Source organism: Argentina silus (assembly GCF_951799395.1).
Source record: "Argentina silus genome assembly, chromosome: 17".
Lineage (NCBI taxonomy): Eukaryota > Metazoa > Chordata > Actinopteri > Argentiniformes > Argentinidae > Argentina > Argentina silus.
The window spans coordinates 4,973,109-5,045,197 of record NC_139671.1 but is presented as its reverse complement, the minus strand read 5'-3'; the positions used below and the strand labels follow the sequence as shown (position 1 = coordinate 5,045,197).

The window sequence follows — 72,089 nt, the reverse complement described above, 5'->3', positions numbered from 1 at the left end:
TGTCCAGATTTGTTTTCTTCTCAACATACTTCCTTTGTGAGAATATCAGTAATCTTCCACTGTGAGTTATTTCAGACTACACATTTGCACCAGAAGTGCCAAGACTTCAAAAAAGTTGACAGTGTTTTAAGTTTGCATTTGATGCATTTTGCCTTGTGAATCTGTTCCTAATGGAGAGTTCATGAGATGCACAGAATGTCTTTGATGTGAATGCATTTGAATAGCATCTACATCTTTCTTTTTATTCTACACACAAACAACTCTCTAATTGCATGCTGCCTCTATGCCTTGAATTTCATGACTTTGTTGTAGTTTTTTCCTCCTTAATCCCCACCAAATCCCTATTCGAAAGGACTCAATTTCAGAAAGGTGTGTATGAGAGAAAGTGTGAAAGGAAATGACAGAGATGCCAAGTTACCTCAGTTGAAACTCTTTTTCTTAAAGCTTCAGTCCCTCCCCCCCCCCCCCCCCTCCCCCCAGCCCACTCTGACAACCGCTCTAGATTTTAACCACAGGTACACTGGGGGCTCAGCCAATAAACATGTCTCTCTCCGGGTTCATCCAAAGGTAACACAATTGAAGCCCAGAACCCCCCTAAGGGATTCGCTCCGCTTCCACACATTTCTACACATCTTTACTGTGAAATAAATGTAAACAGTCTGGAAAAAAAAACAAGGGAGAGAATTAAATGAGAACATACTTAGGATTAGATGGCGAGTAAGAATTGGTGTGCTGCCTTTTCTCCCATCTCTGTAGCCTCCAGCTGCGAGGCATTGATGAGGCTTAAATAAATGAGATGAGCTCCAGCAGCATTACTGAGCAACAGAACCCCAGAATGTAAACAAACCACCCTTCCAACCAACTGACAGCTTGTTGACAGATGCTCACCTGAGAGGGAAAGTTAGAACTCTTATTTCACTCCTCCATTGTTATTGTGTAATAACTTCTCGTTGTCACATTACGTTACGTTATGTAGTCTGCACTGCATGTGATTGTGTTGTCTTAGAAATGGTCTTCTTTTTGGTCACATTGTGGTCTTTTAAGGTCATAATTCCACATCGTTTTCAATTTACCCGAGCTGACCCTGACCCTAAAGCACTGTGTTTTCAGTTTTTTTTTTGCTGTTGTCAAAACAAGTGTCCGTTTGAATCCATTTTGGATACAGGCAATTAATTATTGCGTAGTAAATAACTACCACAGTTGAGTGCTAATTTGAACTCGTTCAACTCAACCACGCGGCGGCCCGGAGGGGGAATGTAGTTGTTGCATGGCGATGGTGGTTGTCTGCTCATCAACTCTCCGGACTAATCCGCGTAACCCTGCATGAACTCAAGTGGCAGTAATGGGATTTTGGGAAATCCATGTCAGATGTGATGAATTGTTTCGCCCTGTTGACGAGGGTGGGGTTGGTGCAGGCGGGGGTTAGAGGTGGGGTGATGTTTGGGGGGGACTGGGGTATTTTGTTAAGTACGGGGACAGAAGTTAATCTCGTTATCTCGTAATCTTCAGATGCTTTGAGATCTGACGGGGAATGCAGCTGCCGCACTATATGTGAAGTATCTGTCGCTATACGTCCCGACTGTATATGTTCTTTAGTCAAATCTGGTTTTATAGCTTTGCAAAAAATTTCACACAATTCCTACCATTGGCTGCTGTGTCAGTTTAGTGCTGTGCGTGGATTAAAAAAAAGAAAGCTATGATAACTCATTGAAGGAACAGGCACGGATGGAAATAGAGTCGGAGTTGCTCTGTTTCTACGGTAACTGTGGATGGGGAGGTACCAGGGATGAAAGTGGAGGCAAAACAAACCTCCCCACTCAGATGGCAACAGCGCACCAATTGGTTCTCGTTTCCTGCGAGGACAGGAAGAAAAAAAAACATAACAAGGTCCCGTAGCAGCCCAAGAGACACAATTCGATGTTGCATCAGAAAGCTTCAGCAAGAGGCAGAGTGAACCACACAAATACGCACACTCACACACACACACACACACACACACACACACACACACACACACACACACACACACACACACTCACACGCACGCACAAGCACTCACACACACACACACACACACACACACACACACACACACACACACACACACACACATAATCACATGCTCCACTTCACCCTACAGCCGCCCCTCCCTTCCTTGCTCTCTCGCTCTCCCGCCAAAACATCCACAGCACGTGAATCCTGCCTAGAAACCGAGAGGCAACTTCCGCCTCTCTCTGATTGGATGAGCTCCCTAGCAACCGTGTATGCCCAGACAGCCAGTCAGGCGCAGCCTGTGAAGCACACTGACCCAATGAAACAGATTACTGTGAGACGCGGGCAGGCACAGTGACCTGGTAACAGTCAGGAGAGGAAGTCAGGGAGGGGTGGGGGGAGGAGAAAAGTCTCCTCTGATTGGCTCACAGCTGATCTCTCTCCCCTAATTGGCTCCGTTCTCCCCTATTTTCAGTCATTCATACATTTTTCTGCCTCTGCTTTTTTTTCCACTGCCTCTTCTTGCACGTAGTGGCCACCCTGCCCCGAAGGAAGACCACCCCGCCCAAGGTCAAGGCAAACACGGTGCCGTCAGATCTGGATTGGTCCAGACAAGCAACGGTGGCAGAACAAGATCCTAGTAACAAGTCTCCCTCGTCTCGTCTGGGCGGGATTAAAAAGTCTGTAATCAACAACTTGTAAAACAACAAGTGCTGTTGTTGTTGTCCTACTTGTAATGACCATGGGGCAGTGAAAGGCAATTAGATTTTCAGTACATAATGTCACATTTTATATGGCAGTCCCTCGGGCACAGTAATATTTATGTGTAAATGTTTACTTTGACGGGGGAAAAGTACAGCTTTTCGGTGTGTTGGTAAAATGACTTTTTTCTTTTTTTTTTACATCTCAAATGGCTTGCTATCATAGTTTAGGGAATTAGTGTCAACACCCTGCAGGATCACTAGTTCACAATTAATTTATAATGAGTGGGAGAAAGATCGACTCTCTCTAATAATTCTGTTAGGCTTGCATGAACACAACCTAATTTAAGATAACTGCAGGCAAAACCCCATCCAGGCGAAAACACTGTGTCGAGACGATTAGCAAAAACAACAAGCCATCACTGTACGTATTGCCCATAATTTGCTCACGTAGAAAGATAGATTGAATCTCAGGACTAGATGAGAAATATTGATCGACAGAGAGAAAATAATGACGTTTATTCTGCATGCCACCATCACTCCCGGGCTGCACACCCAGTATTATACTTGTAAAATGCATATGCACATTTTATGATTGGGAGCCATGAGCTGTTATGAACGCTTATCGTTAATGTTGTTATGTAATATGGATATGATGGACCATCTGTGCGCATTGCATTATGGATGCATAGCCGTTATGCATTTTTAAAGCGTGCTGTTAAGGAGTCGTGAGCTGTTGAAATGCAAGCATGCATTATCATGCATTATGGTGACACAAAAACCACAATACACCTACAAATGATGTTTCTAAACGTTTATTTACCAGCTGAACTAAGGGACTGCGCTAATCCCAGTGTCGTTTCAAGACTGAATATGATACAACCCTCATAATAAACTAACTCAACCAATCCCAGGTCTGACTGTGTACATAGAACCTCTTGAGGACCATTGAGCCCAAGTTTGACATTTGGCCCAAATACACATAGTCTCTGGCTCTCTGTATGCCATCTACTGCATGTCTCTATATCCAGACACTCCTTGGGTTTCTGTGTGGACTTCTGGTTACCAACAGGTAACAGGTAGGGCTCTTTAGCATCTATACCATAGCTGTTTTCAGCTGTTTTCCGGGTCCTGGCAGTGGGCCACATTGGTTGTATGGAGATGTGTGTTAACCAAGTTAATACTTTTTCAAATGCTGAAATTGTTTGCTTGAAATCGATGAGCTGATAAGATAAGCTGGGTTTTTTTTAATGTGAAATGTGATCCTGGTTTGACAGTTGAGCTTTACCAGCTTATCACTGCAATTAAAGTATTTTATTACCAAACAGACAAATGTTCTTCAGAGACATGGCAGGACGCATACATATGATGCTCTGACAAATATATTCACCAAGTCGACACAAGGTCAACGTCTGACAGATGTTGGCATTCACTGCAGCCAATGGCTGCTCGTCATTTTCAGAGTATGAGGTCAACACTACACAAGTCTCAATTCCCTCAACCAGACCTATTCCAACCTATACAATAGGTGCCTATTACCGATACCTCATTAATGTCAAAGACGATGACTTCAAAAGACATACACTGCCCCTCAGGGCTTTCCAAATGGCCTTGAGCGTGCAATGACTCACTAGAATTCCCATTTGTTTGAACGGGACATAAATCCCCCACTTTGATAAATGGCTTCATCCTCCACCAATCTGGCAACCAGGCATTCTCAGGAGCCAACGTATGTCATGATTTTCATGATTCTGCATTACGTCATCCCATCAAGTGAGGGATTTACATATCCTTGGGCTTCTGAGGGGATCAGTGGTGCATCGTGCTCATCCGTGAAATGACCTATTCAACTTTTTTGTGTGGCCCGTAAAGGATTGCCTCCATTGCCTGTATGACGCTAATTGGATACAGCAGAGCACTACGCAAACCTTCACAGCCAGAGGAAATGATTTCATGAAATAAAACATCACATTGTCTCCAGCAAAAGCATGCATTTTAAGCAATTCTGCCCCTGGAAGTGAATATTCAGGCTGACAGAGGGAAAAAATAAACAATGTTAGACAAGTCTTAGAATAGACTAGAATAGATATTTAGCCCCCTTTCTTGATCCAACATTTACTTTACCACAAAATGTGGTATTATCCTGTATTGAACTACAGTAAAAGTAAAGCCATCGCAGGCAACGGATGACTGCATTCCACAGTCATTCATTCCAATAGAAGTCCTGTTTTGCCTATTCTTGTGAGTATGTTCTTGAAAAAATAATACAAATAAGGACAGACATTGTCATCTCCATAAATGTACTACATACTTGTCAATGCCAAGTATACAATAATCAAAAACAACTAATAAAGGATGTCCTTTAATGGAAAATCTGAAGTTGGTGAACTTTGTAGGTTCAAGTGAGGTTCTCCTGTTTTGACGTTGGTAAGCAAACTCTGCAACTTTTTTCATTCAGGTCTGACCCGAATAGCAACTTTCACCAAAAAATGTTATCACATCAATTATAAGGCTTGTATAAGCTGACGTAAAAGAACTCTCACTTGAGCTTAATACACTCCTCTGATGCTGTTGAGCGATACAGCAACAAAATCAATTGAGCAGCAGCCCTCCTTGAGACGGCTCGCGCTCAACACCGCTCCCTGGGCAGCCCCGGCGTATCCCAGGAGGCCGAGCGGCTATGAAGATTCTTTCGCTTTGCTGGTCGAGATCGCCTGGAGGTGTGACAGCCGCTCTCTGATCTGCCGGCGCCTGTGAAGATCTGAGGACAGCCCGAGCTTTACCCATCGCCCCTCGCCAGCGCTTCTCACATTAAAGCCATGGCACTTCAGCGAGCCACGTGGGCGGCCGCCAGCTTGAGCTCCCATTCCCACTGTCTTGCAGAGACAGAGAGAGAGAGAGAGAGAGAGGTACGTGAAACGTAGAGAGACAAACCCAAACTGTTTGAGTACAGTCCAAGGCTGGCTATGACATCCTGTCATAGTATGGTATTAACCAGCAACTCAATCGGTGTAGAAGAGCTGTGGCTGTGGTTTTTTGACTGGCGCCTCCTCGTTTCACACCTCAAATGCTATTTGCTGCACAGAAGGAATTTAGTCACCCTAAGCAAAGTCAGTTCTCAGCAACCAGTGTAAAGCGACGATCCTGTTAGCAAGGCGCAAATTACATGCCTCTGAGATTCCATTTTCCGGCCAATTTCATAAACAAGGAGCGGGGCGCGTGACTGAGCCGCAAATTAATTTCACTGTCTTTATTCTTCATCCTTTGGTCTCTGTTAAGGGCTCTTACTGTTTCTTTGAACCATACTAGACTGTCGCTCTAAAGACGGTTCAGCTGTAGACAGGAATGCCACCTCTGCACATTGAACCAGTCCAGATGTTGGTGGTTCATTGGCCAGATTGGTACCGGGACTGAGACACCCTTTCCCCTGTGGCCACTGGCTCCATTCCAGTCGGGCAACCGGACAGACACACCTGTGGCCAGGACCACCTGCTTCAGAGGACCCACGCATTCCAATGGGCCAAGGTCATAGTTACTATGGGTAGCACTGATTCCATTATGGGTGGGAGACATGGGTGCGCCGCTCTCCAGTTATAGCTTGAAAAAGCCATCAAAGGTCTGTGAAAATCCCCTCGAGAACACATAAACAATGAGTGACTGTTCACCCCGGGGCACGTCATTTCGGCAGCTGAAAAAACATATATCAAAAGTAAAAGATCAATGTAAGTGAAGAGGAGACGCCACGCTTGTCTTAAGCACGCGCATAAGAAATGACGCCTTAATGAGCAGCAGCATACCAAGTCTGTCTTAACTACTCTTGAGCAATATGATCAAATATTAACGAAGACGTTTCCTGACAGAGCTCTCTGATTGTGACGGTCCTCACTGCGAGCCTTGTTTAATAATGGAATATACCAGGTAGGGGCCTAACTAGTCATAATAGGTGCAGGCATGGTCTTGGCTCGGTGTTGTACTGTAAGTTCAAACAGACTCGAGCGAGACATCGTTGTGACAGCCCAAGCTCTGCTCCCAGATTCACAGAAGTGAAGATGATGGGGAGCTGAAAGGGCTTTGGCACATCAGAACATAGAGATAGTTGTCCCCCATAGCCGGCAGTCACATCCAGTCCCCCTATGTTCCCCCTACGCTGTCCCTGGGGAGAATGGAACTGACATGTTGTTGAGATGTTGCAGTGGACTTTGAAGGTAGGCAAATGTCAGCGTTGATGCCTCGCCACTCACTGGCAGTGAGGGAATGTGTGTGCCAACGTCAATGGAAGCAACAGGGACAAAGTGAGCAAATGTCAAAATGTAAGACCCTGAGAATTCAACTCTCGTTGAGTTTTGTGTGCCACAACAGCAGTATGACCGGAGGGAGAAATGGAAGCTGTCACTGAAGCTGAAACTATCGTGAGATAATTGAATATGGTTCCCACAGAAAAAGAAACTAAGCCTGACACAAAAAAACAACATGGTGAAATGGGAATGTTGAAATCTTCACCCATTCTACTGGATTCAATGGATGTCAACTCTTTGTATACATAGTAGATGTGCACTCCCATAATGAGCTCATCACAAGGACAAACTGAACTCGAAGCACATGCACTATACGTTGCGGGGAGGCAAGCGTAACAAAAGCCGCGATGATGTCATGTGTTTAGCACTCGGCAGTGTGAGTTGGCAGAAGAGATGAGCTCATTTCCTGTGTGGTAGCAAAACAGAGTTTTAGGGGACTTTCGCCATGTGCCCCATAGTGTTGCATGCTTTTATGAATAATGTGAAACTTTGTGAGGTAACCTATTACATATAAAAAAAAATGCAAAATGTATACTGTTGTAAAACCAACAGAAAACCATCAAAAACATTATTTGATAAAGTGCATCGAAGAGATAACCTTGTAGGTTACACTTCCTGGAAGATTAGTCACAGCAGACACTTCATCATACTCTTCCAGCTCTTGTGGGCCTGTAGACTGAGAAGAGGCTATCTAGCCAAATGCCTGTGTGCAAATACGTTTTTTTTCTAAAGAAAAACAAATTGAGGTAACTTTCTACTTCGATTTTGAGTGTGAACCATACACTTTACATTTCCTGTAGACAACAGCAGAGAGGAACGAAGACACCAAGTTCCTATTGGTACAGTTCTTTGTTGCACCCCGATTGGGCCGTCGTCTCGTATTCATTCCAAGCCATGACTGTTTTCACGGAATCATGGCTTAATTTCCATTGGTCCCCTTGGTTCCAGTAACCTTACCTGACGTTCTCGGCCTTGCCAGCTGGTACTGTACGAGAACTAATGAGGCCGATGGGTGAGGTTAGTAAAATGGACGGTCCTCTGAATGCAATTCTTAACTGTTTGTCTGTAGTGTACTGCGTAACCAGGAATGCGGGTCTAATCTCCCCTCTCCCTCCGCAACTGATTCCACTGGTGTAAGACAAAAAAAATAGTAATAGTAAACAACACATTAAGGCTGGTTTTACGCATGACACAATCAGTTAATTAGAGAGTGACCTCAGACTAAGTGGTGTCCTGTTTCCCAGTGTATCGTTGTCGCCTTGGTGTCATGGAGGAACTGGTAGTTAACATTCCCTTTAATATTGTGGCACGTTTTAAGCTTCATGTTTTTATAACTTTGACTTTGACTCGTCAATGGGTTGTGTATTTGAAGAATGAAATCAAGAAGCTTAATGCTTAGGTTTTACATTACAAAGACGTTGTCAAGACAAGTATCAAATATCCTCAATCCTCAAAAATGTTTAGGTCCCATTACAGCTGAAAGAATAGATCAGTAAATCAATACGTTGTTAATTAGCTCTGGTATTATAACTATTACTTGAGCACCATTTGAAATCTGAGACCTTATACTGTATCAATGGATGAGTTGTGTTTTTATATGTGCTTCATTATGAATTCAAAAGCAGAGATGCAAATATCCACAATGAGCTGATGTCACTCTCTGGATAGCATACAGATTACCTCACACTGTTCTATGGCATCCATGGACCTGCATGCCTGTGTGTCCAGAGGCTTATAGCTCTGTGACATTATGATCATTAGGAGGTCAGGTGCATTAGATGACCTTTGACCTAGAGTTATGTGACCTCTCGTAGGCAGAGATGAGGTCATGGATCCTAAGCCACAGAAAGCTGAGGTGTCGTCAATCTGTAAGAAAGCAAGAGAGAAGGGGATGTGGCTTTAGGAGTTGACTTGAGTTTTGTGGTGTGTTTGCAAAGTTAATGTCAACAGACCTCTTGCCACAGTTCTTATTTTCCATTTGTTGTGTTTGCATAAGTGGAAAGTCTGATAGTACCCCCATTTTCCAATAAAGATAAGGGCACAGTTCTCTTTGTTCAAAAGAATAAACAATAACCTAAAACAAACTAGAGGCGTCAACCTCCCCTCCGTTGCTCAAATGAGTGCTGTATCTACATTTAATGTGGATTCAGACAAACAAAAGAGGCTTGGATATGTGTGATGAAGTGAATACTTTAGAGTAGTTCTGCGTTTTTAACAATGAGGATTAGAGCGATCGTCATCATAGTTTAGTAGCCCAATAGCTTTTCATTACCACATGTCCTGACAAAGAAAACTATGGGCCCTGGATGCCAGGGAACCAACTTTTCCCCTGGTTATGCCACAGGGTCAGGAAAAAACCCTTGTCCTAATCATAATGTTTTCAACTCACATATGTAGCCCTTCATTTAAATCGCTTTTGTTTCAAGGTCCATGCACTGTGTGGGTATTCATCATGAGAAACAGATGAAGAGTGAAAAACACACTCACACACAAGCAGCGAGGGGTGGATTACCTTGCTGTCGTAAACACCACATTAACAGCTGTTGGTAGATGGGTTGTCTGTCATTTGAGGCTGATTAGCTCTTTAGCCACAAAACCCCCCTGAGAGCAGCAACTACACAATGGAAAAATCATATCGTTGCTACATTTAGAAAATGCACCCTTTGTATATTTTTCCACAGTCTAAGTTTGATTGAACTCTATCCAGTCGTAACGTATTTTGAAGAGGGTTTGGTTTTGGCTTTACCTCTTGACTGAGGTGGAGGTTTATATGGGAGATATGTCACCTGGAACCTGAGGTTGGGCAGGTTGTTTCTTCTGATGTTCTCAAGCACCACCACAGTCAATGTTTCTTGAAAAGCTCTGCAGGTTGTCAGACTGCTACTTTTGGACCCATGTTTTGGAAAGAAAGTGGATGTTTTGCAAAGGAAGTGGATGTTTGTTCAGTATCCAGTCAAGGGAGAGGCACGCAGCCCAGCTGCCAGAAATAGCTCCGACAACTTTCGCTCTGCTTTTCGGCTGAGTAAGGTGGGCACACACACACACACACACACACACACACACACAGACACAGACACAGACACAGACACAGACACAGACACAGACACAGACACAGACAGACACAGACACAGACACAGACACACACACACACACACACACACACACACACACACAGTCCCTCACCTCCACAACTATCCACCCACAGGTCCCTTGAGCAATACGGGCACCGTCCCCTGCATCGACACGTCAGGATTAGGGTGATGTCATCCCCTAAGCAGCCAATATAGTATCCCTCTGGGAACCTCTGACCCTGAGGAGCCACCTGCAGCTCATAAACATCACCCAGGGGAGGGGGGATAGGGGGGGGAGGGGGCGGGGGCGGGGGGACGTCACAGGAAGAACTCAGGCCCAGATGGCCAACAATGAGACAGAGACAGGGAGCGCCTGACTGATGCATCACAGCATTCCTGTTGTGTGCTGTCGACCAGGACAGAGTCACCCTGCAGGAAGGGCAGAGAGTTACTTTGTTGGGTGAAACCAGCCAGGGGCCACTGAGTGCATGCCCTTTAAAAACAACTAGGCCTGACAGTGGGGGAACTAGCCCTCCTTGGCTTTGTTGGACTTTTGGACAGAGCAGAGAGTGGCTCTGTGAATTCATCAATATCAACTAATGACTTACATGCTACGGTCGTGTTGTGTGTGAGTAGTCATGTTTATGCACATGTATAGGCTATGTATTAATGGTTTTATGAATGGTTATATGCCGCATTGTCATGCATCCAGCTGCACTCGGCCCCTTGGGGACAGACAAAGTTGATTGAGTTCATTTTTAGCTCAAGATAGGAATGTGTGAATAAGATGTCTGTTATTGTTTTTAGCTCCAACTCTCCTGGTAAATACAGTCATACAATTTTCATCTTGACGGCCCGAATTAGATTGCTATCAACCTAGCAACCCACTATGACAGATAATCTGCCAAAGCACTAATCCAGAAACAGGCCGACTACAGATACTGTACATTGATGCGTGTTTGATGACTCCATTGTTTTGACACCAGTGAGCCTATGGGATTTTACCTTGATGATTACCAGTACTTCACACATGAGTGCTTCTGGATTGAAAATGCCATCTGTCTCTATTGCTGCATGTACAGTATATACAGTGCCTTCAGAAAGTATTCAGACCCCTTCACTTTTTCCACATTTTGTTGTGTTATAGACTCAATTTAAAATGGATTAAATTAAACGAATTTGCCATAATAGTTAATATAATTTTGGAATTAATATATTTGTTTTTATAGGGTCTCTGATGTGCCATTACATTAGTCATTACAAACTGAACAAATGGAGAGGAATAAAACTGCTCAGGAATGCGACCCTGAGGCCTGGGGAGACATACAAAAATGGAGGAGAATGTTGGAGAGGAAAAAGCACAGTCGATGGGACAACATCATCTCAGTCACTCTACAAAATTGGTCCATAATTGTGTTTGCAACAATCAATTCAAGTGATACAACAAAGAAAGTGGCTGAAAATGTGTTTATTTGTTTTTACTACAAAGCATTAAGTTTGGTGCAAATCCAGCTCATGCAATGCAGTTTCTGCACCATCTCTCGTGTGAAGAATAGTGGTAGCTGCATCAAGTTGTGGGTATGTTTGTCACCGGCAGGGACTGGGGAGTTTGTCAGGATCAAGAGAAAATTATGAAATTTGCTGAGTTGGTAGTGACATCCTAATTGATGGCAAATTATTTTCATTTAATTCATTTTAAATTGATTCTATAACAGAACAAAACGTGGAAAAAGTGAAGGGGTCTGAATACTTTCCGAAGGCACTGTATGCAAAACCTGGAAACAAGATACAATCTCTGCTTCATTCAGTGCTGTAAGAGCACACCTGCGTGTCATTAGGAAATTAGTCATATCCTATTTCTCCCCTCTCACCATTTATCAATTATATGCAAATATTCAGGCAGACTTTTATAGACTTGATGAGGTCCATACAATACATGCCACCGACCACCAAGATATATGAATGATTTCCATCCATCCAGTGAGGCATTCACACTGAAAATGACTTCTATCAACCACACTTTGCATTTCAGGGCTGAGGGTCCCAAGGGTCCCACCTCGAGACACATGTTATGGTGGAATGCAATGTTTATGACGGAATGCTCACATGATTATGAAGGTGCGTGCGGCACACCACACCACACCACAACCACACGCCGCGCAACGCTGCCCCTCCACCCACATAACAGCACATTTACATTGATGGCGTCATGGTACAGTTTCTGTATGGAGTATCAGCTTTCATCCTTTGGTCCCAAAACACTTTCATTAGCTCTTCTTTTTATGTCTATAGGGTCTAACTCATGCATTATTTAAATTATCTTAGATTAAAACATTCACCCCTGGCAATAATGGCAAAGACATTTTCTATTCATTTACAGTGTGTGTGAACCCATTGCAAATCATTCAAAAGTATAACGCATGCATGACGATGTCATCCATTGTGATAGCACTGTGGTTTCATCAATTGTTATGGTAATTTACACGTATCCAGTTTGACAATACCATGCATAGTGACACCAGATGACATTCTGTCATTGTGCTACGGTGCACAAGTTTAACACTGGTTTAATGAACTGACGAGGAGGATATTTGAGAGTGGATCTTTCAGGTGAGGTGTGCTGCCGTAGTGCTACTGCAGCTCCTTGACATAACTCCTAATCTATGATGAGTGTTCTAGAACGTGAGGCATAGAAAATGATCACTTTGTTCTAATTGTGGAGGTGTTTCAAATTTGCATCGGTGTCTTGTTATTTGCTCGAATGCTTGGCTAGAGGCCAATTGCACCCCTTGTTGTTTGTTTTATAAATGTGTTTATTTATTTAAATTGTTTTAGCCTATAATGAGGATAATCTACAGAGAGTCCTTGTGAAGTTTCATATACACTGTATATTAAGATGCTGGAATTATCTATGCAATTATCTATCACCTTTCTGTAGGTCAATCAAATAAGTTCCCTTACAGATGACATCACTGTCTGATGAGCAAACCTATCCTCCGCAAACATAACAGCGGCATTATGAAAGGATGATTGCACTTGACAACCCATTGTGAAATTATAACCATATTGTGTAAACTCTAAATAATAAATGATAAGAATGCACTATGAGTTGCACAGTAAACAAGAAACTTCACAAGTCTTCTGTACATCTGTTACATTTGTGACATTATTATGTATTGCATTCATTGGCGGTATATTTCATACATGGTATCATTGCTCTACATGTTCACATTTCAACATACATTGAGGGTGTGGAAGTGTTGGCTATAAGCCTTCTGCTTTCTGGTCGCCTTCTGCAAGGGTTGAAACTATAAGCCCAGTGCCCCGTGACTCAAGTGTGTGACATATATGAAATGCAATCATATGATAATACAGATGCCTGTGGTTTCCGAGAGTTTTTTTGCCCAGATACAGCTTGAGCTCTGTGTGTGTGTGTGTGTGTGTGTGTGTGTGTGTGTGTGTGTGTGTGTGTGTGTGTGTGTGTGTGTGTGTGTGTGTGTGTGTGTGTGTGTGTGTGTGTGTGTGTGTGTGTGTGTGTGTGTGTGTGTGTGTGTGTGTGTGTGTGTGTGTGTGTGTGTGTGTGTGTGTGGAGGGAGGGGTGGGGGGGGGGGGGCTTGTTTACAGCTCACACACGCTGCTTTGAGTCCTCTGCTCGACAGGGAGGGGAAGAGGCTAGAGTAGCAGAGCGCGGCAGAGTGAAAGTGTAGTCACTAGCGGCGACTTCTCTGGGCTAAATATATCGGCAGTGAAAAGAAGCTCTGAGCCCAACTGTGAAACTACGAGTAAAACAACCCACAGGGCTTCGTGTAGTCGATGTAGGAGGAAAGATACACAAAGCTGTGCCCTCAATTTGATCATTTTTATGTCAGTCTCATGAATAGCAACATTTTACTATAATTACAACATAATGTTTATAGTTTTTCTATAAATCTATAGCTGTCTGACATTGAGCATAAATGCTTTATAGGGAAACTTGCTTTTTCACAGTCGAAATTAAAATCTAACCTTTGTAAGTGTTGAATATCTTTTGGGGAAAGAAAGTCAAGCCTTAAACACTGACTTAGATCAAAATGTTGGGAGAGGGAAGCATGCTGTGATGTCGTCCAACTTTAAAAGAACAGAACCTGGAGTGCTGTGTGGTACCCAACACCAGCCCTGCAGCCTGGCAGCTTTTTTGATTGATTGGTCTCAGTGGGTGCCGGGATGGTGGGCAGATCTCCTGTGTACACACACACACACACACACACACACGCACGCACGCACACACACACACACACACACACACACACACACACACACACACACACACACACACACACACGCACACTCACACACACACACGCACACACATACACACACACACAAACAAACGCACACACACACACACACACACACTCACGCACACACACACTGTGAGCCAAGCACATCCACAGACACATACACGCTTACATGGGTAGTCAGGCGCACACACACACACACACACACACAGAAACACACCACACACACACACACACTCACACACACAGAAACACACCACACACACACACACACACACACACACTGTAAGACATGCACATACACAGGCAAAACAGACACACACAATCACTGAGACACACACTTTAAAAGTCTCCCACATCACAGCCAGTAGCTCAGCAGGAGGGTGAGTTCACACCCCCCGCGCTCCCTGCCTATTCAAAAGCTAATTCGGATGCACTGGGATTCAAAGAGCCTTGCGAGCCACCTGCACTTGTGATGAGAGGGAGGAAGGGGAGGGGGGATGGGGGAAGAAGGGAGGCAGTAGAGAGGGAGGGGAGAGGCAGTGAGGGAGGGAGAGGGGGGGCAGTGGTGGAAGAATGACATCACCTTCCCTGAAATGTCACCATTATCTCAAGCCCGGCTTAACCGTCTGGGCCTCAGAGGTGACATCACCCTCTTTCCGCCCCTCCCCCTTCGTGTGGTTTCATGTGCCGTGTGCATTTGTTTGTGTGAGTGTGTGTGTGTGTGTGTGTGTGTGTGTGTGTGTGTGTGTGTCTTTCGTTCATCTGCATATCTAAGAGGATGGTGCTATTCAGAGAATATTGATTAAAATGCTTTTGTTACTGACTCAGAACCACAGACTGAAAATGTCCCTTTGTACATGAGATGAAATGTTGCCATGAGGTTGTTTGATAGTTTTAGGTGGTGTCATGTCCAATTTGATTGACTTCTTTGAGTTTGTATTTTCATGTTGAGTGTGTTTCGTAGATGTGGTTCAATGTTCATTATCATATGCTGTTTTGTGCCTGCCTTGCATATGGTTTGCTCAGTTTGTTCTGATTTGTCTATTTCCGCACCCTATCTCCTTTAGTCAAATGGCAATTTTTCACTTATGATTGTATATGCTGTTAATTAAGGTACAAATAATGTTTATGGATAGTCATAAGTGAAAAATTGCCATGTTATGGTAGTGGTGTTTGATGTAACAGTAGTTACAGTTATGATGTTGCTCAACAGAAATCCCACATGGACATGGTGCACTTGAATTGTTTGCTGAACAATAGTGTACCTTAATCAAACATTTACAAACAATCATGGCCACCTTGGGATTTGAACCCACAGCCACCTGGTCACAGACACATTTCCCCAGCCACTAGGCCACACAACCACCCTGTCATATCTATCATGTGTCTTAATAGACAGAGTCAGGCTTGACCTCAGTGGCGTTCTTCCACCAGCTGATGCCCCCAGCAGCTGATGCCCGTCCGAGCGTGCCAACGATGTCAGCGTTGCCCTTTGTGCATGTTCCAGCACTCCAGGAATACCAACCTTGAGCGGCATCCCATGAATGCTTCATTTAGGCAGTGTCAGAGCACCAAGAGTGAGACCCATAAACATGTTCTATCCCTTAGAGGCTGAGTCTATGCTTCTAAGCTTTCAGTGCAAACTATAAGACCTCAGTATAGAGGCTAGGGTGGCTTTACTGGGAACAATATGAGAATGTGTAGCAATTGACAGGAACAGCTGGAGCAGGGCTTGAACCAGCAACCCTGTAGGTATGGATTAATGCACTACCACTTGTGTCATTAAGGTCCAGACCTCTCAGAAGAGACCATAATGCTCACGTACAGTGGGGCTACAATTTCGATGTTAGGAAAGGGAAACTATTAACTAATATGATGGAGATTGATGGATGACGGATGATGTAAAAATGTATTGTTTTGTACCAAGAAAAGGGTCACTTTTTCAAGAACCCATAAAACTACTTAGAACATAATTTGAGCAGAAGTCTTTGATCTGTCCCCTTACGTACATTCTTGCCCCTTGATGTTAGGTCATTTAGCTGTCAGTGGATGTAGATAAATCTAGATTATTGACTATATTCAACAGAGGCACACAAAGGGAGCAGAAAAGGGTGCACAGTTAAAGGGGAATTCCACCGAAATTAACATTTAGGTTGTTATTGGACGCTCCCTGGGGATGCACACATTCTGACATATTGGGTTGTTTTGGCCTTTGAGGAAATGACACAGAGGCAGCAATCTATGAGAGACATCTGGTCAACGGTAGCCTATGTCTCAGTTCTATTCTAAGTGATTATATTATTATATTCAGCAATCACAACTTTTCAATTTTGTGTCATTGAGCAAAATTGCTATGATTGCTTTTCAATTTGAGTCCACATCTCTGAAAAACAGAACTACCTTCAAAAACAATGCAAGGTTAAAAAATGCATTTGTCCCTCTCCACAACATTTGAGATGAGCCTCTCTCTCTCTCTCTCTCTCTCTCTCTCTCTCTCTCTCCCTCTCCCTCTCTCTCTCTCTCTCTCTCTCTCTCTCTCTCTCTCTCTCTCTCTCTGTGCTATTGGGTTTCCCTCCCACCTAATATAAGCTGATCTAACCTGTATTTGATGGCCTGCTGTTTTTACTGTGGGACACATTTAGCCACAACTGTGATCTTCATCCTCCCTTTTGAGGGTCTTAATTGTATATTATCCTAAACAATGTGCTCCAGTCATAATTACTCTGAGTGAATATACAGACAGCATTCTTTTGCATTTGGACCTGTCCTCCCAGCAGTGACGTGGGGCCGTGGCCACCCCCCGACTACTTCTCACCTCTATTGTAATGCAGGCCAGGTCTATAATCCACTCCCCATCCTGGGCACTTCACACCTTAGTGAGCACCCACCTCCTACTGTGAATAGATAGGATTAACTGACCACAATCCAAAGGCCTCCCACACGCACACACACACGCACACACACACACACACACACACACACACACACACCACACACACACACACACACACACATACACACACACACACACACACACACACACACACACACACACACACACACACACACACACATACACATACACATAGTTGTCTCCTCCGTTCCACATGGTACACACACACATGAAGCAAGAATACACACAGACGCGGGTGGGCAAAAACATGTGTGCGCACACACACACACACACACACACACACACACACACACACACATTAAAACTCCACCAGTAAATACCCTTAACTCCAACACTGCGCTGAACAACACAAAACACTGCCATCACACTCTCCCAAAACAACACACACGCACACATGCACACACGCACACACACGCACACATGCACACACACACACACACACACACACACACACACACACACACACATAGTTGTCTCCTTCTTTCCACATGGCACACAGATAAATGCACACTGTCAGAACATTCTCCTCTTTTTGCTTGATGGCTTTCATTATGTTGCCTTTGTGTTGCAGGTGTCCAGTCCTCAGATCAGGCTGAGTAACTACACAACAATGGGCTAACATCTCCATTATATGAACTGATGATATCATAGCAATCAACACCGGCTCCACCCTGGAAAAAAGAGGTCACTGGTGCAAGAATGTAGACTCCATCAAGGGAAAGATAAATATTTTAGACATCATTAAGTAGACAGAAGTGAGTAGAATTGGGTGTTGAACGGACCAATGATAGATCAAAGCATTCCATGTTGGCCACTTACACGAAAAGCCTTCTGGGAGTGAACCCTGAGGGTGTGGATTGTGGTCTCTGGGTGGGGGGACATCATCATCACTCCTAAACGAGTAGACCCTAAGAATAACTACTAGTGAGAAATTCCTACGTTAACATGCAGTTGTTAGCAGCTGTATTAATATACTTGTCCTACCATCACCATCCCTTGTTGACGGTAGGAATTCATTTTGGGTGGGTCTACAGTAAATCTGAGTGAATGAGACTTACAAAATCATGATCATATATTCCTGTTTGGGAATCCAAAAGGAATCCTAATGATGTTGCAGCACAGTGCCTCTGTCATTTCACCAGTGTTATTAGGCCCCCTACTGGCCAAAGGGCACTTTTCACTTTTGGGCTTCTATTATAAATGTTACACAGCAGTATATATGCAGTGTTTTTCATTCTCTCGTTATATTATAAAAAGGGACCAACAGTGAACCATACGATGATGAACTCAATATTTGAAATATGTTGCCAAGGATATTTGGGAGGGGAATGGCCAGTATGCCACCTCTGTGCACTGAGTTTTAGTAGACTGGTATGGTCCCAGTCAGATCAGTGTGGGTCTTGGGCACCTGTTATGGATTCTTGCCCTTGACACTGCGTTGTCGGGTGGGTGAGGCTTGGTCTTGCCTGCTCCTGCCCCAGACTTGAACTCCCCAGCAGCTGTCACTGTCTGCACAGGGTCTAACTATTTCAACCCCCTTGCACTGGCCAGGGGGAATGCTACATTTTGTTGGCTTAGAGAGCTGGGGCAGGTAGAGTAGGCCCCAAACCAGTGATGCAGGTTCAGATAGTGTTTCATACCCCTAATGGTTAAGGTTATGATGCAGGTTCAGACATTGTTTCATACCCCTAATGGTTAAGGTTTCGATTGACGGTTATCTGATCCTTGATCTGTGGCTAACATAGCATTTACACCATCCTTGAGTTGCGAGCGAGCATTTAGCAAAAAGGAGTGGCCCCCATTGTAATGAAGCAGGGTGTTTAGACCAGCTGTGGCTGTGCATGCGACTCTTCTCTCAGGAGTTTGGGTTCGCCTGGTTTCTATTTCTGTTGCTCGATTGCACTTGTCCTACATGTGCTGTCACCTCATTGGTTTACACAGCTTCCATCCTGACCCTTTTGTAAAAACATGGGTGGGTAATGGTGTGGTTTAATGAAGAAAGTAATGTATTGATATTGTATGAGTATTATAACAATACAGTCAATACTCAAGCAAATATGTGAGGTAACCAATTTGCAACTAAACTTCCATAGTGTACCTTTAACACCAGTCGTACCAAACGGACATCCATGGATGTGAAGTGACACTGTAATAAAATAACTGTGAAACCCATGCCCTCCTCCTTCCCTAACGTTTCCTAAATGTTTGTTTTTAATATAACAGCATTGTTACAATTTCAAAATCACACAGAAACAAATTTGCAAGCATATTCATGACTACCGCAACATCTCCAAGTCACGTCCTGAGGCACGATTAACACCTTCTCCCAAAAGGCCGTCATCGTAGCTGTTACCCTCATCACGGTGTCGCACACATAGACAAAAAGACAATAACAGTTATTTGCACGATCAATGCTGATTGATTATGCCAGACAGTTTTCATTGCTTCCCTAGATGCTGAGTAGTCATATTTTGGGCCCCATTCATTCTGTAAATATGTCCAAAACACTTTACAGACACTCCAGCCCATCTGTCTATTATGACAGAATCCCCATCTGAAGACTTCGTCTGAATTAGATATTTGAAAAGTCACTTTACTACACTGTAATCCACTTTAGCGTTTTGTTACCATGACAACAGCATGCCAAAGTGTATTACAATCTAACAAAGTGACCGTTCAGAAAATAATAATAACAAATAACAAATAATGCAGAAAAAGTCTTCAGAGAGGGATTCTGTCATAATATGAGTTGTAGACTGTAGTGTCTGCAAGGTGTTTTGGACATATTTCCAGAATGAACAGGGCCCTATGGGGCCCAACTTATGACTACTCAATATCTAAGGAAGCAACATATGAAACCAAAAACTGTCTGGGCTAATGAACTACAACCAAGATCAGTGCCAAACAAGGGAAAAACTGTTTTGGGGGGTGGAACATAGCTTTCAGGACCATGAAACCAGGGGAGATATTTAGGGCTATAGTGCCCTCTAGTGTTCTGGACTCATTACCGAATGACCCGTGGATGGACTCCTCTGCTCAGAAATGTTAATGATTCCTAAAACATTCAACCCAATTACTTTAATGCAGCGGCATCTTTTGCCCCATTGGTGAATGCTTTTTAGCTGCAAAACCAGAGCAGAGCCATGCACAGACATAGGTGTATAGGCAAGGATACGACCCTCAATTTGCAGACCAAACACTGTCACCAACATTGGCTTATGTACAAATTACATGCACATTATGAAATCAACATAGACAATACTTGATATCTTATTCCACATTCATTACACTCTTCAAAGTACCAATTCTATTGTATATACCATGTCTGAAGGTATGAAGATATGAGAGACATCTGATAACTTTAAAATTGTACGGTTATATTCTACACCGCAGTAACCCTAGTAACATTAGTAATTGCAATACTTACAAGGGTAATAACACGGTAATACAGAACATTGTGAAGAGGCGTTACACGTTACATAGGATGTTTCTACGTCACTACTCTAGTGTTTTTGGAATAGTTTGTGTGTGTGTGCGCCAAAGACCAACTGCAATAGAGAATATTGGTCCAATCACTTAAGTTATCTTTCAAAACCTTTTTTGTTTGTTTTTTACAAACTTGGTTTAAAACCATACTTACTGACTCTCACAGCTGTCACAACTGACACTTGCTCAAGAACTCACTACAATAAGGAAGTAGTGTAGTAGTTGCTTTGCAGGAGCAAGGGAGTGGCTTAGCAAATACAGTATACCTTTGCCTCTTCTCCGTGGTAGTACCTGAGTAACATAACGGAGCAGGCCTACAAAACAAACCGGTCTGCAAGGAATACAATCAAACATTTCCGCGCTCATACGCTTGGAGGAAAATGTCCTCAAATCAGGTAAGACACAAGTATTATTCCTATGCGAAGTGTTTTTACAAGTGGGCTTACAACACCAGGTGAGCCAGACCTGCGTCATGCGTCAAGGTGTTCATAGCTACCCAGGTCTATCTATCAGGTCTCTCTATCATGTCTTATACTGTCATTTAAAATTGTACAACCGTGTTATTGCGTATGGGAAACGAAAAGTGAAGTAATCAAGTTGTGAAGTTCACTTAGAATTAGTAATCATTTATGTTGTCTCAAGACTAGCCTATGTATGGAATAAATATCATTGGTTTTAAGCATTTTAACTTGAACAATATAAGCACAATGTGTGAAATAGCTCCCTAAGTTTGCTACCAGATTTCTAAGGATCTCCATTATCAAAGCAAGTCTGTGCAGGTGAAATTGTTGACACACATTCCAGTGCCTGGGGTCATGACGTTGTAATATGCAACCCCTCTCCAAAACATAGGCCTGACATTTGCAATTCCTTCCTTATAGAAAAGGGAACTATGGGGATTAGTTGCATAGGAACACATGAACACACAAGTTCTGTTTATTTGTCTGCTTGTGCTTATTTTTCTGTTAGTGGTAATAGTATTTTGGCGGTTTTTAATCGCAATCGTTATGAATATGCTGTAGTGTACAACGTCCAATGTGATGAAATGGGTGCCCTATAAATGCCCAATTTAAAACGCTTTTCGAAATTAAGGTCTTTAAACATATAGGAGCTGTTTCCCAGACACAGATTGAGCCTAGTCCCTGACTAAAAAGCATAATCAATGGTGATTTTCCATGTAAAGTGTGATTTAGTCCAAGACTAGGCTTAATCTGTGTCCAGGAAACCGCCCCATAATATCAACTGTGAGCAGTTGGTCACCAAGAAAAGGAAATTACATTGTTTTTCCAGACTTACTGTATGTATTTAAACATAGAGGAGATGAGAAACTATGGATGTTTGTCAGTTTATTCCAAACAATCCACAGGGAAAAGAGCTTAATGCTTAATGCTTAATGCTTACTCATTAAATGTAGACAACTGTGCAGCGCTCCAAGCACAATCTGGGATTTGTCCAGCTGTTTAATGGTCATTTCAGCACATTATAGCCATTCATTCACAACAGTATGACCTGGACATGCCTATTGTATGACCTGGAAATGCCTATTGAGGTCAGTGAAATAGTTTGACCTTATTACAATAAAACATTTAAGGTTGGTTTACTTCATTGTAAACATTGTCTTTCTAATATCATGGCATTTAATAGCTTCCATTTTAAGCACCATTGCACCAGTTTGTCTCTGCCTCTTCTGTCAGTAGCTGAGGCGGTAGCATGAACCTGTTGACGATTTTCCACCCATCCATCGTTATCTACAGCAGGCAAGACCTAGACATGTTAGCCACTCAATCTTCAGATAATTATTTCTGACTGAAACCAGGCAAGATGTTGAATAGCAATTTTGTGGTCTCAGATTTCAATGCTACAGTTGTTTTTTTTGCTATGGTTCATATATCTTACTCCTATAGTTTAAGATGGAAATGCAGGATAGGTGATAGAGGTAGACAGTTCTCTCTTGATGATATTATGATATTCAATATAGTGACTTTTGCATTAAAAACGGTTGTACTAACTGTATAATGTATTAGAAGTTGGTCAAATGTTTTACAATGTATGGCTCTTTAAAGGTAGGCAACCCAGCCCCAGTATTGAATGTGCCTGGCCCATTGGGCAAACAAGTACACTGCTCCCCCACTATTCTTTACCAGATAACTACCATCGCCTAACTCATTTCATTTTGGGTGAAAATAAGTGTTATCAGACAGTAATACATTGCAGCCGTTCTAGCTACAACATGCCAAATGAATATTACACAGATTTGGACATCCCCTGCCAGAAAATGAACAGACTGAAGTGCTGAATATACTGAAGGATCGCTTCTTATTGCACATGCTTCCTAGTATGAAAAGCCTGGGGAAATCCTTTGAGAAAGTAGCTACAACACGTTAAACCAATTCTTGCTTGGGTGGACCCCCCCCCCCCCCCTTTCAGCGGTGGTTATGGCTGTGTGTTGAAGAGTAACTTCATCTACCCAGAACCTGATAAGATCTCCCATGGGAACAGTGTTGCCATAACAACTCAAGCACTGGCATGATGATGTGTCAGAACCGGCAGGAGTATGTCCCAGGGAAGGATGGGTTAGTTAAGCCTGAAAACCTGGAGTGGTCACACAGTCAGATAGATATGAGAGGGTTATCAAAGTCAACAATCTAAATGAGCACCCCTTGTGCTTTTGAAAGGATATACAGTGCATTCGGAAAGTATTCAGACCCCTTCACTTTTTCCACATTTTGTTATGTTACAGCATTATTCTAAAATGGATTAAATTCATTTTTTTCCCTCATCAATCTACACACAATACCCCATAATGACAAAGCCAAAACAGGTTTTTCTAAATGTTTGCTAATTTATTAAAAATGTAAAAATGAAATATCACATTTACATAAGTATTCAGACCGTTTACTCAGTACTTTGTTGAAGCACCTTTGGCAGCGATTACAGCCTCAAGTCTTCTTGGGTATGACGCTACAAGCTTGGCACACCTGTATTAGGGGAGTTTCTCCCATTCTTCTCTGCAGATCCTCTCAAGCTCTGCCAGGTTGGATGGGGAGCGTCAGCGCACAGCTATTTTCAGGTCTGTCCAGAGATGTTTGATTGGGTTCAAGTCCGAGCTTTGGCTGGGCCACTCAAGGACATTCAGAGACTTGTCCCAAAGCCACTCCTGCGTTGTCTACTGTTTTCTTGTCTACTGTGGCTACTGTGTTCTTGGGGACCTTCAATACTGCAGACATTTTTTTGTACCCTTCCCCAGATCTGTGTCTCGACACAATCCTGTCTCGGAGGTCTACGGACAATTCCTTCGACCTCATGGCCTGTTTTTTTCTCTGACATGCACTGTCAAAAATGTGGAAAAGGTTAAGGGGTCTGAATACTTTCCGAATGCACTGTACATTGAACACATTATCCAATAATGACCCTTATTCATTCAGAATTCATTAGGCCCAGATATTCAGTTCAAAAGAGAATGTTTGCACACATACAGTTTCTCCAAGGGCTCAAAGAGAAAAAAAAATACTTTAAGAGAAAAGAGAGTCTAGCACACTAGCATTTTTTGTTGCAAGAATGCTTGTTTGCTGGAGTTTCTTTTCTTGAAGACCCAGATTTTTACTCACCGATTAATTCACCCTCTCGTTCCTCTTATGTCAGGGTCCAGAAAACTATTTTCTGTGTTGGAGAATGCAGTCATATCTGTGGCCCATTGCTCTTGGGTTTGTGTTTGCCTGTTAGAGGTTAAAATCCTTAGAGGTCACGTCTCACACACTTGTTATCTGTAGCAGAACCAGGGTTGCTCAATCTTGGGTAAGATTGTGGACAAGTCATGTGTGCCCCGGCAACTGTTTAACTATGTGTGTGGCGTGGTCAGTTTACAATATAGGGTTAATGTATTTTTCCATTTATTGTTATTGTGAAAACTCAATTAAAATATGCATGCAACCTAATACCACCTCAAATCTCTTTTGCGCCACGTTCTTGTATATGAAAGCAGGCAAGGATGATCCCTATAAGCTTCATTTGGAGCCGAATAACTGATTTGTAAAGTGACAAAAACCTGTTTTCAACTGTTTTCCCTGCTCACCTCTCATTGACAACTATATACACTACATGGCAATCTTTGCTTTCGCCCTGCGCAAACGTTTGTAACCAGGACACGTCTTGAAATGTAAAACCAGCACAAGCATTTGGTAACATAACCGATAATGGAGTTTACTGTAAGCAGTCCTGCGCAGAACCACATACTTCAGAGTGTGCTTCATCAGAGTATTCTGAAATACTGTACGTCCCATTTAATGAAGATTATTGTATGATATACCCGCCATTACTTGTCTATTATGTAATAGTCTATGCACTCTAAACCACTATCAGTTCTATGAAATATATATCGATATCTATATCATAGTACTATCCTACAAGTTTCACACATTTGCAATGATGTTTTTCAATTCTCACATGAACATTGGAATGTATATGTCTGTCATACGTTCCATAAACATACCCCACAGTGTAGCATCACTCCCATATAATCCCCCTTTAGCCCAGCCCTCCATGTATCCCACACCCAGGTGGTGGTGCTAGGTGCTAGCCACGCTGTGGGGAGTCATCTCTCACTCACACACACACATACACACACACACACACACACACACACAGACAGACACACAGACACACACACACACCCACACACACACACACACACACACACACACACACACACACACACACACACACACACACACACACACACACACACAGGGCCCTGTTGAGGAATTCAGCGCCTCAGGCTAACAAAACAGTACCCTCTCCAACAACAGCGGAAGCCCTGAGAACACACTCAAATGGAGCTCTGTACTCGACACAGCAGACTAAGTTACCCCAGGGCCTCATTTATGGAAAGATAACATGTCAGCCAGATACTTTATCTCATGGAAGAGATTGTAAGGTGCGTAACTGTAAAAGTCTTTACAGTAACTAGTAAGCAAGCCAGGTATGGTGACAACTAAGTCTTATCCAGGTATGTACTGTAGCGGTTTGCATTGTGTTCTTTGAGTCATAACCTGGGCTACAATTTGAGAGACTGATACGTACTGTACTGATACAGTATTAGGTAACATATCAATACTGACTAAGAGTACTCTGATTTGTTTTCGATTTGAGTAGGTCAGGTTTATTGCTTTATGTGGAAAAAACAAGGGACGAGACCAGTTATTATAAGAAGGCCTTTTCAGATGTGTGTTTTTTTTTGTCTTTTTGCTACCATATCATGTTTATGGTTGAGTAGTGATATCACCAGGTGTTTCCAGGTGCATAGCTGTGTACACTCTGGTTCATGACCTTTATGTCTGCTTGAAATGAATCATCAGAAGTGTTGATGCCAGCTGGATGGTACAGAATCTCCAATCTTCAGGACACATTTTCTTTGAAGTGTCATTGTCTGATGAAGGGAAGAACAAACAGAACATTGGCTCCATAAATCCCAGCTTTAACTGACTTTGAATTCAGCACAGACAAAATGGACAGAGGTAACGTGTGCTGCTTGCGTAACTGACAATGGTGTAAGAAAACAGTATGTGCGGAACCATTCCCCTTTCGACTTTAGCTGTTGTTTTGTTTCAGGTCTGATGGGTAGGAGCTGCTGGTTTCATTTCATTTCTCACGCATTTTCCCCTCACAGCTTTTGGTGTTGTTGTTACTGTCACTGGAGGTTTGATGTTTACATTTACAGTTACATTTATGGCATTTAGCAGACGGCTTTATCCAAAGCGACTTACAACAAATACATTTGTTTAAGTAAGTGAATCATCTGTCCATCAGTCATCATAAGATAAAGTAATCAATGCTAGGACCAGGGACCGTTGGCAGTCACAATGCTAGAAGAAGGATTTTTTTAATTAATAGGAGAGAAACTTGTACAGGGGGGTAGTGGGGGTGAAGAGGTCTTTAGGGCTGTAAAGCCCAATGTCATGTTTTGTATTATAGTAAGAAAGTGGCTGCGTTTAAGAAATCAAGAAAGGTTGGCATGTTTTGAGGATGTGTGTACAAATCTGCACTGACTGGCATACAAGTATTACCTTGTGATTCATACAGGCCTTCACATGAATTTAAAGACAGGAATGTCATCTGTAGATCTGTGAATCAACTGTAAAGTGTGTCTGGACATGATAACCCAATGCATTTGATCGCATATTCTTTTTTATTTATTTAATTTAACCTTTATTAACCGTTAAACCAACCATTAACCTTTACAAACCCATTAAAAGCACATTATTGGAATACCACAGTGGATAGTAATAGTTGCATAGTATTTGTTTACAAACTGTATCCCATGCAGTCTTGTGGACTCGGTATTCTGAAAAGCAGCTTCCCATCTTTGAGGGATGTCTACATTACCCCAAAACTACTTTTGTTTGACTTGAGGAGGAAAGGGGATATTTAGGGGGTTATTTATTCGCAACTTTGTATTGGTAAACACTGCCATGCAGGTTTGGTTTAATTGAGCCTGTTGTGCCTGTTAAAGCAATAAGGTAACCATCTCTTAACCATGTCTTTACTTTCATTCTCTCTAGGGATGATGTCAATATGATAGTGTCCTTCCTACCTTGAGAATGTATGAGGTGATGTCGGGCGACACCAAAACCCTATCCTGGAAGCTATCCAGCCCAGGCCACAATGGCCCAGAGCTGAGCCCCGAAACAGGCTTCACCGGAGACGGGCCCGTCAAGATCCTCAAAGTTTGCTTCACCACCAACAACAACCTAGGCAAGAACTTCAAGCTGGTCAAGTGCGACAGTTCCTGCCAAATCAGGGTGAGCAACATTGAGAATATGTGGGGTGGTGGGGGGTAATCAGACTCAGCGCACACTTGACCTCGTGCTAGCCTCCTATTGACATGAATGAATTATTTGCGGTAAAGTGGGAGTTAAGTGTGCAGAGAGTTAACAGGGCAATCTGAGATTAGTACATCCAATTTCTGAATTTAAATTAATGATATATAGCCATTCATTCTTGTAGAATATAACAGATTAATGCCTTAATTTCCCACATGGCTTTACAGCCCAACGTTGTCATGTTTTGTATTATAGTAAGAAAGAGGCTGCGTTTGAGAAGTCAAGAAAGGTTGGCAAGTTTTGAGGATGTGTGTACAAGTCTGCACTGACTGACGTACAAATTATTACCATTTGACTCATACAGGCCTTCACATGAATTTAAAGACAGGAATGTCTTTAGATGTCTTTCAAATGTGTGTGTGTTTTTTTTTTGTCATATCATGTTTGTGGTAGAGTAGTGATGTCACACAGCTGTCTTACCCCATCAGAACCCAAAATGTCAGTTTGTTTTAAACAATGTCATCGTAAACAAACATTGTATAGGTAAAGAACATGGTTAAAACTATAATTTTGATCTCATGGATGGTCAGTCCTTGCATCCAAAGCTCCGTCTATGAATTTGAGAGTGGTTACGTTTCTCCAGCCCCATGCCTCAGCTTTTTATCAACAAAAATGTGGTGGGTGACCGCTTTGTTGTTGTTCTTTCTAATAATTTCGGAGGGCACTGTATATTACAGTTTTTGTAATAGTTCTTTCTTTGTAATTTCATTTTAATATGACCACAAAACTTAGAACTGTTATAAATGTATGAAAGAAGTTTACTAGAATGTTAAACAGAAGGTAGTCTTGGGTTAGGGTTAAGATTACATGACTCATTCCAAATACAAGTGTTCTTCCTCATAATCCCTATGCAGCAGTTGTGTCCAAAACTGTTTCAAATGAAACTGTCAGCTATAACAGAGAATAATGAAACTGTAAGCTATGACAGAGAATAATGAAACTGTAAGCTATAACAGAGAATAATTTCTATTATCAAGTTACCTCGTGATAATGGACGTATAAAGTGACCTTAATACTAATTTGTAGTATTATTATAAAATACTAAACTGATGATTGCCCTCCATCAGGCTATCATCCAGTCTATCTTGATCAGTGGGAGACTAGGGCCCAACATCCAAAACAAGGACTGCTATGGGCTGCTGCTGAAGCACCTGAAGTCAGATGAGCTTCACTGGCTGCACCCAGACATGACCGTAGGGGAGGTGGAGCAGCGTTATGAGAGCCACCACGTGGAGGCAGAGTGGAGGTAAGGGGACGGATGGATCCTTTTGATCGAATCCATGATTATATCTTTCCTGAGGGTTGTAATACCCTTTGCGCTATTCCCTTAGAAGTCAACATTGTTCTTGAGTGCAGAGGTTCTAAGCACCCTCATTTGATTGTTGAGAATCAACATGTTTTGTTATATTATTATTATAAGCAAGTCCAAATACAGTTCATGGCATTTCTGTGTGCTTCTATATCTGTGTCCTCTTCACAGGTATGACCTGCGGGTCCGTTATATCCCAGATAATTTCCTGGAGAAGTTTAAAGAAGATAGGACCACGTTACTGTATTTCTACCAACAGGTAATGCAGAAGTAGCAATGCAGAAGTAGCTAAAAGTGAAATAAAAAATAACTTTGGTCACAATGTAGAAGTCTTTATTAATAAATAAAGCTTATCTGTCATCTGTGGCAACTGGCAGGTACGCAGTGACTACATGCAACACCATGCTAGTAAAGTCAGTGATGGAATGGCCCTACAGCTTGGCTGTCTGGAGATCAGGTGAGGCAGTGCATTCCTTTGAGCATTCCTTTGTACTCCACAGTTACTGAGTAAACAGCACGAATCATTTCTCTGGGTATGCTGCATGTTCTCATAGTCAGCAACTCAACTGCGTGTGTTCTTTACAATCTTCTGTAAATTGAAATAAAAAGCGTTGGTATTTGGAATTGAATTGGAGTTGCAAAACACTTCCTGATTTGATGGGATTTAACAGGAATATTAGCCCAACCCTGGAACTCAGTGAGATATTGGGAAATGGGGGAGTATTGTAAACTGTACTTAGTCATTTCTATGTAAGATGTTATGCTTTTTAGCTATTTGTTTTGTTTCTTATATACCATGTTATGTCTCTTAACTACTATATACTGTATGTATCCTTGCACCCTTCTCAGGAGGTTTTATAAAGACATGAATGCTAAAGGTCTGGAAAAGAAGTCCAATTTTGAATTGCTCGAGTAAGTAGTTACTCCTATGAGTGTGTTTTGTTTAGTATCATTTAAAAACTTACATTTGATTCTAAATGGTGGCCATAAATGTTTTTTTATTTGACCAATGAAGAAAGGAAGTGGGCCTGGACCTATTCTTTCCCCAGTCGCTGATTGACAGCATGAAGGTAAACTCTGGTCTCTGCGTATCATCTATTTCAACACGTCGTTCTGTTTTGAGATATTAGTTTACATGGTGCATAAAATGACTGAAACAGAATTGACGTTTGACCTATGCTGTGGTGTAACAGGCGAGACACCTTCGGAAGCTGATCCAGCAGACGTTTCAGCAGTACGCCACACTCAAGGAGGAGGAGTGCATGGTCAAGTTCTTCGAGGCCTTCATAGAATGTGTCAACTTTGACGAGGAGGTCTACCCCTGTGAGCTAGTGGTGAGTATTATTACTGCCTGCTTGTATTAACATAATTTGAATGTGGAGCAAGTGCCAACCAAACTAATAAATAAGTGTTACTTCTGTATTCAAAATGTTGTCAATAAATGTTATTGGCCTGCATTTTAACACTAGAAGCCCCGGGCCCTCAAAGTACCCAGAGTGAGGTCCGGAGACATCCTTTTGTTACGGTGTAACAGTTGTGTTTAGTCAGGACTTAAGAATCATTAGAATACCACATTTTGTATTTTAACATATTTTAACATGCCTGGACTTCTACATGCAATCGCTTTGATCATGAAAATAACTGTTATTGTCTGTCTGTATTGCTGATATCACCATTACGGTTTAGGATGACTATTAATAAACAGTTTGTCAGTGCTAATGATAATAATCTATGATGCACCTTATTTATATTCTGACATGAACCCTCAACACCAATGTTGGTCAACAGCAAGGATGGAGTCTGGCAGTGGAGCTGGTTTTAGGGGCTAGAGGCATTCGCCAACGCACCCAGAAGGACTCAGCAGTGAGTATGGACTAGATCATGTACCTTACATCACAGCACTGACATCATGACATCATGACACAAGTAGAAGCTTGAATTTCGACCATTACAGTGTATCTGTCACCACAGTGTTAGTTGTCAAAATAGCCAACAAGATGTGGTCGTTAGATTATGGTGTTGACATTACGTATTGACAAGACACACATTATTGACATTATGTCATTATTCATAACAATGTCATGATTGTGTTATGGCACACCTCAAGTAAAGTGTTCCAAAATGTCTTCTTTCCCACTCCCAGCCTGTCTGCCTAGCTGACTTCAAACAGATCAAGAGTATCAAATGCTTATCTCAGAGTGATGGCAAGGCCCTTCTAAATCTGGACATAGAGGGAGCCAGACAAGTAAGTGTTGAAAGCCCGTCAGCCGTCCATGTTATGACGCTGTGGTGTTAAAATGTGTCATGTTTGTATCTTTTCCTTAGCCCCTGTCCATCAATGTGGCCACTTTTGCGATGGCAGAGAACATGGTGGACCTGATCGATGGCTACTGTCGCTTGAAGAATGGCACTGAAGAATCGTTTATATCAAGGCCAAATAAAGGTAAAAAGGGGCTGTAAGGGTTGTATCACAATGGTCTGAATTGGTATTCTCTCCTCATATTGCCTCCTTCGTCTGGAATTATTTGAAAAGATAGGATGAATGAGGGCCATATCCTGCCTACTGGTAAATGGTGGATGCCTACTAGGTATTTTCTTCACATCAGTGTAAATAAGGTAGAGGAGGCTAAGAGAGGAAGCGACTACTGAGACACTTCTGAGACGACTACTGAGACTATTCTGAGACTATTCAATCAACAAATCATCAGTCAAAAATATTTGTATAGCCCTCTCACAAAGACAATTGTCTAAATGTTATTTACAACAAGAAGAATACAAACAATATAAACAATAAATACAGTGCAAACAATATTAACTAACACCCAGCCGAAATATCACTATGCTGTAAACTAAAAGTATGTTAATTCTGTGACCAATAGATGCCAATTTACGAAGTTCTCTACCAGAGATACCCACTGGGTGAGTGGATAACTGAGTATTTGTAATGTTTTACCTGTCATGTACTTGTCATGTACTCAATTGTTTAAGCAATATTTAGTCTGTTTTTAGGACACAGAATGAAAGCTGAAATGAAAAATGAGGCTGCCAGCTAGATTTATGGATGAGACAGGCTGTTTTATTGTAATGGACACCCAGTGCTATGAGGGGCTATAATTCAAAACATGATTCATGACCTATCTGTTCTCTCATACCATTCCTGTCTTCCTGGAGCAGAAGGGAGACTGATTCCTTCAGATATAGTATGGGTGAGTTATCATCTGTTAGCTTCAACCTCTGTTTGACAAATACTGTACCATCCAGGGTTGGGGTGAATTCCTTTTAATTTCCATCAATTCAGGAAGTGTTTTGAGACTCCAAATCAATTCCAAAGCTTTTTATTTTCAATGTACAGTAGAATGTAAAGAACCCACACAGTTGAGTTGCTGACCATTGGAACATACAGTATACCCAGATACTCAGATTCTTTCAATTGATTGAAAAATCATTGAAAATAAAATATGTCTTTTTTCAATTATATAATTGGAATTCAGTTTACTACCGGAATTTATGAAAAAGATTTCACCCCAACTCTGGTACTGTCAGTGTTGACCTTATACTGATATATAAATATGTTATCATATCTTTCAGGATCTGATATTTACGCTGAGATTCTAGACGAAAGGCCGAAGTCTGGTAAGTGGATGCGCTTTCTTTTGCAGCCTGACTGACGTTTACAGCCTTCTCTGTGCTTAGGTTTACAGTAAGCCAGGCAATTTCTGTGACAGCTATTCATTGGTGTGTTATACGTGATTCCAGTTGTGAAGTACGGAATTGACAGAAATGACATTGCTCTTGGTCGAATTCTTGGAGCGGGGTTCTTCGGGGAAGTCTTCGATGGAGTTTACAAAAAGCAGGCAAGTACATACTGTACTGTACTGTCAGAGGCTGTGTGTGTGTGTGTGTGTGTGTGTGTGTGTGTGTGTGTGTGTGTGTGTGTGTGTGTGTGTGTGTGTGTGTGTGTGTGTGTGTGTGACTGATCTCTGTGTTTCTGAACTAGTGTGGGGAGAGAGTCAACGTGGCCGTGAAGACCTGTAAAGACTGTTCACCCGATGTCATGGAGAAGTTCATGAGCGAAGCAGGTATTGTGCAGTAAAATGATAATTGGAACAGTATTTATCCCCGAGGCACTGTGCACAGGCTACATCTCTCTTCATAGATACAATAGTAAGGTTAAACTGTACATATTTATATGTCTTCCAACCTCATAGGAACAATAACCTTTTATGTTCCTGTAATTTCCTGTAATTTCTTTTCAAGTGTAAGCAATTCCTAGGCTGTTCATTGTTGTGACAGTGTCATTGTTGGCTCTGTGTGTGTTTGTGTGTGTGTGTGTGTGTGTGTGCGTGCGTGCGTGCGTGCGTGTGTGTGTGTGTGTGTGTGTGTGTGTGTGTGTGTGTGTGTGTGTGTGTCAGTGATCATGAAGAACCTGGACCACCCCAACATCGTCAGACTCATAGGGATCATAGAGGAGGACCCCGTGTGGATCGTCATGGAGCTCTACCAGTACGGAGAGGTAAGCAGCAGCCAAGCAGGATAATCTCGCCCACCAGATCTCTTTGTTTCTCGCAGCAATTCACCAGGGAACAGGATTAATTCAAACACAACTTAATAGAGATATATACACCCTGTCACATATTTCCCCAATATACATTGACAGGCAGCCATGTATGTATGTATGTATGGCCATATTAACCTTTAAAAGGATTTCTTTCATTCTCCTTCCAGCTTGGGAACTACCTGACAGAGAACCAGCATGTGCTGACCAATGTGACTCTGTGCCTCTTCAGTCTGCAGATCTGCAAAGCCCTCGTCTACCTCGGGGGGGTCAACATGGTTCACAGGTCGGAAGCCACTTTTGCGTTTTGGCCAGACACACCATTACTTTTGACTGGCGAATAAACAAATGTTTTACATTTAAATATATTGTGAATTGTATCTATCTATCTATCTATCTATCTATCTATCTATCTATCTACACGAAATGAAAGAACTTTTACTACACAAGTGAAAGAAAGAGTCTAGTTTGCCCCCTTGTGTTTGCTGCATGATTGAACACTTGGTTGTAGCATTGTATTGACTAGCTAAGCTACAGTACACAACCGTTAGCCTGCTCCCCCACTTTAGTTGCTATTAGCCTGGCTCGCTAGCTTCACCACACGACATGAAGCTACCTAGCTAGTTAACAGCAACAGAGTGGTTAGCTCATAATAAACTCACATAAGGTAATTTCTATAAACCTCTACCTGGTTACTTTCTCTCATAATTCCTGCCGGTTCTACTGGAGTTTGTGTGTTACATAGTGGGTCGACACGTTATGAATGTACATGTATATCATGTAATGTAATAAGTATAATCTACTGGCTCATTTACATTCATTCGGAGCCTGAGATGTCGAACTGAGTCGACTGAAGGAAAACCAGAGTGACTAAAATCCAGGCTTCTTACGGCTTTTGTTGTCAGAGCCTATTATTGAATCAATCTTGCATAGCCCATCAACATTCCTGGTTTTGTTTCTCAACAGAGACATCGCGGTGCGGAATGTGCTTGTTGCCACACCAGACTGTGTGAAGCTGGGAGACTTTGGTCTCTCCAGATATATAGAGGAAGAGGAGTATTATAAAGGTAAGGTGAGAGGGGTTTGGCGTTGGAGCGCTATACTGTAATCCCATTGGTTTGCAACTCGCATGCATTTATACTTTTGCCCTAATAAGGAATAGAGGTTTGTATACTGACACATATTGGTCTCTTGATAAATCATCCACACAGCCTCAGTGACCAGATTGCCTATCAAATGGATGGCTCCTGAATCCATCAATTTCAGACGCTTTACCTCGGCTAGTGATGTCTGGATGTTCGGTAAGTTTTTCCACCCTTTAAACAATTAATTAATCAGGTGTCCACTTTCTATCCTAGTGCATCCTCCCCCACCTACTTGCCAAAAGTTTCTTTTGGTACTCCCTAGAATTACTCAGAACGATACCTCATTCATCCTATCACCTGCATTTTGAATAGGGATAAATATATGAGTCCATAAAATGACCAGCGATATTAAAATGCCTCCTAGAGCACTTTAAGAAATGATAAAAATGCCCTGAAATCTGGCGAGGGGCAATGATTCATTTTTAAATGTCTTGGCGATCCAATTCCCTCCCTGGCATGTTTATACTCCTATTGGCACTTAACTGGGTGCCAAAGGCTTGGCAGAGCTATCTATCTTTCTTACCCAACTACTGGACCTACCTGTGTTTACCATGAGATGAGAAATGACAAGAATGTCCACCACCTTCAACGATTTTGAACGGATTTTCAGCAAAAACACTGTTCTGTGCACCTCATCACATGCAGTTTCTGCATTTTCTCCCTCAAATTCATTGTGGCGGACGTGCATGTGTGTATGTGTGTGTGTGTGTGTCTCCTTGCGTCTCTGTATAGCTGTGTGTGTGTGGGAGATCATGAGCCGCGGGCAGCAGCCCTTCTTCTGGCTGGAGAACAGGGACGTGATCAACCAGCTGGAGCAGGGCATCAGGCTGCCCAAGCCGGATGAGTGCCCCCCTGCTCTCTACTCCCTCATGACCCGCTGCTGGTCCTACGACCCCCGGGAGAGGCCCACCTTTACCGACCTGGTGGTCAAGATCAGGTACTAGTAGCATGTCCTGCAAATGACCTGTTCCTTTAATCCTGAAGTTGTCCTGCAAGTCCAAATGTCAAAAATGTCAAAAATAGCAATAGCAATAGATTGAGCCCAAGCTTAACACAGGGGCTCACCACATCCTGCCACAAGGCATGTTTTGTTTGTTTGCTGTTCAAAAGTCACATGATGAAGTCCTCTCTGTTGCAGTGATGTCCACAACATGGAGAAGGAGCAAGAAGTGGAAAGGGCCAGGGACAGAGCACGCTCCACCAAGATCTTCGACCCCAAGTTCAACTTCAATGAGCCTCCTCCCAAGGTGCAAAGCACACACACACACACACACACACACACACACACACACACACACACACACACACACACACACGTGTGCACGCAGACACACACACACGGGCGCGCACGCAGATACTTGCATTAGTATCCACGTAACTTGCTTAAATGTTTTCTGCGATTGTTTACACAGCCTTCTAGAATGAAGCCCGGGCGTTTTGGAAACACTCTCAGTATTGGCCTGCACATTCAGGTAGCGTACCCACTTTGTACCTCTTTAGAATAACTGATTTACAAGCCATTGACCCTTTGTTAGAGATTTTACTCAGTTAAGTACTACAGATCTCTGTGTGTTTCCTGTATGTCTAGCTGAATGAGGCTCTGTGTGCCAGCTCACCAGACCTGGTGAGCCCATGTGAATACCAGTCGCCCATCGACTCAAGAAGCACCCTGATGGTGCCCAGGATGTCCCCGCGACGTCGGAGCGTGGGCGTAAGACTCTTAATTACTCTATTTCTAGCTCTGGGTCTAATTCGGTGGTTGATCCTGTCATGGTTTATCGAAGGACTTCCATTTTTCAGTTCATCTTCTGTAGCTTAAGTGAAGTGGCTTGTTTAGAGAAATAGATGACTCACTACAATAACGTTGCCACAAATGTTCCTCAAACCTCTTCTTCAAGTGTGCGCATGTATTGTTGAACATGGTTCTCTTTGTGTGATGGTATCAGCTAATAGGTTAATCACAGTGTTCTTGTGTGTGTTGTGTGTGTGTGTGTGTGTGTGTGTGTGTGTGAAAGTGTGTGTATCTATGAGAGAGGGACTGTAAGTGTGTGTGTGTGTGTGTGTGTGTGTGTATGTGTGTAAGTGTGTGTATGAGTGTGTCTATGAGAGAGAGAATGTGAGAGTGTGTGTGTGTGTGTGTGTGTGTGTGTGTGTGTGTGTGTGTGTGTGTGTGCTGTCTTGCCTGCCTGTCCTAACGTATGTGTCTCCTTTGTGTCTTCCGTCAGGAGGGGGGGTTCATGGTGGAGCCCTCCAGTAAGGAGGACGCCCAGCGCCTATGGCAGATGGAGAAACAGCGCATGCAGGACACCCTCCGCAAGCAGAAACAACAGATGTTGGAGGACAACAAGTGGCTGGAGAAGGAGGAGAGACTCCTGGTGGGGAATACCACATTAACCCTAGTTCACCCACTCCCTTACCCTCAATGCTCTTTTCTTGACCTGAGTTTGGCTCTCGGAGCCGTCCGAAAGAGAGGGTCCATGTCCATGTTCTTTCAAATGAACCTGCCTGTTCCTTTTCAGGACCCCACAGGACAGGAGGGTGAGACAAGACCAGTGGTAGGCATTTGTTCGTCTGTTTGTTTGACTTAACCGTCTGTCCATTTGTTTTCTCTGTCAATTTACATGTGTTCGTATAAAAGTAGTCATTTACACACTAACAACTTGTGTTATTCCTGCTATGTGATATTACTGGTAATACGGCTTGACTTTTTGTGCATAAGTGCTATGATCGTGGTGTCTGTTCATATATCGTCATTCTTGTTTTCTTTGCCCTTAGTCACCTGAACCAGAGACTGGACATGGTGAGTTAATGGTCTTAGTAAAAGCACATTTAAGTAAAGATATCATTCTGTCATTCTCATATCCATCTCTTTCACCACCCCTTCTTCTCTCCATAAAAATCTCAGCAGTGCCAGAGAAGCCACCACGCCTCACTCCTCAGGTAATGAACCCTTTCCCTCCCCATCCCTCTCTCTTCCATCTGACTTAGCGACCTTGGGGAGCCATTAAAGATGATCAGATTCATAAAGACTTTAAGGGAGCAATCTGGGATTTGTACATAATTTCTTTTACTTTTAAATTATTGATACATAGCCATAGAATAGTCATGTCACTTATAAACACCTCATGAGCTTAGTTCAACTGTCTTACCTCACCCAACTAAACATGGTTAAAACTATCATTTATAACTATAAACCATGGATGTTCAGTCATTGAATCCATAGCTCAGTCTATGTATTTGAGAGTGGTTACATTTCTCCAACCCCATCCCTCAGCTGTTTACTAAATAAAGTGGCGGTGAGAACGCTTTGTTATTGTTTGAATCCCAGATTGCCCCTTTAAGAAGATGCAGAGACCAAAGATGCAGCAATAGTTGTAAGGCATAATGATGGTAACCATCCAAGGACACACAGTCCAGTTCACAGCCCTTTCCCCTCCCTCTCACCCCCCCCCGCAGGCTGCCCCCACTGCTGAACTGGACCGCTCCGATGACAAGGTGTACCAGTCGGTCATGGAGCTGGTCAAAGTGGTGGTTCAGCTCAAGAACGATGTCAACACGCTACAACCTGAAGAGTACATCAACATTGTCAAGGTAAGACACGGAGGGGACAGTTTGTGTGGGGTCGGAGTAAGGGGCATAGGCCTACAGTTGCATCTGACTTTAAAATGGCTTCTTGACACTGACCTCTCCATACTTCACATATTCTAAAGATGAATGATGGCCCTTTCCCTCCCTCACCAGTCTGTAGGGTTGACCTTACGGACCCTGATTCGCAGCGTGGATGACATACTGCCCACCCTACACGAGTCCATCAGGACAGAGGTACAGTCAAATCTCTCTATTGCTTTTCACTCCCACGTCTTTATTTCCTGTCCCCAGTCCCTCTCTCTGCTTATCTCTCTCTCTGCTTATCTCTCTCTCTGCTTATCTCTCTCTCTGCTTTGAAAGTGTTGTTGCAGCAGTGATGAAGTAGCGTTGCATTCAATTCTGCTTCTTAAAGTAACTGGGCGCCCATCGGGCATTAAGACAGCCATCAGCCTAGCCTTGGTCACTGTGACATGACAACGACAAAGCAATCAGCTTGAACAGAAACAGACCAGCGCCAAGACTAACATGAATCCTTCTCTGCTCCACTCAGATCGAAGGCACCCAGAAGCTGCTGAACAACGACATGGCGGAGCTGATCAGCAAAATGCGTCTCGCCCAGCAGAACGCGATCACCTCGCTGAAAGAGGAGTGTAAGAAACAGATGCTGTCGGCCGCACACAACCTGGCCATGGACGGCAAGAACCTGCTGGATGCCGTGGACCAGGCCAGGGTCAGGGCCAACCTGGCCAAACCCAAACCGGTGGCCTCCTAGTGGGGTAAATATACTCAGGGACACCCCCTTCTGGAGGGTCCTGTACTGTAAGTGTCACTACACTGGAGGCCAAAGACGAGCATGTTACGACTGAATGGACATGATGACTGACTTGGAAGTAATCAAATGGCTGTTTTACACCATATTTAGCATAACATTTCTCCAGTGTGCGTGTCACCTTTCAAAATGACCACAACTGTTGTTCCCCTTTGTAATATGTGTACCTAACATGTCTACCAAAGTGACTAAGAATTCATGCCAGAATGGTTTGTTTTGACATCCCCTGGTGAATCTGACTGTTTTGTGAGAAAGTTCTACAGGTCTTTTTTCCATGTTTCCTTGTTGGTAATGCTGGCCAAAAGCAAGGCATTGTTTGCTCTAACATATTTCTTACTTTAGTACAAATAAATATTAGTTTTTGAGTATATGAAATTGTTAAGTCATAGAGAAAGCCAAGAGTTTGAATGGTTTGGCTATATACTGCCCATCACCAATGTTTAGATGATGATTTTTTACAACGGTTTTGTTGTACAGTATAGTGTGACTGACAGTGTTGTGTGGTTCAAAAACAAAATGTCTGCCCTCTGTGCTACTGTTTCATACGGAATTTAGAGAAGTGATGAAAATAGTTTTCAAATATTCTGTTGCAAATATGTTGATATACCTTCTCTATCTGCTCATTTGACATAGTGGTCTTGAATAAATGAATAAAACATGATAAGAAACAATAAAACTGTCATTACTTGGAATTAAAATGTCATAGAATGGAATACTGTATGCTTTGATTGTTGGCAGTTTTGAGCTACTTTGTGTAGTATATTTTAAGTTTAAGTACAACCTATCAAAATGTATTCCTACTAATGTGAACTTTGCACGATTTCAGTAGTCCTAATGCCAAATCACATTACATCACGTTACATCAGTTGACAATGTTCCTTTGCAGCCTCCAACCGCTAAAAAGCCATGGTCTTTTTGAAGAATGATGATGACTCTATATTAAAAGGTTCTGAAAGAAAAAGGTCTTCATATGCACAGCTCAGCTGACCTCAGAAGACGCTGTCCCTCTCTACCTTTCTGCTCTGTTCTCCACAAAAGGCCACTTTTGCATATCAGGATGGCATTAATCATTGCTGTCAAGGTATCTCTTACATCAGAAAAGCCAGAAGTGTGTGTGAATGAGAATTACATTCGTCAGGAGTTTGTGTGTGTCAGTGTTCTAAATTTGTGATCCATGACTGCCATTAAGATACCAAGAAAATGCCAATTTAATTTCCGCTAAATGTGTCATACACACATTTTTAGGTTTTTCTGTTTATACAGTATTTATTATGCAGCACACATCGTTCAAAAATATTCTTAATATTGTTTCGCAGCAGTGTCAGGGAGAGAGAGAGAATTGGAAAATCTCAGTCATTAAAAAACAAATTCTCCACAATGCAAATGGTTTCAGAGTTCATACCAAGACAGTGCTCAGGTTTTAAGATTCTCCAGTAGAGCATACCCCCTACCCTTTTGAAGTGAAAAGTAGTCCTGATTTGGATAGCCACCACCACCACTTGTCCCTGCTTTTATTTTGAAGCAGTACATTGGTAGTGCTTACAGTACGCTAACCGTAGCATCGTCCATGGGTCATTGTGACCCCTTTTGGAGCAGTGTCTGGGTAGTGCCAGTGCCCGCTCTGGAACAGGCTTAGATCATGCCAGCCAGCCAAGGGGGAAGGAAGAGTCCAATGGTACCCAGCAGACATACGATAATGAACATCCACAGGAAGATCCGGTCTATCACCATGGCAACATACTTCCAATCTTCTTTCACCTGGGTGGAGAGGAGAGCAAGACACATAAATGACGGGCACTCATGGATAAGACCAAGTTTCTCAACATTAAATATTGTTTTTGCCTGTCAAATGTAACCTTACTTTTATCTAAGGTCATGTTTTGTCCACTTTTTAAACACTAGTCTCTCTGTTTGTTTCTTTGTTTGTCGTATTGTGTCTATTTCAGCCTGTTTGCCCAGTAAGGTTCTTTGATGTCCGTCCTTACAAATGCTGTACGTATTCAGGTGTCATTTCATTCATACTCACACTAAAGTCAGCATCCTCTGCCCTCAGGTGGTCTGCGATGTAGTGCACACCCTCCAGCGCACGTATAACACTAGCTGAAAGAGGGAATGGCGTATCTGACACCAAGTTATCAATCTTCGTCGGCCGCTGGGTGGGATTCACTCTGGCCCCAGGGAATTGTCTGTTCACCCCTCCACTCCCCTCTAGACGATTCTGAGGTGGTCCATGTTTCTGTTGGGTCGGCGGAGTAGAACCAGGGGGTCTGGGCGAAGGCGGACGGAAGGAGAAGTACGACGTGAGCGCTCCCAGCTCCAAGTCCTCATAGCAGCGCCTCAGTGGGTCGTCCACCGTGTTCCCATCCCGTTGCCAGTTCGCTGAAGTGCTGAGACAGGGACCTGGTCTGTGCGTAGCTGTTCGGCCCTGCCGTCGTGCCACTGCTGCCCCCTGCTGGAGAAGCAGCAACCTGCGTCGCCGTCCTTCTGGCGCAGGTCTCCGCATGAAAAGCCAGCGTGGGATCAGATCCAGGAACACAGAGTGGACCCAGCGTGGCATCTTGTGCGTACCGGGCGAGCGATGATGCACGTTGAGCACGAAGACGGTGATGACGATGGAGAGGGTGACGAAGATCATGGTGAAGAGGAGGTACTCGCCGATGAGCGGGATGACTAGCGACGTGGACGGAATGATCTCGGTGATGAGGAGGAGGAAAACGGTGAGGGACAGCAGCACCGAGATACACAGAGTAATCTTCTCCCCACAGTCTGAGGGTAAGTAAAACACCAGTACAGTCAAGCATGATATAAGCAGGCAGGGGATGATGAGGTTGATGGTGTAGAAAAGTGGAAGTCTTCTGATGATGAAGAAGTAGGTGATGTCTGGGTAGATCTCAATGCAGCAGTCGTACTTCTTGGTGTTGTAGGTTCCGTAGGCGTTGATGATGGCCCACTCCCCACTCTCCCAGTAGTTGTTGAGGTCAACTGTATTCTCAATGCGCTCGAGGTCGATCTTGGCCTTGTCGTATGTCCAAGAGCCAAACTTCATTTTACAGTTTTGCTGGTCGAAGGGGAAGAAGGTGACATCAATGCTGCAGGAGCTCTTGTAAATGGCAGGGGGGACCCAGAGTACCTTCCCTGTGTGGAAGAGGTGGGCTTTGGTCATGTGTGTCACTGCAAACTCACCATCAGCACTGGAAAAGTAGCAGAAGAGTTAGTTTGATTTAGTTAGATTAATGTACAAAAATGTTCTGAAGTAATTACATATAATCAATAAGTGTCTGCAAATGTCTCTAATTGCAGGTACAGTTAACAAAACATTATGAGGAGTCAATGTGGTAAATAGTACATTTCTCCCTTCATTGATCACCCATACAGGCCACGTTTCAATGTTCCACAAACCTCATCACTTCAAAAGTTTGTTTACAGAAAAAAACACATGGGATATTAGAAACCATTTGCTGAATAGTTACGATCTTCCTAGTATAATCTCCCCAAGTCATCTTCTCTATGGCAGACTTTCGAGAGATTGTGGAAAGTGGAACTTCATCATTAAATACTCTGTTTAATCTGCACTTTTGTTGTGAAAGTACAATTCATTTGGGTAGTGTAATGTTTATTAGAAGGAGCAGCTTACATCTTAATACATTACTGGTGATGGGCTTCGTATTTTAGTAAGTAGAACTGTAAATACAGCAGGTAAAATGGTCTCGTACGGCACTTTTTAGACAAATTATATCCAGAGTGTATCTTAGTTGAGATGGCGCAATGAGAAAAAGTATGCAACAGTATCATTTCAATTTGGTGGGATAGAGCTGCTGAGAAACCTTTCCTGTGATGGTGGAGCCACTAGATGGTGCAGTCTGCACAGTAACCAGGACTAACCAGGCAACATTATTACGGGCCCTGAGATTTTTCTGACCATGTGACCTGACCAGGAAAAACTCCTACTTATAGGCTAGAGAAACACCTTTGTCTACTTTACTCACTTGTTGTAGAGGACAATGTCGGGCACCCAGATGAGTTCCGAGGGCACTCTTATTGACGTCACATTGTCATAGTCTGAAGGCCTCCAGCGCAGCTTGTAGTCATTCCACTCCTGAAGGGACACAGGGAGAAGAATGGTCATTTGACATGACGAGTTTATATAAAAGAGTGTAAGTAATCCTTGGGACGTGGCAACTTCGCTCACAACCGCAATTCACATCTTACTGTAAGATCAGGGGTTTGTGCTTTCATAGAGATCATTGTACGGATTGAAACATTGTGACATCATGTTTGTTCCGGAGCAATAGAACATGATTCTTTATCGATGCCCTCTAAGAAAAAAAGATGAGCAAATCCGGCAACTCACCTGCTTCAGCCATACATTGGTCGTCATCATCTGGTTCTTCTCATCCTACAGAAGAGCAAAGGAGAAGAGAGTGAGAACAGAAGAGAGAGAGAAAAGAGGAGGATCAAAGAGAGTGAGAACAAGAAGACAGAGTGAGTGCATGTGCAAGAAAAACAAAAAGGAGAAAGGATGAGTCAGTCATAATGTTGGGTTTAGTCCAGGAGAATATGCAGGGGTTCTTAAGAGGGGTCAAGGAAGCCCTAAACATAGCCAACAGCATCTTCCCTTTAATATCCTGATGGGTGTCTTAAGTCTTATGCAGCAACTGCTGCTTTGAGGGGTCAAAGATCTGCTAATCTGGTTTTCTTCACGTTTTGGTTGCTGCTCTAGGTAACAAATTGCCAATACTGCATACAGTGCCTACGGAAAGTATTCACACCCCTTCACCTTTTCCACATTTTGTTGTGTTATAGACTCAATTTAAAATGGATTAAATGCATAGGAATCAATTACACACTGTGTGGATCAGGTTGTCATCACAAACTTAGCAAATGGAGAGGAACAAAACTGCTCAGGAATGCGATCCTGAGGCCTGTGGAGACTTACAAAAATCTACAAAGTTGAATGGTGGAGAGGAAAAAGCACAGTCGATGGGACAAAATCATCTCAGTCACTCTGCAAAATTGGTCTATAACCAAGTGGCCAAAAATAATCCCTTAATGGAAAGTAATCTTTCATATCCATAATTGTGTTTGCAACAATGAATTCAAGTGATACAGCAAAGAAAGTGGCTGGAAATGTGTTTATTTGGTTTTACTACAAAGCATTAAGTTTGGTGCAAATCCAACACATGAAATGCAGTTTCCGCACCATCTCTCGTGTGATGAATAGTGGTAGCTGCATCAAGTTATGGGTATGTTTGTCACTGGCAGGGACTGGGGAGTTTGTCAGGATCAATAGAAAATCATGAAATTTGCTACGTTGGTAGTGATATCCTAATCTACTACCTGTTTTCGCTTTGTCATTCTGGGGTATTGTGTGTGGATTGATGGCAAATTCTTTTAATTTAATCCATTTTAAATTGACTCTATAACACAACAAAATGTGGAAAAAGTGAAGGTCTGAATACTTTCCGAAGGCACTGTATACAGTATAGATAAAGGTTGCCTCAGGTGCTGCAGTGTACAAGTTCAATGTCGTTCCCTGAGGACTCTATGTCCTATTTAGGTCTGTGTATGTACCTCTTAAATATCATTTGGGTTGGTTTTCAGGTAAAAGTGACTAACTTTAAGGTTGTGAAAGAGCTGCCCAGGCCTCTTTTACATTTTTACATTTATGACATTTAGCAGACGCCTTTATCCAGAGCGACTTACAACAAATACATTTGTTTAAGTAACTGAATCATCTATCCGTCAGTCATCATAAAATAAAGTAATCTATGCTCAGACCAGGTTAGGGGTTAGGGCCATAGGCAGTCACACGGCTAGAAGAAGATTATTTTTATTTATTTATTAACAGGAGAGAAAGGGGGGTAGTGGGGGTGAAGAGGTCTTTAGGAGGGACCGCTAAGATGTAGCCTGAAGAGATGGATCTTCAATCTACGGCGGAAGATTGATATGTTACACCTCAACCTAACCTACTCTGTCGTGTGCATCAATGTGCTGCGTGCTACGAAGGCCGTCAGGCCGTCAGGCACAACAAGGCAAGATCACAGTGGACGGAACACGCTGCCCGTCTCTGAAATTGAGACAGAGCGTCCATTTGACAGCCTAGATGCATGCAGAGCCTTTTGACAGATGCAATTAGGACACCCAAACTGATTATAGTGGAAGAGATCTGTTTTTCACCTTGAACGTCACGCTTGCCACTTGGCAATGAGGATGCAGTCTAACACTTAACAGGCTTAAAAACAATAACTTAATCTATCGTGAACTGCAGAGCATAGGCAGTACAGGTCTAACTTGGTTGGAGGACTCTCCCAAACACATCTGACACACAGGTTATAAACCAACGGTTTAGGTTATTGACCAAAAGTGAGAACCTGTGTCAGTCTGCCACACAACCAATGAGAACACAGACATGATTAACTGGACAATAAGCAGTAGGGTTGGGTGACGTTGGGTTGGTAATCTGATCAGGATACGGATGGTTTGTTAATAAATACAAAAACACAAATACTTGCTCTTTTAGCAGCCAAATACACAAAAAAAGTGTCTATTGTCCAAGTGAAGAGCTCTCCTTCAAAAAGGTTACTGCTAAAATCTCAGTCTTTTATTAACATCTTATAGTAGTTTATTAGCCATGAGTTTTATACAGTAGAGGCCTTCCATGAGGCGGCTCCTGCTGAGAAGATGAGATCATTCTTGACTGAATAAGTAATCAGAATCTACACAGATGAATGTGTGTGTGTGTGTGTGTGTGTGTGTGTGTCTGTGTGTGTGTGTGTGTGTGTGTGTGTGTGTGTGTGTGTGTGTGTGTGTGTGTGTGTGTGTGTGTGTGTGTGTGTGTGTGTGTGTGTGTGTGTGTGAGAGAGAGAGAGTTACTGTGGCAACAAGACTCCTGCTCCTTGCTAATCATGCCCAGTGCTGTTTTATCATCAAGAAAGTGTAAACAATCATCCAAGCAGATAAATGAACAGGTGCAGAGTCAACTTCAGTTGATCAGTTGAACGCACACTGAACGTTGTCTTTTACAGGCTAGCCCTACTTGGCGTTTAACATTTGTAACATAATAAAATAGGAATTCTATGTTTGAAGGAGGCAAAAATGCAGCTACGTGCACTCCATCTCGGTTGACAAATGTCAATTAGAAACGATTGCATCTCGCCTCCGTTGAATTCAACCCTGAAAATGTTTAACTTTGCCAATGTGAAAAGACAGAACCAAAACAGGGTCAAACGTACGAGGAGAGACAGTATGAGGAGAGACAGTATGTGTGACTGTGAATGGCCACTAGGACTTTTCTTCCTTTCAATTGGTACCATGCTACTGATAAATCCCCTGAGATATTTCTGGAGGTTTTTTTTTCTAAAGGCTGCTTTTTATTAGTTTGTTTTTGCAATTTATTGGAATTGTTTCAGTTAGCTGGAGTTCATTAACTTACACCCATATACGTTGTAATTGTCGCTTGTGCCAATTCCCAATGGCAATATCATAGGGTAGCATCATGAATATCATGTGTTCATGAATATTGTGGGATTATCCTTTGCTTACCCCCAACATTGCATTTAACTTGCACTTTAATATAATGAGTTAAAAGTGTTAAAAAGAGCTCATTGTTAAACATGTGACTCACTCATTCAAACTCTCTATCTGGTCCTTCAGAAGAAGACTATTGGAAACACGAACGGTCACCCTCTTACACAAACAGACCGTTTCAGACAGTCAGGTTTTCCCTCGCTCTCTCTCTTCCTGCCCCCGAGCCCAGTCACCACTCACCACATCAATCAGCTGGGCTATGGAGAGGCCGAACTTGACGATCACCACGTCGGATATGTTTGGCACCGGCCTGGACCACTTGTTATAACCGATGAAGAGCCTCTTGAAGAGCTCATCCTCCGCGTGCGAGTGGGTCTTCTCATGACAGAAGACTACAAGGGGGCCATAGAAGACAAAGGTGTCAGTGTTTCATACCAAACCAACATACCAAAATCACTGATTGTTGTTTGTATCCCATACCCATATATGGGGTAAAAGCCTTCAGGTAGAAGACAGCCCCAGTTACAGTCAATGAAATGTAACACACACCAGCTGTAGGCCTGTATTGCCCACATGGCACATATAATCTGAATGCCAAATAAGTTTTAACCTCCAAAAAACGATAGATGTGAACTACTAGAACAAAATGTATGAGAAAATACAGCTTGTCCCAGAAAAAAAATGTAATGGGTGATGTGGACGTGTTTGTGCTAAAGCCATTTCGCCATTTATAAATGCAATTTCCAATCAGGGGATCAGTAGTAAGCTGCAGAAAACCGGTGAAATGGGATAAAATGAGTGCCTGAAAAAGTGTAGCTAGTGCTTTGTGTCAAAATCACTCAGCGCACCGGCTGAAAAGAGACAGCGATATAAAGGCAGGGGAGGAGTGTTGACAGGGACAGCACTCCACTTGTCGTCCATGGCAACGAATGACGCAGCCATCCTTAGCAAGTCCTCTCTTTGACCTGTCATAAGAGTTGTTGTTCGTTTGGCATGTGTGGTTTGACTCCTTCACAGTTTGGAGGCTTAATCTGGGCTAATTGACTCTGAGTTGGGAGTCTAGACAGATTTGAGGGGCGAGCTGACTGACTGACTGATCCTATTATTGTCAGGCCCAATGAACAGAACGTGGTAGGCAGGAACTCCACTCCCTTGGGGATTAGCATTCGCCCCTTCATCAATGTAATCAGATTCAATTACACACATCATTACTTGCAGCAGCTAACTGGAGGTTAGCAGTCAAAGGTGTCGAGCAAATCCCAGGCACACACATAGTGTTCAGCTGCATACTATTATTCAGTGCCAAAACTAAATATTTCAGTTACATTTTATGTTGTAACAAATAAATCAGCACATATAATCGGCATAATAAATACATTCAGTGAGTATTGTCAAATGTACTGTATATGTTCATGTTTGTGAATGAAGACCAATATTCTCTGTCAGAGATGTTGGTATCCTTATACAATAGATCACCCATTTATCATTCCTCGTTCCAACCTCTTATCCACTAATATCACATCTCTAACCAGCTTTTTTCAGTGAAAAAATATTTAAAAAAAACAAGCATTCTAAAAAATCAGCGTCAAACCATTGGGCACAATAATACAACAGGTCTATTCGGAAGCCATTGGGGATCCACCACCATTAACACTTAATCCTTGGGCAGTATTTGAGGGTTGTTGTGGTACCTAATGGATTGCACCACTATTAAGGGTCCCGAAAACAAGACCTTTTATTGGCTGCATCTGGCATGGTGTTCCCTCTGGAGACACGGTCGCTTAGCCGGGGGCCACACTGTTACCAGGTGGTGAGTCAGTCATGAGGACCACTACGGCATGTCATTATGGCCCCAGAAGTAGGCCAGCCAGCCCAGTGGAGGAAAGTCAGGAGAGTTTAAAATGGGAAACCTTACCACCTCAAAGCTGTTCCTGACCGGCCGGAATACATAAAATCTATAAAAGTGATTTATGGCCATTGAAAAATTACCTGGCTGAGGTTCTTTGAAAAGAGCAATAGAAAAAGTCTTCCCACTCTGGCACAACCATATTCCCACCAAGTTCTCAGTTGGAGCAGAAATCTTTAGAAAATATATGCGCTATTCCACTTTTGACAATGATGTCAGTAAGGCAACTCTACTGCAATTCAGGAGAAACCCTAAATAGTAAACATTTCTGACTGACATCAGGTGCAACCATCCAAAATGGTTCCCATATTTAGCCTATGTGCAGGCACATCTATACATTTATGTATTATTCCTGTAGAGCGCATTACATTGCATTTGTATATGAAATGTGCTCTAGAAGTAGTTTGATGTATTCCACTTTGATTTAAAAATGAGTGGCGTCGTTTTCTGTGATAACATTCTTCACGCAGCGCGCTCTTTTCTGGCGGTGCAGCACGCATGCATCAAACTTCAATCATGCGCTTGGTAGAAGCTCAGCGGTGACTGCGCATCTGGTCGCCCGTCTGGGAAGGACCAGCGCAGACCAGATGCGGCGCTTGACAAAAAGCCCCCAAGCGCCGGAGATCAAAGCTCTCCGTCAATGGAGACCTAAAATGAGATGACACCTCGGTTCCAGGCCTGGCGCTTGGATCTTGGACAATGCCCAAGCTGCTTGGCCAAAAATGGAGACTCGGGCAGAATTCAGGAGTAGAGAGCCCTGAGGAGTCAGCAACTTCTTCAGGCCAAACTGCTCTTGTTACAGTTCGGCTGTCCAACTCTATTTCGAAGTTCACAATTTCACAATGTATTGCACCCACCAATTTTTAAGTAGTGCATAAATAGGCAAACATTGTGGAGCGCTCGCGGCATCCTCTTTACGCCGTGCGTATATTAGCCGTGCCGCTCACAGACGCAGCGCGCCGCACGTGGATAATGTGGAGAGAATGTAACAATGTAACACCAGCACCACATTACTCGTAGTAAAGCCATTTTCGTATATCCACATTAAAAGCGATCAGGACAGGGGAGCGAAAATAACACAATGACAGATGAATGCATGAGAGGCAGGATTTCCATTGGCGTGGTGCGTCTGTAACAGTTGCTATATTAGCCTTGCCGCTCGCTGACGCAACCCCTGCGCACATACTGTGGATGGCGAAACTGATTAGAAGGTAAATCTTAATTATTTTTTCAACGCTCGAGCACGCTACGCGGGTACTGTGGAGTTACCTTATTCCCAGGAAAGCGCACAGGCTATTCAGGCGCAAGCAGGAAATAGAGGAACAGGCGCGAAACTACCGTTTTCCTCACAGTGCAAGGCTTTGGAACCAAGCGAGCCACAGCAGAACACGAAAAAAGTAATGGATTATAGTAGGTAATTTAGAGACATTTTCACAAGTGGTTAGTGGTTAATACGGCTTTAACCTCGTCCCCAGGCTCTTGCGCACAGCGCTGCGAAAGTGTCTGGGAACGAGACTAATAAATCTTATGATATTGATACATTGTGGAGATTAAATAAATAAGCTTATGACTCTTGCCTGACCTAGGCTATGCCGTTTTACCGTTAGCATAGACAAAAACTGCAACTGTTTTGTTCAAACTTACCTTTTACGGTGGAAAGTAAATCTAAGCCAAAAGAAAACAGAAAACAAACTTACTTTACTCACATAAGAAGAAACAACAGAGAACGGTGGTCCTCACTGAAAACAGGTGGTTGAATCCGCGTTCCATATTTTAGGCCGGGAGCGAATCAGCTTCTCTGAAAAGCATTTAGGTCGTTATATTCTCTTTGAAAAGGTTATCATGAAATCATGGCATGTTGAAAAATGGGCTCCCTTGTCAAATCTTTGGGTGCCCTCTCCTGTGTCATCTTCGCATGTGAGAGGCATACCAGGACAACTGGACCCGCTCTGTTTGGATATCTTGTATATGGGCGGGGAGAGTGTGACGTTACTCTAGTTTATGTCCCGTGGCTTCAGTGATGATTGCATTTGACTAAATAACTTTCTAGTGCGCCGTTTACACACCTTTCTGACCTCACCATTATTTTCAGTGTGCAGCTGTTTTACTATCCAAAAGACTGGCGCGAAAAATAGATGCTGCTGTCCATCTCTTGTTTGGAAATGCAAAACATAATCCAGTCGTTACATGGCATGGAATCCATACCTTTGATTACTAATTGATCCCTTTCTTGCCGCTCATCTCACTTGCACACGGAGCCAAGACTGGGGAACTTTCACGCTCCTCTTCTAATCTGTACATTCAGGAGCTCTTAAGCATTTGGTGTCCATACTCTCGTCGTTATGACATTATTAAACGGATCAAAAAATGTAAGTCCATTATCATTTCAAGTCGGAGCGCTCTTTAGTCACCATAGCCTGTTAGGCTGCACCAGGCAGCTGCTGTGCTGAGAGGAAGCTGTGAGGCATTGACAGTGTTTGCTCCGTCCTGACCATCCTGTCCCTCTCTACTCCACCGACTCAGTACATCCCATCTCTGTACTCATTACGTTGCCCATATGTGGGCAATAGAGGAGGGACTTCAGGCTGGTTCCTGCTTACCATCAAGCCTCACCAAGTTGTGTCTATGTAAAACAGGCGCGTAGTTATTCAAAAGATAAAATGGGGATAATGGGAGAACATTTAATGTCATTGCAGCGCAGAAAAAACACTCTTTTTGAGCACAATTTCCTCTAGGAAAAATGAGAAAAAAATGAGAAAAAAGTGGAGTTTGTACTTCTACGAGAATAATATAATGGTTTAAGATGCAAAGCAGTCATAGTCTATTCAAGTTAATAACTTATTAACATGACTATGGAGAGAATGGATCGTTGACATACAGTATAGGATGGACTCGCAGCTGAATAAATGGGTGATACCTGCTATTACTCTGCGAAACAGCTAGAGGGCAGAGCAGGTGAATAAATCTGTGACAATGCTGATATGATTCCTTTGGTTAAAAACGTACTTGAGATCGAATTATTCGTCTTGATATTAATTCTGTCTGAATTATCATTCAGACAATTGAGACCGTGTCATTGAAAAATTCATGCAATCCCATTTGTGTTATCTCCTACGAGGACAGATCTTCACATAGTACAAGTCAGAGCATTTAGAGAACACATTTAACACTTTAACGATAAAAAAACATAGATACCTTAAACATAGACCTTTTATTTTCACAGCTGGATTACATCAAACAAGTATGACATAGATTGGGTTTTTCCGTGACATATAATTTCATAATTGCAAATGGAAAAGCATATCTCTTTTTGACACAGAGAACATTAGTAGACAACTGAACCTGATACTGAAGTTGAAACTCTCCTACTGAGTTTGACTGAATAAGTCAAGCTGTCCTGAGAGCAGCCAGGGTCTGTTTGTGTTTTCTAACCCCTTAAACAGGATGGAGCTAAATCATTTCATGTCTGTTGAACTCTGAGGGGAATGGGGTCAAAGCAACTCTAGACTCTCTCCACAGCCTAGGTTAAGGTTAGAAACTTTTATACAAGATTAAAATAACTCAACAATCACCATACCCTCCTTACCAAGTCCTATCTTTCTCTGGCAAGCACATTTCCATCACATGACCCCTGTAAGCCATTTCAATAAAGCCCCATTGCTTGTTTGATGTGCAAAGTCCACAATAGCAAGTTGTTCACATACAGTGACAACTTAAATCATGTGTTCATTAAATCAGTGACCGTAATGATTCTGCACAAATTCCCCACCAATTATTCTATCTCATTGATCTGTCAATTCACTGTCCACTTACATTGATCGGAACATTCCAGTCTAAGCATGTTTTGGAGAATTCCATGGATTTCCAGAGAAAAAGAGCTGAGCCACAGATGGAGTTGCACTGTTTTAGTGGATGGACACACATGGACGTTTTGCTCCAGAGTAGAGATAGGGAGGGAGAGCTACAAAGGGCTCTCCTTAGTGATGGACGGGGAGTGTGTCTTTCAGCTGCTTGGTGAATGAGGCATGCAGGGCCTGTGATGAGATCTCCAGCCTGCTGGCGATGTCTGCTGCTGCACGAAGCATGCCTTCAAAGGCCAAGGACTCCTCTTTGATTCTGCTCAGAGAGACAAACAGCCAGCGCCAAGGGGAGGAAGAGGGGAAGGGGTGGAGACAGGGATGGGGGGAAATTAGGTTGACAGGTGATAAAGAGAAAGTTAGGAACACACTAAATGGGGAGCGAGGAGGAGGACAGGTACCAGGCCGCTAATTTGGATCTGAATCAACTTACAAATGGACAGGGGTTTCCTGTCTTCACGTTAATATGATCAAATACATGACTACATATCCACCTGGCTGCCTTTCTTTTCCTCTCATGTCTCTCGTTCCATTATTACCTCAAGTACGTTACCGTAACACTCTAGGCTTGCTCTTTTGGAATTTAGGCCTGTTTCTTTGATAAGCTCTTCACTTGATATCATTGATCGAGTGACTAACTGGTTTCTCCCACTCACTTCTGTCTCCCTGTGAGGGCCTCCAGTACATCTCCCTCCAGTTGGCCCTCCAGATCTTCCACCACCTTCTGCACCACCCCCTCGCAGATCTGGTGGTCCTCCCTGATGCCTACAAGGTTCTCCTGGATCACATCCTCATAGCTCTGCTCCCCCAGCTCTGCGCCCACATACTGGACCAGGTTCTCCACTACCGCCTGGTTCCCGTGCTGAATGGCTTTCAGGTAGGCCAGCGCCTCTTTCTTGGCCTTAAGGCGTCGGGCTGAGGTCTGACTGGTGCTGAAGTGGACAGAGCATTCATCTGGGTTTTTTGGCTGGTAGTCCAGTGGAGGTGGTGGTGATGGTGTGACTGAGGCTTCATTTTTTGTCTTTGCAGGTTCATCTCCCACCTCCTGGGAGGTGTTGGCAGCGAGGATTGCCATGGAGACGCTGAAGCCCGAGCCCCAGTCACCGTCGCCGTCCCCACTTTGGCAGAAGCCCGGTGTTACCGTGGATACCCAGAGCAAGGTGGCCAGCGTCCAGCAGCGCCACATTGTGACCTAGAGAAGAGGATGGAAGAGAAGGTGAGTGACCTCATATGACCTCTGTGACCACGACTCCCCATACAAGATGGTGAGGTCCTTAGAGAACAAGTGGTTTGCACTTTTTTGCAATCTATCGATTTCCAGGAATCACCTTGATTTTTCGAAGAGAAGTAGCGGCTGACTTCTGACACAGACAAAGACGGTACAAAGCAATTATGTTGAACTTGTTAGTGTTTTTGTCATGTAGCTATTACATTGCATTGTAATGTAACTCGCCATGTTGGGTTAGGGTTAGGGTCAGGGTTAGGGTTAGAGTTAGGGTTAGGGTTATTAACCTTATTCTCGACCTATTAACCCTATTCTCGACCTATTTTGCATGTCATCCCTCCTCTCTCTCCCATCCTTCCTGTCAATCTCTACTGTCTCTATCCCAATAAAGCAGAAATGCCCTAAAAATATATTTAAAAAAAACAAACAAGTGAAACATTTTGCTTGTTTGTATTGGATGTCATGCTATAAGGTAACATCATATCACTCAATACTTAACTTGCGTTAAAAAGGTAAGTTAACTGTGAGTGTTTAGTAAGTACTCCAGAGGCTATTAACAAAAACGTAACGTTACGCAAACTTTTTAATTGCCCACTGTCACAGGCAATTCTCACAATGAGTGAATGTAGTCTGTAATCTGTCCTCTAACACCATTCCAAATAATCACAGCAGCAGTCAGCTCTGAGTCATAGAAGGGCGTAAACACAGTAAAGTGAACCTGATGATTACATGATTCTGTCTAGTGAATCCAATTAACTCATTAACTGTTCATTATTTCCATTAACTGTTCATTATTTCTAAAGCTCAGTGTTGTTTGCCTGACAAGTAGAGCCCTTGAGAGTGTGTGTTCCATTGCATCCTAACTTTCTACTCCATTTTTCTTTTTATTTATTTACATAAAAACATTTTATTTGCGAAAGGCTAATATGTCAGATTCACTGTATGATACGCAAAGCTTTTTTTCTTACTTTGACATACCCCCGAAGCTCCCTAACAATGCATGCTTTTTGTACATTTTGTACTGTTGTTAGTGCTGCTAGCCCTGTTTCTGCTACAATTTCCTATCTTTGTGATTTAAAGGCCACAATATGTGCTGGAGTGATGAATAGAGCAAGGGGTTTTGCCAACCCTGAAAGAAGATCACGTGTGTGGAATTGGCCTCTGATGAAAAACCACTAGTCCGCCTCAGTCCCTGAGGGTGGCTCTGTCTTCAGTTTTTTTATTTTATTTCAGTCAGTGATTGTGTACAATTAGTGCTCTGACTCCTAGGAAATCATCAAAACAAGTGAGGGTAATTGCACCAGCAGAATCCCTTGAGGATTGTTAGTTAAAGTCACCTGATTTATTGGCATCGTCCACCAGGTAAAAGTACTGTATTTAAAAACGCTCTTCAACTCAGTGGAATAAGCAAATATCCGTCCTCTGAACAAAGAGGTACTGAGAGTAGCGTACACACCTGAGAAGAGGTGCTATCTGTACAATACAACTAGCTTTGCTCAATGTTAGTTGGTGTTCACATTTGTAGTCTTTGCAACAAATACAGTACAGCATGTACTGTATGTAGACCAAAATTCTTTGACAGTCTGCGGTGGGCATGTGGCGGAAGGATTAGTAATGTTATGCGAGGCATGCGGCTGCATTTGGGACTAAGACGTAACCCCATTGAGAGAGCTTTGTGTGGCCCCAAACATACTGTAAGAGTTGCAGGTCATTCAAGTAACTTCTACACCTCGACACATCATATGTCTTATGAAGATGTAGACACGTGAGGCAAGCTGGTCTTTGTTGCGTACACTAAAACAAGTTATTTCTCACAAAAGCAGGGGATTCCGTGTCATTACAGCTGTCTATTTTTCTATCTGGAGTGGGGAGACAAACAACCTATTCACTGTCACTTCACACACTGTCATCTATTGAACACAATACCTATCGTATCAACACTCCTCAGCATCTGGAAACATATCTGTAATGCGATACGTGCCCAAGAATGTGGAGGCAGAGAGAACTGCAGCAGTTTTTCCGCTGTCCATGCACATTTGGTTTTGGTGGTAACCCGGTCAGTTTTCTTTTTTTAAGGTGGACCCGTAACTATTCAATTCCTTACTTTCTGAGCAGCTTTATGTCAAACCTTTCTGAAACATCTGAGAAATTAGTGAATAGTTTTGGAGACTGGCACACAAATCCATAGTAAGATGTTACTGAATGACCACTACACATACTGTATTATTAGTGTTTGTGTGGGTTATCATCGTAAAGCTGTCTATTTCTTCAAAGATGAACTGCGGTGCAGGGTCGTAAAACCCCCCCACTGTTGGCTGCTCTTCCCATCACCCCTGTTTCTGATTACTTTAAATGGTGACCTCAGAGATGTTACGGAGGTTGTGGGGCCTTTAAACCAACCCAGACTGCAAGCAGACATACAGTACACACGGCGGATGTCTACAGTATGTTGGGTAGGGCAATACATTTCATTCTTTTTGATTGACGTGTACAGCACGGGGGATGGTTATGGATATAATCTCTAGCCCATTGAACTGATACAGTTTTAATTAGTATATTGCGTGGATCTAGATGCACTGATGAGGGTATGTATTTCCTCGATAACTATGGTTGAATAATTAACAACCCCTTGAAAAATAAATTAGTTTACCCAAGGAAACCAATCTTATTGGTTCTCTTGTTATTGCAACATTGCAACATGCATATTGGATGAATCTATGAAGCTTATAATATACACAATATCCAGGTATAGTATAGTTTGTTGGGAAAGACTACTACTAACTACAGTAATATACTGTAATAGCTAGTGTTTGACACAGTGTGTACATACAGCACAGTAGCAGATATGAAGATATATTTCAGGATCAGATTTGTGGCCGTACAAAATTGTGATTTGATCTAGATAAAACACTGTTAGTTGGTACTGCAACAGTAAACACACCTGTCATTAAATGGAGGTGTGTTGGGATACAATAAGAAAATACGTAGCTGGGATCGAATCATCCCTGAGTACTTCAAGTATCCTATCTACTACCTACATTAAGTATCCTATCTACTACCTACGTTAAGTATCCTATCTACTACCTACATTAAGTATCCTATCTACTACCTACGTTAAGTATCCTATCTACTACCTACGTTAGGTATCCTATCTACTACCTACGTTAAGTATCCTATCTACTACCTACGTTAGGTATCCTATCTACTACCTACGTTAAGTATCCTATCTACTACCTACGTTAAGTATCCTATCTACTACCTACGTTAAGTATCCTATCTACTACCTACGTTAAGTATCCTATCTACTACCTACGTTAAGTGTCCTATCTACTACCTACGTTAAGTGTCCTATCTACTACCTACGTTAAGTATCCTATCTACTACCTACGTTAAGTATCCTATCTACTACCTACGTTAAGTATCCTATCTACTACCTACGTTAAGTATCCTATCTACTACCTACGTTAAGTATCCTATCTACTACCTACGTTAAGCATCCTATCTCACAACAACACAAATGAGTCAAACTGCAACATTTGAAGATCAAACTAATTCAAACAGTTATTCTGACCTTTGCCTTTTACTGCGAGAGCCTACTTTCTCATAAAACAAACCTCATTCCTTAGAATAACTAAATGCCATGCCAAATGACAGAATAATACCAATTTGGGATCTCAAATGTGCCTTTATTGCATTTCTATTCGATTGCAGTCTTCACAGTAAAAGGATACATAATGACATTTGCTCTGTCTCTGTTTTAGGGCATGCTAAAGAGCATTCATGGTCCCCTATGTCTCAGATGGATTAGAGCAATAGCCTCTGTCTGTGTAAAATGTCTGCACACTCTCCATAATAGATTTATATGGATAATTATAAAGGGTTACACTCTCCATAAACATTTGGCTTTGCTTCTGCAGTTAGTTGGATGGCAAGGCAACATTGGCTTAGAAGAATGGCTCTGTCTTTTTTAAGTGTTTTTTATAGGACGGCTTGTCTGTGGTCTTGAAATAGCAAATTGTCCACTAGTGATAATTAATTGCTTACCAGACAAACACAGAGGAAAAAAAGACATAAGGGGTTCTGCCACTAGCAGAGTACAAAATTAGGCGATGATGCCATTCCTGGCCTAAGGTGACCCCCCCCCCCCCCCATCTCTTAAATGGCTTCCTCTTTAGTTCATCTAATGACAGCTAGGACTCTGTAGCCACCAAATGACACTTGCACTCAAAATTATATATTGTAACAGTCACTTTCACAGTCTGGCTAAAATAGCTGAGGAAAAAACGTAATCTCTGTCGTATTTTTCTGGCTTAGCACTGTAGGTTCCACCTGTAAAGGCCTCCACAGGTGTGCGTCAGAGCACTACACATCACTCAACCCATGGGATGTTGCCATGACAACAAGCTCTTCGGCTGAAACCCTCTGCTTGCTATTGTGAGAGATTGAGGCCGAAGAAGGTCAACGCTGATTTACTATAACAAATTATGTGGTCATAAATTTCTGGCCAAAACTTTAATACGAGTTCATGCTTGACAACCTCCTAGACAGACAGACAGACCGAGGCTGCCTGACATAAGCACACGAACACACACTGCATTGATCACAAACATTAGGCCAAGTTTCTTTGAAAGCACCAATACAAATCCATACTATATTTCTTTCTATTTGCCAGCCAATCCAGATTAAAGAAAGTTTGATGATATATTCATAATAGCCTAAGATTGTACGTCACCAACTGTTTATCCCATGGTAATGGGATACGGTATTGGGACGGTTACAGTATAAACGTCAGGTTTTCTGCTCTACACTTAAGAGACAAAATGATCAAACAGAGTCTAGACTAATTTAAACGAAACCAATTTAGACTAATCTAAACTAAACCACAACTAAATAGAATAATTAAATAAACATACCTAAGTCGTGTGACTTTTCAAAGTCAAACAGCTACTTCCAGGTTTTCTGTCAAGTGAAACGGTTTTAAAAGGTCCCGGGCTACCATTCACAAGCTCAGAGAGCAAATACCCACTTTGTTTCTTACTTCATTCCTTCTACTCAGAGAAAAAAAAAAAATCACTCTCTGTCTCTGTCTCTCTCTCTCTCTCTCTCTTACACACACACACACACACACACACACACACACACACACACACACACACACACACACACACACACACACACACACTCACTCACTCACTTAGGGGCCGGGTGGAGAGCGTGGTCGTCTGTGTGCCCTGTCTGGTGCTGCGAGGGGAGGGGATGTTTGTAGAAAGGGCTGAAACTCAATGATTTCTTTCTTTGCGGTAGAAAGAGGGGGCTGGAAAAGGGAGGGGTGGTGGCCGAGTAATCTAGTTCACATCTGTGCACTCTGATGGGGGATAGATGAGGTTTGAGGAAGGGGGAAGCCCTTTTTATGACCCGGCCACATATCCATTCCCCCAAACTCTTAAACAAAAAGAGGTAGGTAGGTATGTGAAAAGTATTTTTGAAAGATAAATAAAACTAACTAACTCATCAGCACTCTCTAGGCATCTGCACTTTGCAAGCGTGTGCAAAGGGGACTGTGAGCGGCACACAATGTTTAGGATAGAGGCAGAAACAAATGTCAAAAACAAATGTCAGCTCGATGAGCAGCATATTTTTCGAGACTACTGTTCAGTTAGTTTCATGAAATCACACAGAAAGCTTTCTGAAAGGAATGGCCCTAGTTTATCTATCCAGGAGATTCTCAGATAGTATAGGATAATTGTGGCCATTTTTGGAAAATGCAGTCTTTGGAACACTGAGTACCAAAGAGGAATTGTGAACTCTGAAATGGCACTTTAATGTACTGTGTTATAGTCTGCAGTGAGCAAAACTTTTCAAACTGGTCCTCACCACACAATCAACTCAATATGTGAAACCTACAGGACCTTCTCAGCATTTAAAATCTAATTAAAATCTCTCATCTACCTGTGGGCAAGATGGCCTTTATCAAGCATGACAGTGGAAATAACCCTGAGCCATGTTTAGTCTGTATGCATGTGCAAGGTGCTCAATCACACCCCAAAGGACAGGAGGAAACCATATGGAGCCTACAGTTTTTCATACAAAGTTTAAATAGTGTCTTACAGCTGGCAATGAAATCCAAGACATCTTCATTGAAAATGGTGTGTGATGCAGCCAAGGAAATTGGGAAGGGGGTTAGAAAAAGCAGGCAACAATAGGAGCTGTATGAGACATTGTCTTCTCAATTATTTTTTTAATGGAATTTGCTCAGAATAAGGGGAAAATGTCTTATTGTCAAAATGGTGAATCATCAACGCTAACAGATACACATAAGTCTAAATTAAACAAGTGCACCTACAGTATGCATATGTATATACAGAGGAAATAGATGATGAGATCCAGTGTGTTTTCTTATCGGTCAACAATGACAACTTGACAAACATGCCTTCAAAATATCAAGCTCTACTGACATGATACTCAACGATTTTGACGGCAGAGAGAGAGAAACCCCAGATAAAATAATATGATTTTGCCGAAAAATATTATTTAATCTGATAGAGAGGCATGTTTTTCCACTCTTAATGTGCTATATTCTGGCACTGTGCTGGGAATCCCTTAGTTTAGATTATAGGGCTTTGATAGGTTGATCTCTGAGTGGAACACATATCTTCCTGTGTAAAAGAAGGGGGAGATGAACTATGCAGCGACCCAGACCCTCTCCTGTCAGTGACAGCACACACGCTCCTACAGTACAGGGAAGGGGGCTTGATCTGTATATTTATTGTATATATATATATATATACCAGCATCGTGTGGGCTAATAGTTACAGTGGTAGCACAGCTAGCTACCTGTGGGCAAGATGGCCTTTATCAAGCATGACAGTGGAAAGAACCCTAAGCCAGGTTTAGTCTACATGCATGTGCAAGGACTGGGTTTCAATGTTCCCGTGTTTATCGTCCTCTAAATGTGTAAAATGAATTTTCATCAAATCATTAAAATAGGCTGAACCATCCCTTTAATTCTGTTCAAACCAGACATTGAACAAAACATTCAATGCTGCAATCACACACACAGTAGTGCAGGCAAGAGTTGTAAACGCATTGAAAAAGCACATGTACTCTGGCTATTGACCAAGGCCATGTGCTCAGCCTTCTCTGTGGGTCAAATGACCCCGGCTGGCGATCTGGCCATGTTACGCGCTTCACCACATATACCAGCCTCGAGCAGAGAAAAACCAGACCCCATCCAGACCACATAATGCAAGTCACTCAGCAGGAAATGAGATAGCCCGAGGATATTCCTGGTACTAATCAATCACTGTGACACTGATTGGGACCAATGGAAAAACAGTGTCCATACCTATCAAAAACAATATAATTTAACATCCAAGCTCCTTTGGCGTGTGTTTCACTAAATTAAATATCCTTGGACAAATATGAGATGGATGGCCGGTGTACCAGCCAATATGAAATTATGCAAACATAATTAGCCACTTTGTATACTTCCTGGAGTCTGTTAAGACAGGGAGCTAAATGACTACATTGTCTAATTCCCAGCTTGGCTCAGTCAACTGTCATCACTTTTCAAGACCTCCAACAAAACCAGCTTAACTCTGAAGTTAGATAATGAAACAGATATATTATATTTACAAAGTTAATTCACTTTTTTTTCTTCAGAAGAACACATAAGGCCCACTCACAGCCAGTTTGGGCCAAGGATGCATTCAACAGCCATTTCATCTTACATATCATAGACTAATTGGTAACACGTTAACATTTAACACTTACCATTCATGCTTATAACAAGTCTTAAAATGCATTATAACTCCGTGTTTTAAGTTCTTCCTATAATACCAAAGTTTGTAATCAACATGACATGTTTCATCAGAACATGGATATTGAATGGCATTAAATAAAAGCCTTCTATGCATAATTCCTATGTGGATTAATAGATAATTAATTCAGATTTCAAACATTGAAGTTTAATGATGAGGATGAGGATGATTTTGACTATCCCATTTGACCTCACCATTGTCAGCTGGTTGGTCTTGCTAAGATTGATTACTTTTCTATGTAATGCGATTTGATGAAATTAAATTGAACGGAGAGAAAATAATCAAATGAAACTGTAGCCTTAATGGAGAGAGGCTTGTAAATTACAAAATGCATTGATCACTCAGCTGCAGCTGCAATACAATTTAAAACTTGGACGCCTTTCATAGTGTTTCTCTCTGATTATTAAAGGCAATATAATGTACCATGGATTCCTTACTTACAATTTCCTGTGGGTCTGTTTATTGATTTACATGGTTTAAGGATAGGTTGTTTCAACAGAAGAGGACCTCACTGCTGAAAAAAAAGGGGAATCAAGCCTGTTCCACAAGACTGAGAGGTTTAGAATGAGTGGTGTCAGATGTTTCCGTATTCATAGCCCAGTAATTACACATGAACATAATGTGTAATTGATTTGAGTGTATTTAAAGTGGGCTCTTTGTGTGTTTGTGCTTTGAAACCATATGGTGTAGTTTCCACCTACCCATCTTGATTGATACAAGATTGGTACCGTGTGTATGCATGTGTGTATGTGTGTGTGCGTATCTTTCACCCCAGGGAATACCCAAGACTTTAAGTAACTTGTTCTTGTACTAGACAGTGAGTAATTTGTAACTTGAACAAATGTGTTTAAGTCGGGGTTCTGTTGTGAGCGAGGCTGTGTTGAGAGGATGATGTCAACCCTGTGAGGTATGGATAAGACTTCAGTCACTCCACAGTCTGAGGTCTTAGGCCCAGTGAGCGAATCATGTCTAATGTCTGGAAAACAAGCCTTGCAAAGGTTTGAGTCTCAATCACTCTTCTGTCAAAGCAAACCTCTTTATCATAGGAAGGCAGTCCTCCAGCAGTCCTCCTTCCATGGGCCTGATAAAACAGACAGGACAGACACTCTCCATGCAATTCCAGACCACATCAAAGTCGCCACAAAGTTTTGTGCACCTGCCAGGTTTCGGTTTATCCGAATTCTGTGTGTTCTGCCGCCGTCGCAAGTTTGGCCCGGCCACTTCGTGAGTCTTTCTAACTGTGATGGATGAGCTCAGTCACTCACACTCTCCCCCTCTTCCTCACCCTTCCTCACTCTCCCCCTCTTCCTCACTCCCCTGGGCACTCCCCACCCCACCCTCCAATATATGTTTAACGCACACTCCTGTCTGACCTCCTGCAGAGGTGATTCATCCGTTTGATGTGGGCACAGTGGTGCTACTGGCCCCTGGCCCTGGTTTGCTCTAGTCCTCTGTGTAAATAAGAGAATTCAAAGCAGGATGGGAAATGGGAGAAAAACAACCTGCAAGAGCTGCTTGTCTAAAGAGCTGCTGCCTTTGCTCTTTTCTTCCCTCTTTTTCTTCCTTTATTTGTTCCTCTTGCCTAATGCTCTTACGGTATAGAAGTAACATGCTAATCCCTATTTTTGGCACTATTTCTTATCTGTAAGATATTTTATTCTGTGTTATTTTTCTTCTCCTGAACAAATCTGTGAGGTTTAAGGGAATATTGTTGTGAAAGTGATAAGGGGCCCTTTGGCTAAGTGATAGTATTAAGATATAATAAGACTGTTTTTCTGTTTCACCATGTGAATTTGCCATGCAGGTTCAGCTGCCGTAGTTGTTTAAATGCCTCATGAGCTTAGTTTGACTGTCTTACCCCATCAGAACCCAAAATATAAGCTTGTTTTACACCATTGTTTGTAAATACTGTATAGCTTCATTGCATCCATAGCTACATCTATGAATTTAGGAGTGGTTACATTTCTCCAGCCCCATCTCTCAGCTGTTAACCAAAAAAGTGGCAGGGTAACTGCTTGGTTGTTGTTTAAATCCCAGATTGAACCCTTGATGAAGACTAGAATCCTTGATCTGTAGTCCTGATGACTGCTCACCTTTGATCTTCCCCATAGACGCACATCGCAAACATCATTACAGGAGTCATGCTGCGTTGCCAAGCACAATGATCCACGCTTCAAGTGAGCGAAGCTGAAGAGCATCATGTTTGATTCCAGCCAATGGTGCAACCTGAACTGTACTTTAAGTCCTTGTAGTCCTGGTAACACTTTTACAAAGGGTTTATTATTCAGTCACAGTTTATAATTTATAATAGATAGTCGTTTGTAGCTTGACGAATGGTTATCGGTGTTTATGCTTATCTGTGTCTATGGTTATCTGTGTTTATGGTTAGCTTGACAAATGTGCTAAAAATCTGTGTGAATGTGTGAAAGACGCTCATTGCTGGTTAGAGATGCTCATGCTAGCTTATGTCAAGGCCTTGACTGCTGCAACCTACTTCTGGTAGGCCTTCCTGCCTCTACTGTCAGACCAGCTCATCCAGAATACTGTAGACCACCCGGTGTTCAATCTCCCCAAGTTCTCACACGTCACCCCTCTCCTTAACGCCCTCCACTGGCCCCCCCCCCCAACCCTAACCCTAGGCAAGCGATGGTCAGTTGCCAAACTCCAGCAGAAATGTTCCATTATACCACCTCTGCTGGCTGCTTGGAACCTCCCTTTCTGCGATGACAATAACAACCTCTCATCCCTGTCACGGCTCATCTCTGTTTTGGCACTCCAGCAGTGCCCATCTTCCAGACAGAGACCCCACTAGAGACCCATCTCTTCAGACTGTACCTTGGCTACAGACCTCTCCCCCTTCTAGCACTTCCCAACATACCCCACTTGTGATGGACCTGCACTTTTGCAAACAACAATGGTTTGCTTCCCTTTTTCTAGCACTTTGGCTGCTATTAGAGTTTAATGTGACCATTTCTTTCGGCAATGCTGTGAAGCAGACTCAGCGGGGTTTGGGTGTATTGATGTGAACTGGAGAGTGGCCAATTTTTCTACATGTATTATTGTTTCTCTGGATTGTACATCCATCCACAGTTTTAGGTAAATGATTACATGTACCGAAATTAAGAAATTATAGATTTGTATTCTCGTAAAAAAAAGAAAAAAAAAAGAAAAAAGGAAAGTGCCTCACTTTTGCTTGCCTGCACACACCCAGTTTCTGCTCTGCAACTTGACACTACCGCTGTTGGATGCTATTAGCGCGGCCTTCATAACACAGCCCACAAGCGTGACCAGGGATTTCTATTGGAGATGCAGTTTCTGGACCTCTTAGTTATACTCTCTTTATTATTAGCACCTATTCTTATGTACAATTTTACTTGTGATGATTGTGATCATCACACTTACTTTAGGCAAATGCACTAATTGAGGAGAGAGACATAACATGTAACCAGACAATGAGCAAACACCTGAATAGGTGGCACTGAATAGGTGGTATCCAGCTATCCGGGGATCATTATTTGGTCAGGTATCCAGGTATCCGGGGATCATTATTTGGTCAGGTATCCAGGTATCCGGGGATCATTATTTGGTCAGGTATCCAGCTATCCGGGGATCATTATTTGGTCAGGTGTCCAGCTATCCGGGGATCATTATTTGGTCAGGTATCCAGCTATCCGGGGATCATTATTTGGTCAGGTATCCAGCTATCCGGGGATCATTATTTGGTCAGGTATCCAGCTATTCGGGGATCATTATTTGGTCAGGTATCCAGCTATCCGGGGATCATTATTTGGTCAGGTATCCAGCTATCCGGGGATCATTATTTGGTCAGGTATCCAGCTATCCGGGGATCATCATTTGGTCAGGTATCCAGCTATCCGGGGATCATTATTTGGTTAGGTATCCAGCTATCCGGGGATCATTATTTGGTCAGGTATCCAGCTATCCGGGGATCATTATTTGGTCAGGTATCCAGGTATCCGGGGATCGCTCTGGATAAGAGCGTCTAAAATGTTTAATAATTCTTATGTAGACACCAATTTGCTTACCTCTGTATAGCCACTTTATAAAGGCAATCTTAATCCATGAGCCATTAGAACCCCCAAGAGGAGAAAGGGGAGTTGTTTGACGGATGCAGCCATCTTTGAAACATTGACAGGAAAGGCTAATGGGAAATGACATTAGCAGCACAGCCATAGGATTTCCTCTGGGGTACAAAACATCAGTGGCAGTCTGAGGTCAGAGGTCGTAGACTGAGCTAAGTGAGAATTAAGCCCTCCCATGCAACCGGGCGTCCTTAATCAATGCTGGATAGTGAGTGTCAATGGTGACATGTAGAGAATAGCAAAGGTCAGGGTTGTAGATGTCAAGCCAGTTTGATTTAACATCGGGGATCCAAACCGAGCCTAACCTATCTGACCTGTTTCTAACACAAAGCTGTCTCCTATCATGGTCTATGGTTCAGCAGAATTCTGTCTGCCGGCTGGATACCTGACCAAATATTTTTGGTGTGCCACCTATTTAGAGTGCCACCTATTCAGGTGTTTGCGCATTGTGTGATTACATGTTCTGTCTCTCTCCTCAAAATCCCATTTTATGTTTGTAAACTGGAGAAGCTGCATTTTGAAGAGATGCATTATCAAAAGCTTTGGGTTGAAAATAAATTCGAATGACAATTTACCATTCTAAGCTCGACATAAACTCTATTTCACCCATTCCTGTTTTAGTCGTCAGAAAATAGACACACAATTCAAGGTGCCATTGGAATTCAGATCACACCAATTCCGAATACACCCAAGATCACTCTGAGGGAAGCAGCATGTCCTTGAGGCATTTGACAGTCTGCTTTAATAAAAAAAGATTTCTACACATATCTGTACAAAACTCACAGGTGGCTTATGCGGGAGAATAATATTTCCGGAAGAGGTGCTCTTAAGTCCCAAATTGAATTTAGAACGTTCCATTGACTTTAAATAGGAGCGATGGCATGTGTTATGCCCAGGAAATAATAGCCTGCTCCACTAAGCAGCCAAGCACCAGGCAGAGGATTAAACGAGGGTGCTGCTCTGGATTTACCACACACTGGGATGTTGTAAATACTGTACAGTCAAAATACCAGTCCTGCTTATTAAACAGTTATACCTCAGTGAAATGTGTAAGTGATATCACTCTGCTAATTGTCTCATGCACAGTTATGTTATAACAGTTATGTTATAACAGTTATGTCGGTACGCACGCACACACGTACGCACGTACGCACGTACGCCCCCCACAGCCAGAGGTACTTGCTTATTCCACCAGGATATTTTGTGTCTAAATATGAAACACATGGCCGGGCAGGGCAAATTTCTTTAACGACTGCGCTGTTGCACGGGCACTGCCTTTCAATGAAAGGCTGAGCATGGGGCCATATGAGTGTATGGATAATAGATGCTTTTCCATTGTACAGAGCGATAGCAATGCAGGATGCTGGAACACTTGATGCGAGGAACCAAATTGCCTATTTTTTGTTTCAGTGATTGTTGAATTTGGAATCAAGCTGAATATGGTTTGGTCCAAATTGCCATTCTCACAATTGAACCACCTCCACCTGGCCTCAGCTCCTGTTTGGGAAAGAGACCCAGGGTGATTCAGCAGTTCTACTGGGCACATGACGGTCCACTCCCCTCCCCAAAGTCAAAGGGCGAGGGAAGTCAGCATCCTCTCACCTTGCACCGAGGTCAACCAAGGCTAGAGGTAACACGAGCCAGACAGACATCTAGTCTGTCAACAGAGGACCTCTAATATGCTTTATTGTCAATACCACTCAGACAAAACTATAGGAGGGAAGCTACTGTGTATTGATGAGGGGTGCATTTTGTTTTTTTGTACTCTGAGTGTACGTCTGTTCCAGATTGCTGAGTGATCGCACTGCAGTCTATTACTGGATGATGAGACACAAAATAAGGCTGCTAAGACGCTGCCACTACCGGTAATGACTCTGACTCTGGTGATGGCAAACACAGCCGTATGCACTTTTCCGCATCAATACTTTCATCTAGTATTCATATACTGTGGTTTGGCTCAGCATTTAGAGGCTGAAGTATGAAAAATGAACCTTCTTTATTCCAGATTTGTATAGTCCCGCTCGCCACTCAGCACTGAAATGTAGAACTGTAAACAAAAGAAAAGTCACATTAGATGAAAGTAGCAAAAATATAGCAAAACAGCATGAAGAAAATATTCTCGTATTACGTCTGGTGACCATATAACGGTCAAGACAGTCCCCAAAACAGAAAAGACCATTGTTAACAGAAACATCTACCATTGTTATCAGACCTCATTTCCTCGTGAGACTTAGGAGCTAATTGGCAGTGTGGCTCATAGCATCTCACTCCATTGCACCTGACACTGAAACCCCAAGCATGCGTCATAAACCGCCCGAGATTGAGTTGGCTGTTTGGCTGCTGTTCACTCTCTCATGTCCCCCGCTCTCCGTCTCTCCATCTCTCTCTCTCTTTACGAGCCTCCACCCTCTCATCACGGTCAACCTGCCGAGACCTGATAGTGTCGTGATTAGAGGTCCATTTCAAACAGGTTAGATGATTCAGGCTCACATTTGCAAATGTTTCTCTTTCTTTTTGTCTTAAATGACAGGGAACAATTGTGATTAAGTCAGAAAATTCATGGTTTAAACATTTGTTTTGGTATACTGTATATTGCTGTGCTTAAAGGCCTATGAGGAATATGCAATGTTCAACATACTCTAAATATGTGTTGGTATATATTGCGGTGCTTATACAGTAGGCCCATAAGGACTATCAATCCTGGTTAGAATGGCTTTCTGCTAAGTTGTATCATGGTCTTGAGACATTAATGTTTCCTATGAAAAATATTATAATTCTGCTTTTTTTCTGAGCTTTGTTACTATAATCTTCATATCACCTACCAGTAAACCTGTTTCACATAACTGCATATTTATGAGTTCTTCATTGTTTCAGCAAAACAATAAAACAATAAACACATGCATTGCATGTTCTCCTATTACTAGAATGCACCTCTAAATATTTCTGTCCTCCTAAATGATCAAATGTTGCAGAAGGCACCCATGACAGACACTGCCCTGTGATTCACTCCAGTGAAACACAACAGTGTGTGAAGAAAAACAGTAACAGTCAATTCAACTGCAGAGATGGTTGTGAATGATTTTTGGTAATATCTTGGCCAATGAGTTTATTGTATGTGTCATTTACTGTGCAATGCAGGGAACAGTCAGCTTTTCCATACAGTCAGAGTCTATGGAAAGCCAGGCATGAGTCAGTCCTGTTAAGTCACTATCAATCTTCTTCTCATGGTTAACAGCCTACCTTTGACCCGCTGTAAAACCATTGGACACATTTTATTGTACATTTGATCATGAAATTGGACCGCCAAAGCCATATGCTTAATTGAACACATGATAAACTGTATCATTTTAAGGCCACACAAGCAAAACCAAACATCCCCTTTACAAGGGCTATGATAATCCCATATCTGCCTTTCAATAATGCAAACATTTGTCCAATTGCTGTCGAACTACCATCACAAAGAGGACTTTCATTTCAAAGGACAGTAGCTACTCTTGCAGAAATTACGGGCAGGGACAATACAATATGTTGATGATTCAAGGCTTGAGCTTTTTTTACCATTATCTATTATATAAACTTTGAGTTTAGATAACACAAAAGTATAAAATGTGTTATATTAGTTGTATTTCTATGTCATCCAATGAGTAGAACATATTTTTTAGTCTACGAATTACTCAGGTTTGCGACAAGGACTTTCTTCCCACAACATGATTTGTTTCACAGATGAAGTACAGAAAGTCTCTCCCTTACCCTTGGGGATCGGTTGTGTATTGCCTGTCTGGTCAGCCAGTCTGTATATACTGGGGGTGGAACGCTGTCAAGGGCTCAGCTCAGAACAATGCTGTCTCCTTCCTCTCAGGTTACTGTGCCTGTTTACAGACCCGCTGATGGCGTTGATACAGCCGGGGTCAAACTCTTTCCACCATCGCCATATCATATTCGAGGTTAACTGTGCAGAACAATATTTGAGCGAGCATTAGGATTCACCCCGTGCCTACGTGAATCGAACATGTCATTGTCCTTTATACTCTGGGAAAGAGAATAATTGGCCATTATTCAAGGGATTTGTATTTGTAGCTCAGTGGATATAGTTTCGTGCAACCAACTTCTCTTGCCAAAAAGCCATTCTGAGTCTTTTCTTTTGTGAGACTTCACCTAATACATTAGAGATAAAACATACATACATACAGCAGCACTTGGCTTGGCCAAACGATATCTTTAAGGACATGGAATGGTCGGTGGATGGAGTGGGTGATAGATCTCAGGGGCGGAAGTTAATGAGTTTGGGCATCGGCGGGGGGGGGTTTTGGCCCCCCACTCAGGGAGATTGTGGGGGCTAATGGCTCAGAGAGGAGGTGCTGTGCTTGGGACCCACTCCTCCTCCATTAAGCTGATTGCTGGGCTCTGGGAGTGCAATCTCACATACTGTAGGGACACACATTCAGCCATTTGTGTTTTTAGCCACATATAGCCATGTTCTAAAAGTTGTTCAAAGACGATACAGGTCCACAATGTCCTTCTAGTTGACTAGTGTTATAAAAAATAAAATAGATAGATAGACAGATAGATAGATGGTTTGTAAATGTTCAGTTGAACATAACTAACTGTCAACAACATTTCAACTAATTATCCACTAACCTTAACCCTAGCTCTAACTTTAATCTTAAAGGAGCGGGGCGTAAGTCTGTTGGAAATCTGCCACCTTTGGCCACCGCAGTGAAATGCATTGACGAAAACCTGTTTTCACTTTGTCATTCTGGGGTATTGTGTGTGGATTGATGGAAAATTGAGTCTATAACACCACAAAATGTGGAAAAAGTGAAGGGGTCTGAATACTTTCCAAAGGCACTGTATATACACACTAATTCTAATATGTATAATATTCATATACAACTTAATAGAGGGACAAATTACTGTCTCAAAGTATCACAATCCGTAAATGGCTTCATTCAGGCGGAGCACTGATATTTGTAATATACTGAATGCATGTTTACACAGCAGCCCACCAACACTCATGGCGTCGACTGTTTTAATTAAGCTACTTTTATATTTATCTCATAATAACCAGGAGGCTATACACTGGTGATTGCATCATCATCAAAGAATACCATGAGAGCATGTTTGTCTGGGGACAAACATAGCAAATTTGTATTGGAAGCTCCATACGAGACTAGTAAATAAAGGTATTTTAGTTTTTTTTTTTTTTTTTTTTTTTTAAATAAAACCTTTGACCTGTGCAGTATTGTGTTACAGGCCTACTGTATCTATATTGATATACTCCATCACCATCAAAAAATACAGAAGAAAAACATACATACAAAAACATTTTTTTTTTTTTTCTTTTTTTTTCAAACAAACCGTTTACACATACTGTTTCTGGGATGATGGGGAGAGCGAAACAATGAAGAATATTTAATATTCCTAAAGGTGATTTTACAGATGGACTCTCCAGAATCTGGGACAGCTCTGCTGTGTCTATTGTAACTTTTCTCTCACCACTTCTGGATCTATGGAGGTGCTGTATGGCTGGATTCTTATGCAAGCTTTTTGGGCTGCTCTCTAATTCATTCTCATCACAGTAAGTGAAGGGAAGAAGATGTTTTAGTGCTTCAGTGGGAGGAATCAATAAGGAATCCATGATGATTTACAATTCGCTGCAAATACATTACCCAGAGTCCACCTGGCACAAGTTTTACAACCAGTTTAATTAAGTCTCTGGACCTGGGTGCCATTCCACCACCCCCCTATCACTGCTATTACTTTGCAAATGCTTATGACACAATAAAGGACAGCTTTATGATGTTTTAAGCATTTAACTTTTACCTTCAAAACACATCACACATAAAACATACAAAAAATAAAACATTTTAATGGAAGTTTGTGAAGACAGTGGAGGGTCTTAGTTGTTCTTTTACTGAAAAAAAGTGCTTTACTTGTTTCTCACATATACACGTATATTGCATGTGTATATAGTACTTGTTATGAATGTTTTGGTTGTGTCTTGTGTTCTGTTGTGTTTCCGTCCCTCTACCTATCTCCACCCTTCTCAGGCATTCTGGCAATCCATTTGGTTCAGCTGCACCTCATTCCTCATCACCTCCATAGCCAAACAGAGGATGGCCCCGGCATATTTAAACCTTGCACTTTAAATATTTAAAACCTGCACCCTCACGAGATCCTTTTGTTTCTATCTGTCTGTTCAGAGTGTGCGTGCGTGCGTGCGTGCGTGCGTGCGTAGTAGGTTTTTTCTCATAAACTGACATGACCATTCTGTAGCAAAGTATAACAATGTAAATAAGAATTAGTAACAGCAATACACTACATTTGTTAAGAGGTTTCCCCTCCATGCTGAAAACAATCACCAATTTGAGTCGGATTAATCACAGCCTGTCAGTGGGCAGCATGCTGCTACTGTATAGTGTGAAAAATGTACCTATTAGGCACTAATTAGGCACAGATTTATGTGATAGAGCAGTGGCAGAGTGAAGGATGTCACCCCTCGGTAAGGGGACACAGGAGGGCGTGTCGAATAATGTGTTTTGCTCCTAAGTCTGGGTGATGGCTGACACTCTGACAGCATGAAGGTGTCCAATACTGAGTTGGTTGAC

General features: G+C 42.5%; 2 protein-coding genes across 2 annotated transcripts; one reads left to right on the top strand and one right to left on the bottom strand.

Annotated features, from left to right (window-relative positions):
- The first annotated feature begins 20,994 nt into the window (after positions 1–20,994).
- On the top strand, positions 20,995–39,706 carry ptk2bb (protein tyrosine kinase 2 beta, b). Its single transcript, XM_083688276.1, has 31 exons — positions 20,995–21,134; positions 27,297–27,536; positions 28,685–28,863; positions 29,098–29,185; positions 29,304–29,383; positions 29,776–29,838; positions 29,942–29,996; positions 30,120–30,260; positions 30,715–30,789; positions 31,070–31,171; positions 31,252–31,369; positions 31,806–31,845; positions 32,101–32,132; positions 32,515–32,559; positions 32,683–32,780; positions 32,924–33,005; positions 33,339–33,439; positions 33,652–33,767; positions 34,448–34,548; positions 34,693–34,782; positions 35,359–35,563; positions 35,765–35,873; positions 36,039–36,098; positions 36,215–36,337; positions 36,852–37,001; positions 37,146–37,181; positions 37,402–37,426; positions 37,532–37,566; positions 38,083–38,217; positions 38,368–38,448; positions 38,765–39,706. The coding sequence occupies exons 2-31, from the start codon at positions 27,336–27,338 to the stop codon at positions 38,984–38,986; spliced, it is 2,988 nt and encodes a 995-aa protein (XP_083544402.1). The 5' UTR covers positions 20,995–21,134; positions 27,297–27,335; the 3' UTR covers positions 38,987–39,706.
- A 969-nt stretch (positions 39,707–40,675) lies between these two features.
- Positions 40,676–50,246, bottom strand: chrna2b (cholinergic receptor, nicotinic, alpha 2b (neuronal); the record flags this gene model as incomplete). The annotated part of the gene is given in 7 exon segments (XM_083688423.1): positions 40,676–40,801; positions 41,070–42,234; positions 43,030–43,139; positions 43,395–43,439; positions 46,811–46,962; position 50,174; positions 50,178–50,246. Coding segments are annotated over 7 exon segments (1,668 nt in total).
- Positions 50,247–72,089: the final 21,843 nt, after the last annotated feature.

Excerpts from the sequence above, each read along its gene's own strand:
- ptk2bb (XM_083688276.1), top strand. The coding sequence starts at position 27,336 with ATGTATGAGGTGATGTCGGGCGACACCAAAACCCTATCCTGGAAGCTA. Across the intron at positions 32,781-32,923 it reads ATGGAGTTTACAAAAAGCAG|TGTGGGGAGAGAGTCAACGT; the intron begins GCAAGTACATAC and ends TTTCTGAACTAG. Across the intron at positions 33,006-33,338 it reads GAAGTTCATGAGCGAAGCAG|TGATCATGAAGAACCTGGAC; the intron begins GTATTGTGCAGT and ends TGTGTGTGTCAG.